This window comes from Phyllopteryx taeniolatus, chromosome 9 (assembly GCF_024500385.1).
Source record: "Phyllopteryx taeniolatus isolate TA_2022b chromosome 9, UOR_Ptae_1.2, whole genome shotgun sequence".
NCBI lineage: Eukaryota > Metazoa > Chordata > Actinopteri > Syngnathiformes > Syngnathidae > Phyllopteryx > Phyllopteryx taeniolatus.
In genome coordinates, this window is record NC_084510.1 from 27800235 (window position 1) to 27862573 (window position 62339).

At 41.1% G+C, this 62339-nt stretch overlaps 6 protein-coding genes across 12 annotated transcripts in view; 3 read left to right on the plus strand and 3 right to left on the minus strand.

The window, feature by feature from the left end:
- LOC133483223 (adenosine receptor A1) overlaps nt 1-4791 on the plus strand; it is a 13785-nt gene extending 8994 nt beyond the window's left edge. For 3 of the 5 annotated variants that reach the window (XM_061784131.1, XM_061784132.1, XM_061784135.1), the window contains one exon: nt 3580-4791. In XM_061784131.1, the coding sequence (XP_061640115.1) occupies nt 3580-4240 (661 nt within the window). In that variant the 3' untranslated portion in view covers nt 4241-4791. Of the gene's footprint in view, nt 2865-3579 lie in introns of all 5 variants that reach the window. The other 2 variants (XM_061784133.1, XM_061784134.1) reach the window with 1 other exon arrangement.
- Nucleotides 4792-7965: 3174 nt separating this feature from the next.
- LOC133483501 (adenosine receptor A1-like) lies at nt 7966-11764 on the plus strand. The gene is made up of 2 exons (XM_061784844.1): nt 7966-8373; nt 10027-11764. Exons 1-2 carry the CDS (start codon nt 8018-8020, stop codon nt 10697-10699), a joined length of 1029 nt encoding a protein of 342 aa, XP_061640828.1. The 5' UTR covers nt 7966-8017; the 3' UTR covers nt 10700-11764.
- A 2758-nt stretch (nt 11765-14522) lies between these two features.
- On the plus strand, nt 14523-16218 carry rplp2 (ribosomal protein, large P2). The gene is made up of 5 exons (XM_061784137.1): nt 14523-14675; nt 15560-15683; nt 15776-15824; nt 15899-15994; nt 16095-16218. The coding sequence occupies exons 2-5, from the start codon at nt 15561-15563 to the stop codon at nt 16166-16168; spliced, it is 342 nt and encodes a 113-aa protein (XP_061640121.1). The 5' UTR covers nt 14523-14675; nt 15560; the 3' UTR covers nt 16169-16218.
- Nucleotides 16219-20277: 4059 nt separating this feature from the next.
- On the minus strand, nt 20278-27061 carry LOC133483997 (uncharacterized). Its single transcript, XM_061785998.1, has 6 exons — nt 26902-27061; nt 24881-25491; nt 24195-24305; nt 23876-23937; nt 22890-23150; nt 20278-22369 (listed from the first exon to the last, which is right to left on the minus strand). The coding sequence occupies exons 2-6, from the start codon at nt 25479-25481 to the stop codon at nt 22349-22351; spliced, it is 1056 nt and encodes a 351-aa protein (XP_061641982.1). The 5' UTR covers nt 25482-25491; nt 26902-27061; the 3' UTR covers nt 20278-22348.
- A 3983-nt stretch (nt 27062-31044) lies between these two features.
- On the minus strand, nt 31045-39235 carry LOC133484069 (potassium voltage-gated channel subfamily A member 10). 2 transcript variants are annotated; one of them, XR_009790285.1, is made up of 3 exons: nt 39098-39235; nt 37667-37772; nt 31045-31812 (listed from the first exon to the last, which is right to left on the minus strand). XR_009790285.1 is itself a non-coding variant. In XM_061786149.1 (3 exons), exons 2-3 carry the CDS (start codon nt 37670-37672, stop codon nt 35190-35192), a joined length of 1656 nt encoding a protein of 551 aa, XP_061642133.1. In that variant the 5' UTR covers nt 37673-37772; nt 39098-39235; the 3' UTR covers nt 32729-35189. The 2 variants fall into 2 exon arrangements, 1 of the variants encoding a protein (XP_061642133.1); XM_061786149.1 differs by lacking the exon at nt 31045-31812 and adding an exon at nt 32729-36839.
- A 9623-nt stretch (nt 39236-48858) lies between these two features.
- Nucleotides 48859-56803, minus strand: LOC133483990 (potassium voltage-gated channel subfamily A member 2). Of its 2 annotated transcripts, XM_061785987.1 has the most exons (3): nt 56673-56803; nt 56530-56583; nt 48859-55750 (listed from the first exon to the last, which is right to left on the minus strand). In XM_061785987.1, the coding sequence occupies exon 3, from the start codon at nt 55664-55666 to the stop codon at nt 54170-54172; it is 1497 nt and encodes a 498-aa protein (XP_061641971.1). In that variant the 5' UTR covers nt 55667-55750; nt 56530-56583; nt 56673-56803; the 3' UTR covers nt 48859-54169. The 2 variants fall into 2 exon arrangements, 1 of the variants encoding a protein (XP_061641971.1); XR_009790265.1 differs by lacking the exons at nt 48859-55750; nt 56673-56803 and adding an exon at nt 56230-56451 and having other exon boundaries at nt 56530-56666.
- Nucleotides 56804-62339: the final 5536 nt, after the last annotated feature.

The following is a 62339-nucleotide window of genomic DNA, read 5'->3' on the forward strand; positions in this document are numbered from 1 at the left end:
TGTTTTGTGGGGACTTAATGATCATCAATTGCATCATTTTTTATAAATGTGCAGCTCAACCTTGTGATGCTGGCGAAATAAAGAACAGTTGCCTATCAAGTTTCAAAGGTGTATTTTAATTTAAAAAAGAAAAAAAAGTGGTTTCTATTCGTTTGTCAGTATGTGTACGAGAAATTTGAGCTCTTATTTTGACCACAGAAATGCACACATAACTGGGCCAAGAGACTGAAGAAGTTAAAGTTCAAACATGCAAAATACTTTCTCAAAATCAGCTTCTTTTCTTCCCCTCTGTGCACACCACATTGTGACTCGTATGAACAAAACCACAGCGCTGAACCAAAATCATTTTTTTATGTTTCTCTAGTGTTAAATACAGCAGCATGTAGGAGCTCTTGAACCAAAAAAATGAAAAAATATCCTTATTATGGTCATCCATGAATTACCAAATGTACATTTCTTTTTTTCGGCCAAAACCCCCCAGAAAAAAATAGTAAAGTACATCATTATTATTTTTATTATCATATTATGATTATTATGTTTACTTGCATTCCTGAACATAAAAATTAGCTTAAGAGGTTAAATTTAGGGATGACAAGGTAAATTCAATTTGAAATTCCTGAATCCTGTTCCAAATGGTAAAACATAATTCAAATCGAAAGAATTCCCATTAAAGCACCTGATGGTGCTGGATCCTATCGTTATTATTAAGCACATGGGAAAATTCATTAAAAGTTAATTGGCTTAAAATAGGCACCACGGTCCACTAGTGGTTAGTACGGCTGCCTCACAGTTCTGCGATTTGGGGTTTGAATCTAGGCTCCAGACTCAACATTGCCCACAGGTCTTGCTCAAAGTCAGCTGGGATAGGCTCCAGCTCACCCGTGACCCTAATGAGGAAAAGCGCAAAAGAAAAATGGATGGATGGATGGCTTGCACTATAAATAAAGGAATGATCTGTATTAAACTGCAACTACCATTTTGTCCTGCTCAAAATATCTCTCGTAAAAAAATGTCAAAAAAGTCCAGTTCTTCTGACTTCACACGAGTGATGTCACGTCCGTCTACTTCCGGTGAGCCATACATGTCAAGTACATAGAACTTTGTGAGTAATAGTGAAAGTAATTCCAGTCATGTGATGCACGCTCTCTGGAGAAGTGCAACTGCAAGAGAAGCCAACATGAGATGTGAAAGTTGGCACTTGAACACGTGGAAGTTGTCCGACCAGACATACAAGAAACGCATCTCTGCGTTTTCCTAACATTAGATCACATGAAACCAAAACTTCCTGTATTTTATGCCCTGTTTGGACACATGACCATTCTGCCTGCAGGAAGTGAAAATAAGCTTCCTCTCCTCTGGGAAGACTTTCTGCAAGATGTCTTTCGGTCATGCTGCAGAAATAAAAAGGGCCTTCCTCAAACTGTTCCTAGGAAGGTGGAAAATGCCAGGAATTGATTAAGATTTAAGCGGGGTACACACAACAAACCGATAATCGAGCAAAACAATTGAACACTATGAGCCCTATTTTTGTGAACGCCGTCAACCTGGCACGGTGGCCAGCGCACCGGTTAGATCAGTGTTGTTAATTTCGTAAACCAGGGCTGCCGGGCAGATCTGAGTGCGGGTGGGCTGCCCCACTATGAGAGCGTTTACCGCCGAACTAATTCACCGCCAATCAAAGCAGCTCCTCTCATTCCCTGTAAATGTGGCACAACTGACAGTCTCGACGGCGACATCTCCGTGCAGAAGAGGACGATGCGTAATCGCAGAGATCCGTGCGCGAGTGGAGCATTGTCACTGCTCTGGCCGTAGTGTGGCAACAGACAATGTGAGCAGGCATCCGTATTGAATACAGAATGAGCTGGTCATAACCCCCGGCGACTTAAATATGTACGCAGAGCTTAGTATCTGTCTGCCTGTGCCCCGATCAAATGCACCAAAATCGCATTGCACCAGTGCTCTACCTTGCGCCAGGAGTTTCTGCCACCAAATTGTTACTCGGCCAAGTGCATTTCCAAGGACACTCCCTCTGCTGCGCCGGAACGCCCAGCTTTGTGCAGACTGCTCTGCCAAATTGGCAAACAGCTCTTGCACAAAAGCCAGCATCCGCTGGCATTTGCAACCTGCCGCAGATGCGCCCTCTACGAAAATAGAATCCCAAATTGGGCGCCACATAGTCCTCAGTCTTGGTAATTATGATCAAACGTATAATGCATTTAGAAACTTTACAGGGTATTTAATTGTGTTATTGATCTTCTACAGAGTTATTTGTCTCCGATCCCTTGGTTATGGTCTCGGTGCATATGAGCACCAATTCGCTCATGCGTCATAATGCTCATTCGCTCGTGCATAATAGCACTCATTCGAAGAAGAAGAAAAAACTACGGCCCGCTTCCTGACGAAGCAAATTCACAAGTGTTAAAGTGTGTCACTCTTAACAGGAATAGAAAGAAGCACACTTGACTTCCTCATATAGTTCAAGTCAGAGATGAACGCTTGTCACTGTGCCGCACGGCGAGCCACACAGGAGACGCCATGCACGCGGGCAAGGTGGCCTACGCCTCGTTGGAGTTTCTCATAGCTGTCTGCTGCTGCCTAGGCAACGCTCTAGTTATCGTCGCCGTGTGGACAACAAAAAGCGTCGGGCAGCCCACCTTCTGTCTGATCGTGTCGCTGGCGGCGGCCGACTGCGCGGTGGGCCTGGTGGCCGTCCCGTTGGCCGTGCTGGTGGACGGCAGGGCGAGCACGTCTTTTCGCGCCTGCCTCTTCATCAGCTGCGTGGTCATCCTCTTGACCCTGGTGTCCATTCTGTCCCTCATGTCTATCTCGCTGGACCGCTTTCTCCGGGTCTACATCCCTCTCAGGTAAACCTATTCTTTTTAAATGAGTCTTAGCAGGAATTCTGACCAATTTTTGCATGTATGAGGTCTATCAGAAAGGTTCCAGGACTGGTGTCACAAAAGCTATATTTAAGATCCAAAATACAATCTTGACACTTGTGAGGTTATTAATTAAACAAAACTATATTTTAAGCAAAAACTTAAACAATCTTAGGGCCTGTTTCTAATGCTGCACATCCACAGGTGTAGATAGAGAAAACTGTTTTTTTCCACCGTACAGTCCACTTGCATCGAGGCCAAGTGGGGCCGCTGAGTAGATGTTGAATTGATTAATTGACTAGTCTACAAATTGACTAATCTCTAATCGTGTGTTGAGGGCATTTCCTTTCCCAATCGACCAGTTTGCAGAGGACTTTCGACTCGCCTGTCTCCTGCCGTCGCCGGACTATAACGCTATGTGGATCAGTCCAATGTCCAGCCAACAGGGCGACACATCTGCACGGGTCTGAGAGAACGAAAATGAGAGAATAGTGATTGGCCTCGCTAGCTTCGGCTATTACGATCGCTGCTAGTTTTGAAAAAAAATTCACACCAACGCTACCTCAGGTTGAAAAACGAGGGCAGCAGGGGGACGATGTGAAGCTCCCATCTTTTTCATTCAACATAGATGTTGTTTGCGACAACACACTAACATCACAGCGCTTACCTAATGAAACATCCGTCCTGGTTTTGTTTCCAGGTACAAACGGACGGTCACACAGAGACATTCATGGTGCGCGGTTGCTGCGTGTTGGCTTGTCGCTCTGCCTCTGAGTTTCGCGCCCATGCTGGGCTGGCACAACGAAGACGCCACCTCCCACGGTTCCCCCAACTCTACGTTCACTTGCCAGTTCATCGCCGTGATTCCCATGTCCTACCTGGTCTACTTCAACTTCTTCCTCTGCACCCTGATGCCGCTGTTAGTCATGTTGGCGCTGTATGGCTACATCTTCTGCGTCATTCGCGGCAACCTCCGAGAGAAGCCGGGCAACGGAGCCCAGGCCAAATCTAACATCTACCTGAGGAAAGAGAGGCAGCTGGCGAGCTCTCTTGCCCTGGTCTTGGCCCTCTTCGCCATTTCCTGGATCCCGCTCCACGTGCTGAACTGCGTCGCCTACTTTGAAACGGCCGAGGTGCCGCCGAGCGCTTTCCACGCGGGCATTCTGTTGTCTCACGCCAACTCGGCCGTGAACCCGATGGTGTACGCCTTTAAGATACGCAAGATCAGGGCGGCCTACCTGAAGATCTGGAGGAGATTCCTCACGTGCGGGGACGAGCTCCAAGGCTCTCAGTCCAGCCAGACCACGGACAACAACCCAAGTAGCAACAGCGTGGACATCAATGTGCAATTGAATGCTTAAAGGGGTCGTTTTATGGAGAATTTACTTTTTAAATGCTTGTACACAGACAGTTGGCTGTCTAACCATCAAATGGAAATTAAAACAAACAAACAAAAAAAAGCAAATCTTTTGTTATCTACCTACTTCTGAAAATGTGTCTGAGCAAACACTGCCGGCCAACTGTTATGTCACAGTGTGGCAGAGTCACATAAGTCTGCGGTGACTTCGCACAAGCGCCATTCATCTGCAGTCTGGAGGCAGAGGGACCGGACTACACTGTCTGAAATGGGCCTATCATGCAGAAACACCCACATTCCCGTGGCTGCGACACCCCTGCTAGTATGTTAAGCCAAAAGGTAAGCAGAGCTGCATTGAATTTTGTTGGATTCACAGAAAAGTGTGAGCTGAGCAGCATTGACTTTATTATGCTTGGTGAAGTTGTCAATAATAATGCCATATGTTTATCTTATATTCTGTGATTTTTTTATTAATGTTCAGCACTTTGTTTCATCTGCAGTTTTTTTTGTTTTGTTTTTTAAGTGCTCTATGAATAAAATCGAGTTGAGTTGAGACTGCGACTGGCAGTGAAGTTGTCGATGCGATAATGGTGTATATGTGTTTGGCCACATACGCACAGTGAAGTATGTGAAGTGGTGCCTCTCTGAGCTAAAAAGCATTTTATTTTTTGGGGGGGGCGGGGGAGGGTCTTTCCCCCACACTCTGGGCTCTGTTTCCGCAAGGAGAAGCAAAAAAAAAAAAAAAAAAAAAGCACAATGTCTCTTAAAACAAATCCATCCACAAATAGTGGCCAACACAGTGTTTTTATTGACTTTTTATCCAGCATTAGTTATACCATCGCTGTGCTAAGTGTGCACACAGGATGCTGTAACATAAATGTACAGCTCGAGCGCTCCCTGGTGGCCGTTTTGCATCCATAAAAAATGCAATTGACTGACGGCAACAAAAAAAATGTTTCTTTTGTCACAGCTACATAAGGAAGCATTTCAAATAATGTTTAGTAGAAAGTTAGTCCTATGAGCATATCAAGCATGTGTGGGAACATACACGCTGTTCTTTAAGCCAACCCATCCAGCATTTACGTTATCCTCATTAACATTAACCCCATATTTGTTGCATTAATTTCCCCCCCCTAAAATTGGTCAACTAAATTGTATGTATTCATTTTTGTATTCAAATATTTCTGATTAACTACAAATAATACATTTGTAAAAGAAAGATATATATAATATAGATGTTTTAAATTATAAACAATTTAAATGTGAGCACTTTGTTCTTACTTGATTAATTATAAATAGTAATACACCTGTATTTGTATTTATTTTTAAATTATAAGTACAGTTTAAAGGTGAGAATTTTATTAGTTTAGAATTAAACGACAATATTTAGCATATTTTACATACGAAACGCTTGAAAAAAATATTTTTAAAAATAATGAGTGAATTAATCATAACTCTAAATAATACAACTTAAAAATAAGCAAAAACTCTAAAAATGTCACCTGATCTCCAAATGATGTGACCAATCTGTCAGTTTTAAAAATCCTACGTGGTCATTAAGCATAAAAGTTTTCCCACCCACCCCTACTGTATACAGATACGGAACATAGGTATAGCTACTGGAACTTGTTGCAATTGTCCTACAGGAAATCATCTAAAACCTCATTTTAATGTTCCTAAGTGTCACACAAGTGTAAAATAAGCAAACAATTGTAAAATAAGAGAAAGTAAAAACGACTCACTCTTTGAAGCTGCGTGCAAGACGAAAGTAATGGAGAGGGAACAGGACGGTGTTTGCAGACTGACACCTCGTGGCTCAACGGCACGATAGTCTCCATCTACGAAGAAAGTCAAATGGTTTGACAAACATCAGCGCAGTGGTGCGTTTACTGTATTACAGCTGAAGTGGAGCGCACATTAACGTGCAGCTAATTGAGGCGCGGTCGCACAAGCGCATCCCTCCGAGGCACTAAACACATTCAGGACGATGACGGAACACCACAACCAATTCGACAATGGATCCATTAAAAAGTGTAATTGGAGATAGAAGAAATGCAGTGGTGCCTTGAGCCATCCATCGTTTTAAACAAAGAAGAGTTACACAAATATAGTAAGTCACTCAGTAAATTGCAGTAATAAGCGTTTTTCGTAGGGGATAAAGAGTATGCCTGTGAGCATTGTTATATTGTCTGTCTATGTGTTGCTGCACCGTTGGTGTTCAAATATCCACCGCTTGAAGGGTTATAACGACAGCAACATCAATGCTAGTTTCGTTTGCTTGTCTATGGCATTTTGCATTGTGTGTTGCATTGGTGAAATACACGACGTGTCATTATCGTTATGTTTAAACTTCAATTTGAATGCCAATAAACAGCTTGACGTAAACACTGCCTGTTATTTGAAGAATTGTTCACTATCTGCTGCCTGTTGTGAAGTTCGCTGCTGCCAGTTATCACTCGTAACTCAAATTTTTGCTCGCAAAACAAGACAAAAAAAAATAAATAAAAATTCGTCTGAGCCACAGCTCGGTTAAGACTACCGTATTTCATTGATTTTCGACAGTTGGATCACAGTTAAGAATGTTAAAGGTTACTTAAAACACAAAACCTAAGTAGAAAGATATGAGGATTTCATTTAAATAGTATGACAGATTAAGATATATTTTAATCAGAATTAGTTATTATACAGTGAACCCTCACTATTTGCAACCAAGCCCTGATAAAAAAAAAAAAAGGCAAATAATGGACACCTGCCCTAAAAGTTTATAATTACCTATAAATATAAATATGCCACAAGCTATGATACCAAAGACCGAACTTATCTTATAACATTACCTTTAAAAATATAACTTGAATTGATTAAAACAAAAATGTTTTAAAAAAACAACAAAAAAACACCAGGAACACTTCTTCACTACTTTCCTATAAGCGTTTTTTTTTTTTTTTTACTTCATGTTTTTGACTCAGTGAAACTTGGTAAACTTCTTAGGATGATGCAGAAAGTTCCAGATCGCGGTGGTGGGAGTTAACACGTTCGTCTCAAGTTAAGTACAGTGGATATAAAAACTCTACACACCCCTGTTCAAATGCCACGTTTTTGTGATACAAAAAAAAAAAAAAAAAAAGATAAATCATTTCAAAACTTTTTCTCCATTATTGTGACCTAATACCTCTACAACTAAATTGTAAAATATAAATAAATAAATAAATATTTGAATCGATTATTAAAATAATCAGCGGTTGCAGCCCTACTTGCAAAAGTCTCTTTAGTGTGGCAACTGATCAGCTGTTAACTCCCGCCACTCCCAATAGCAATCCGACCTCTTTGCATCCTCTTGAAAAGTTTACCACTAGTTGATCAATGCATCAGTAAATCATGACAAATTTCTTGACGTTGCCTCACTTGCTTATCGTGACGTGTACACGGGCGGCAATCAGCGCTAATGCATCCGTCTCCAATTAAAGTTTTATTCAGAAAGCCTTGCCAAAAAGCATCCTTCCCGTAATTACACTGAGACCACATCCTTTGAAAACGCACACACACACACACACACACACAAACACATAATACTAACTACTACTGCAGAAAACAGCGTCCCTGCCCTCAATCACTGGACTGCATTCACAGACTTGAGAGAGAGAGAGAGAGTGAGAGCCTTGTGATCCTCTGCAGAGTCTGTGCAGCCTTCATTTGGCATCTCCAACATCTCAGGAAGGACACGATGGACGGTAAAAAAGCGGAAGCCAGAAGTTTGAACCATTTGCATCCATAGGGGCGAACTATGTCTTCGTCTCCGCGGGTGAAGGTACGTGAGCACGCGGACACGGTGTACGTCTCTGTGGAGGCGGCCATCGCCCTGGCGTCGGTGGTGGGTAACGTGCTGGTGGTGCTGGTGGTGTGCGTGAACCGGGCCCTGCGGAACACCACCTTCTGCTTCATCGTGTCCCTGGCGGTGGCCGACATCGCGGTGGGCGTCCTGGTGATCCCGCTGGCCGTCACCATCAGCCTGGGGATCAGTACGCAGTTCTACACGTGTCTGTTCCTGTCCTGCCTGCTCGTGATCATAACGCAGGGTTCCATCTTGTCGCTCCTCTCCATCGCCATCGACCGCTACCTGAGGGTCAAGATACCCACCAGGTAAAAAAAAAAAAAAAAAGCAGACGCATGTTTTGCTGCTCTCACTGTGATTTGAATTTCCAATTAAGTCCCCTGGTCTCCTGCTGATGCGTCATTGGACTGACTAGACAGTTCTGAACTCTAACCCTATCTAGAAACCCTAACCCTGGCTTTAAACCCTAAGCCTCATGTGAAACCCTGACTCAGTCTCAAAACCATAATTTCAAATCAAATGATGAAACCTTAATTCGAAACACTAAACCTGTCTTGACACCCTAACAATAAACCGGAATCCAAGTTTGAAACCCCAAACCTAGTTTGAAACCCTAACCTGAAACCTCTTATGTTGACACCCAGGCTTGAAACTCTCCTTTGAAACCATGTGCACTATTCTCACTGACGATGCATACGCAGCGGGACGCAAATGCCGGCGCATCCTGATTTTTGTACATGTTTAACGCTTTCTGCGTGTTTGCCAATTTGGCAAACCGGTCTGCGCAAAGGTGGGCGTTCATGTGCAGCAAGGATGTGTTCTTGGACATGCGCCTGGCGGCGTGACAATTTGGTGGCAGAAAGTTGGTCTACACTTAAGCCTGTTCAGACCACGTCTAAGTCCTGCGCACTGGGGGGGCACACGAACGATCGGGGGTCAGTGGGGGGGTGGGCGGTCTCCAAGTGGAGAGGTCTGCTTGCAGTTCCATATAAACATACTTTACGGGCTTCGTCCTCCCGGACTCGAGCAAATTAGTAGAAGATTTCGCTGTCTGCACTCTGCCATGTTTAAGACCATCAGTAGGCTGCTAGTGTGCCGCATTTAAAGGGAAGGAGAGGAGCCGCTTTGATTGGACACGATTGATGTTAGCTGTGGTCACTCCCAAAGCGGCGCAAACCTCCCTCTTTTAGATCTGACAGCCTGTGCTGGTCCGTTAAATAACCAACACGTCTAATCCACCTCTGGCACACAGGTGTGCCACCGTGGATTTTAAACAGAAATAGGGTCCCATGTCCTGAGACCCAATCCCTGGTTTGTAACCCTAGCCTTGGCTTCAAACACTAATTAGAAACCCTAATCTTGACTTTAAACTCTTATTTGAAACCCTAATAATGGCTTTATACATTAATTTGAAACACAAATCTTTGAAACTATAACTCCGGCCTGAAAACATAATTCAAAAACCTAATCCTGTCTTGAAAGCCTCATTCGAAACCTACTGTATCTTAAAACCCTAACCTTGGCTTCTGACTCTAATTTGAAACACTAACCCTTGTTTGAAACCCTAACCTTGATTTGAAGCTGTAATCCTAAAACGAAACAGTGTCCTGAAACCCGAATTTAAAACCCAAGCCCTGTTTTGTCACCCCATTTGAAACCCTAACCCAAATCTTTAATCAACCCAATCTTTCATCTGCTTCAGCGGAACATTTGACTTCACAATAGCAAACATCAGCTCATTCTGCCAAGACGTTCAATCGAGAGGAGGGTGACTCCTGTTGTTTACGCCTTCCATCGCACCATATATCCTTGGACCGATCAATGCTTTCAGCAAAATTAAAATGTCTGCCCAAATAACTGACATAGGAAGGAGTCTTTTATAAGGCGGCAGCAGCTGTCTTGTTACATTCCCGCATATCTCACTTGATGGTTTTATTTGTTCCGGACTTTGCTTCCAAAAGGTACAGCACCATCGTGACGGAGAGGCGTGCGTACGTGGCCGTGTGCCTGTGCTGGGTGCTCTCCTTCCTGACGGGCCTGGTGCCTATGGTGGGCTGGAACAACCGGCACGTCCTGGGCAACCTGAGCGGCTCCGACTACATGATGTGCGAGTTCACAGCAGTCATGCGGATGGACTACATGGTCTACTTCAACTTCTTCGGCTGGGTGGTGGCGCCCCTGGCCGTCATGATCGCGCTGTACGTCGAGATCTTCCGCGTCATCCGCCGGCAGCTCAACCGCCGGGCCGAGGCCACGTCGGATGGCGAGCGCTACTACCGGAAGGAGCTGAAGCTAGCCAAGTCCCTGGCATTGGTGGTGTTGCTCTTTGCCGTGTGCTGGCTGCCGCTTCACATCGTCAACTGCGTCGAGTTCTTCCACCCGGGCCGCTCTACGCCCAAGATGGCCGTGTACGCGGGCATCTTCATGTCGCACGTCAACTCGGCACTCAATCCGCTGGTGTACGCCTTCCGAATAAAGCGCTTCCGGGTCACGCTGCTGGAGGTGGCGCGGGGCTGCGTGGCGTGCCGGGGCGGCGCCAGGGCTAGCCCGTTTCCGGGCACCATTCCAGCCCTCACCGAGAAAGTGGACACTGACTTGCCGCAAGGTCTGCAGCCTGTAGATGGCGTCAAGTGAGGCGCTAGTAGCTTTGAATGCGGGCCCGTTTATGGACACAAAGCAGTGGTTCTCTAACTGGGGTCCCCGAACTTCCAAAGGGTCCACGAGCCGTAGTATGGGGTCTGCAAAATATAGTGGTACTTTGATTTATGAGTGATTTTTTTTAGATAAGATTTTGCTTGTGTTTCATGGTTTATGGGTGTTTTTTTGGGGGGGCCTCTTGGAAAAGTAATTTCGGTCCTCTGTATGTTCCACATATATTGGGGACTGACAATAAAATGCTACCATAACAGAGATGATAGCGGAGAACGCAACTCAATTTGCAACAACCAGTAGTTTGGCACATCATGAAATATTCTTCCAAAAATAAAGGCGTCAAGCTGTTTACTGACACTCCCCGTTAACGTTTAATGTCAAACTAAACAAACAAACAAAAAACAGAATTACACATTTTGGAATGCCGGGTCCCAAAAAGTTTGAAAACTTTAATGTTGAAGCATTGAAGGACTTCAACATGGGGTTAATTTTAAGCCATATGCCAGGGGCCACATATGCCTCACAAGCCATAGTTTCCCATTTACATATTTGCAAAGTACATATAGACAAGCACGCATTCACACTCAAATTCACACCGATGGACAATTTTGAGCCTTCATAAATGTTTTTGGAAGTTTTTGTACAAACGATACAGAAGCGCAGGGAGAACGCGCAAACTCCACACAGGAAGGCCAGAGCTGAGTTTCGAACCCTAAACCCGAGAGCTGCGAGACAGACGAGCTCACTGCTCGTCCACCATTTCCATCATCTGTATGGTTACTTTTAAATGATTGATTTTTCACTTGATTCACATTGAATTGCAATACACGGAACGCGTGCACAGTGGTATGAGAGTCAAGACACAGCTCATATGGCGAGTGCAGGTGTGCCTAATGAGCTGTCCAGTGAGTGTATGTATACGTGTGCAGAGACAAGACTTTACCAGAATAAAAGAAAACATTTGTTCGGCCATCACTGTGTTCTCTTATTTCATGTATGCTTGAGTGACAAAATTCTGAATGTTAACATAACAAGCACTCAAAAGTGGATGTTTTTGGGAACCCTAAATGCCTGTTTCAAACCTTAATTTGAAATCAGAATTCTCATTTGTAAACCTAACCTGATCTTGAAACCCTAATTTAAAACCCTAAGACTAACTACTAGAAACCATCACAATATCTTAAAACCATAATTCTAATTTACTACCTTAGCTTCAAACAAAAATTTTAAACCCTGACCATCGTTTTAAAAGACTATACGTTCAGGGATCATTTCTATAGTTCTTAAATTGAGACCGTAACCTGATCTTCACACACTAATTTGAAACCCTGATCCAGGTTTGAAACCCGAACCTTGACTTATCTTGAAAGCGCGCCTCAAAACGCAAGTGTAATCACTGGCGACATCACATTGGCATGCAGTCTGTTAGCGGCAACCAACTTTCTATCACAGGATGCAGCTACTGACTGACGTACTTCCTCCTTGAGCGGCTGCGGCCGGCATCTAAAAAGGTTCGGATGAATTTGAGTCAAGCTACGACGGCGTCACGTGACGTCCCACCAGTGATTCACAGCACTGCTTTGCCTTGACGTGGGCTCAGAATCAGAGACGAGCGCTTTCAACGAGGACCATTAAAACTTGTTTGGCGAGCTGATGTGTTGGCCGCAACATTAGGTACGCCCCTGATGAGCCCCCACACAGGGGCTAACACTGATGCTGAATTGAAATGCTAAATTGAAACCCTAACTCTTGTTTTAAACCTGAATTTGAAGTCCTAACTTTGCTTAAAACCCTAATTTGAACACCATTAACCCTAGTTTGAAGTCCTAATTTGAAATCCTAACTCTTGTTTCAAACCCTATCACTAGCTTGAAACACAAACCCGTTTGAAACCCTATCCTAGGCTTCAAACCCGATTTTGAAACCTAACCCCAAGTTTAAAACCCTTGCCCTTATTTCAAAGCCTAATTTGAAACCATAACCCACATTTTTTGGACAGCGCTCCTGCCAACCCTTTTCAATCCATTGAATATTGCCTCGGTGAACCCTCACAATGACACTGCTGCTTATACAGTGTCACCATCTGCCACCTTCATCCTTGATGAGAGATTTCAAAAGTGCTGAGTGTGTTCTAATCCTCAGCCCTCGTTTTACTGTGGCCGGGGTGCCTTCCATTTATCGCCTCTGCAACGGTCTCCATACACCACTCAATGTAGATTTGACCCAACCTGTGCTTTATCTCTTCTTCTTTACATCTTCAATCAGGTAGGATCGTCCTTTTTATGAAATTCCAAGATCCCCCCCCTAACAAGCTTTCATTGTTGTTATCAAACAAGAAAGTCCATCATTAAAAGGTCTGCGCAATGACTGACACGCACGGAGCCGGGGCAGGCCAGGAAGTAGAAGCACCCGAGTCGGACGTGGACGAAGCAGAAGCAGCCTTGTTGCACTTCAGCAAATACAACGAAGCCCGGCGGGCTCGTCCGTGGGAGCAGTGGAGCTCCAGAGACAAGGCCAACTACTACATTGATCGCTTCTTCTTCGGCTTCCTGGTCGTCTTCCTGCTCGTGCTGCTGGCCGAGTGCACGTACAAAATGTGGTACGTGACCAACGTGAGGAAGATTGTGGAGTTTGCGTCTGACGCCGTGGTCTTCCTCTTTGACTGGCTCCTCGCTCAGGAGGGACAGGAGGAGCTGGCTGAACTCTGAATTACATCTAGTTTATTTGTCCGACAGTGTTAAATAACCTGCAAATTAATTTTGCACCACACAAATGTGATGTAAATTTTATGTCTGCTTGTCATTTAAGGGAATAAATATGTACCGTACTCCACAAACTGGGTCAATGTGTGCTTTCATGAATTAGTCGCTAAATAATCAGCGGTGGGAAATAAAGTACATGTACTTTGTTACCCTACTTAAGGTATTTTTCATTTATCTGTTTTTTACTTGAGTATGTGTCTTTTCTTTATCTGTACTTTCTACTCCTTACTTTGTAAAAAAAAAAAAAAACATGCTGGTTAAATTTTTTCAACCTCTGCATTTGATGACATACGAAAAGATGCAAATAGAAGGAGGTAAAGTTAACGGCGGTTTAGAACTTAATTGAGGAACATGAACCAGTGAGCATCAGCGAAGACAGCAACAAATTCGGAGAAACAAATGGCCTTATTTAATATAATTGTTTGATGTTGTTGTATACGTCGAGCCGATGCTAGCTAGCTTTTCATGTCATGTGATCCCCATACCCCTTCTCTCTGTATGAGTGCAATGTAAAATATTTTTGAGTGCGCACATACGTTTCCCTCGTTGTGCCAAATCATTTAAAAGTATTGTATATAACTGACAGTTTAAAAAAAAATAAGAATAATGAGCATTATTCATTCCAGGGTCTTAACTTGTGTAGTTTAGAAGTTAAAACAGAAGAAGTCTGTATTTACCAGTCTTTTTTAATAAAAGAAATATGGAAATAAAAATGACATACTTCTCTGTAATGCACCAAATTTGTGACACGTCTCGTACTGGATCTGATTACTTTTGATTCTGCAGATGTATGAAACTATCAAATATCCCCCTGTATAACTGAATGACATCAATAACAAACTCAAGGAATAATAAAGGCCTGTGGTTGTAAAACAAACAACGGTTTTACGAGTCAAAATACACTTTTCAAATGATACAGTTAAAAACAAACTTACGGCAAGCGTGTCCAGGACGCATGCGCATAACCGATCTTGCTAACACGGAAGTGATGTAGGATTGAGGGTGGACGTAATGACTGACATCTAAATAGACCAATTATATCGCAGCATCCCAAGCCAAAGCTTACTGACACGCCCCTCCCTCCCTCTCTCTCTCTCTGTCTGTCTGTCTCTCTCTCTCTCTATCTCTCTCTCTCTCTCTCGCTCTCTGTAGGATTTCCGAGCGTGACCGACGTTTCGTGTCTGTTCAGACTTAAAGTAAGTAATAATAAAAAAAAAACAACAAACCGTTATTTGTCTTGTTTACGCTGGGTAGGTTCATATTAATAGGGTAGGGGAATCATACAGACCATACCTGCTTCTCATGATTAATAAATAAGGTTTCAGCCGAGGCACAATGCTGCTTAAATGGAGGACGGTGGAAGACAGTCGGCCGCCATGCTGCCCTTCTTACAGCTTACATATGGACGAAATGCATAATTTATGGAATATACTCCCAACAGTGACTAAGGTCCACTTACGCAGACCATAAAAATGCGGTTGAAGGCGCCTGCTAATGTTAGCTAGGCTAGGCTATTTTGCAATTCAAAATGTCCGTTGACATCATCATTTGTGTTTGAATGCGAATAGCGCGCGCATTCAGTCTAATTCGTCTTTATTGTAAAATATGGACTTTAGCAAATTGCGCGGTAATTACTATACTGCCCCCTGGTAGGCCGTAAAAAGCACTGCTTATCTCATTGAATAAAGGCCAAAACAAACTTATTTTTTTGCCTTGTATTTTATACCTTCGCAACATTCGTTTTCTTATGTGTTAAAAATACATTTTTATCCACGTAATCCATGTGATAATCGGTACAATACTCCAAAATCAAATAATGCAGCCCTATTCTACTCGTCCCCTACCGTGGCACCCTAGAGCGGGATGTATGGGCGGCATCGTAGGAAGTTAATAAAGGTGTATTTGCTGGTGCAATTAGGTGTTTTTCAGTGAATTTGCAAGTAGGTGAGTTAGCGAATCTGCAAGGGATTACTGTTCTGAAAACTGGTTCAAATTTAAATATGAATTGTTAAGATAGCTGGTTGTGACTTCTGATTGGCATACAAATTATAATGTGTGTGTGTGTGCGTGCGTGTTGTAGAATGCGTTACGTGGCCGCTTACCTGTTGGCTGTGCTCGGTGGAAACACCAGCCCCTCGGCCAAGGACATCAAGGTCATTTTGGGCAGCGTGGGGATCGAGGCTGAGGATGAACGCTTAAACAAGGTAAGCAATGTATCTTGCCGTATACAGTACCTACAAAATGTGACCTTATCTAAATTTTTAAATTCACATACCTCAGCTGCATTTCTGTGCAGGTCATTAGTGAGCTGCAAGGGAAAAACATCAATGAAGTCATGAATTCAGGTAAATGTTTTGTATTGAGGGGATTTTAAGATGCTGCACCAGGAAATGCTATAAATTTCCGCTTTTCCTCGCAGGCCTCTCGAAGTTAGCCTCCGTACCAGCGGGTGGCGCTGTGGCGGCTCCTGCTGCGTCGGGCAAGGCTGCTAGCGCTGGGGCTGCGCCTGCTGCTGGTAAGTACTTATTATTTGACTTATCTATACTTTAAATTATTTTGGGAAGCACACAGATATAAATAGTTCTGACAAACACTTGTTGTTTGCTGTTTTTCAGCGGAAGAGAAAAAGGAGGAGAAGGAGGAATCAGAAGAGTCGGATGAAGACATGGGCTTTGGACTCTTCGATTAATCTGCCTTAGTTTCTAAAAAGCAATAAAAAAGTAAAAGGTTTACACAGAATACATTTTTTTGCCCTTTCTTTTTAATCCCCCCCTGCAAAAAAAGTCACTGTAATGTCACAATTACATCTAACTAAAAAACATGACATAGGGGTTATGCGCCACCAACGTCTGCATTTGGCAAAACGTGTCGAAGCACTTTCTTCCGGAGCCAGGTGACTGTCAGAGCCATATAGCAGGAGACCAGAAAAGGACAAAGCAACTGTAGAAGTATTAAATGTCTGCACTGTCTTTTGTTTTGCACAGGAAGTCTTCAACAGCTATCAAAGACGACAATCTGATATCTGATGTTTAGGCTTTGTTCGTTTTGACAGATGTCATATTTGTATAAATAATATGAATGTTTAATTTTTGTCCAAAGACACAAGCCATAAAGAAAACAAAATATGAAGTTTGGGTGCAAACCATCATGTCGTCAACCCATAATGGTATCTAAGTTATTGCAGCATACACAGCAAGTCCGCCAGCCTGTTTTCAGGGTTTGGTCACGTGATCTGTGGATTAAACTCGGTCAACACCACAATTTAGGCTAAAGATAGGTATACACATCGTGACTTTTTACATTTTAATTGATTACCACCACCCACATGACAAAGAGATAATCGAAATCTTGCCGTCCATGGCTTGGCCAAACTGTTGAACACAAGAGAATTTGCTGCGGTAAACATTGAACAGATTTAACAGTTACGATTGTCGGCCACATCTGTTTTCTGAGCTGATCGGGGAGGGAAAAATCATTCTTAAAACTGGTTTCACACGCAATGCGTAATTTTTTTAATGACCAAGAGCAGACGTTGCCATAAATGTCTTGTAGTACCAAAACTGACGTGTGAGGCAGTATATTGCCACTAGTACTAGAGTCGCACCCCATGCCACAAAATAATCCTACACTGGCTGAGTTGATGAGGGGGGGGGGGGCTAAAATTAAAACTGTGGCCAAATTTAATCCTTCTAACCTTTGACTTTAAATGATTTGTGTTTGGTGGAAAACAAAGTCCCAAAAAATGTCCCAAATAATGGACAAGGGATGCCTGAGGGCTGGACTACAATTCATTCATGAATATCCCCTAAATTCATCTTAAATTTTCAACAGTGCTATCTATCGATATGTGTCATTTCTACTAGATGTCAGTCAAGCCTAGAGCATGGCGTTCAATACCTGGATGATGTGATGTTGGGGGAAAAAAAGATGAAAGACTTCAAGACCTCACGCCGGTGGGATTTGTTTGTACAATACACTTTCGTATGTTCGAAAGGAAGCACCTTTTTAAATCTCTTTCTGAACATATGATGCACTCCGCAAAGGTCAAGGAAAGGTGGTATTAAGGTTAAAATACTAATGTCACGTGTTCAAAATCGAAGGCGCTGATTGGCCGAAGAGATCTGTGTATCACAGATCGATTGCTTTTCCTTCAGTGCCCGGATGTCTCAGCTATTTTGAAATTGAATTTGTCAAACTGAAGCTGAAATTATAAAAGATAAATGTGAAAACAAATAGTTTGCATTTTTATTGCGGATAAAATAATCTTACATTTACGTTCAAGTTTATTGGACTTCAGTTCCAAACTTGTGAATTCAATTTCAAATTATACTATTCAGATTCAGTTTTTGAATGCAGAGTTTCAAATTAAACAAATCTAATTCAAATTATGTTTTCCAAATTCAGTTTCTTAATACAATTATTCAAGTTTAGCAATTCAAAGTCAAATATAAATAATTCAAAATCAGTTCCTGCTGGCACATATTTCAGCCAATACAGAAAACAATGAAATGTTGTCAAAATGACCTCACTGTGCGTGTTCAGTTTACACATGCTTTATATTACAATATAAGGAAATGTTTGACAATATGATAATATCTGATGTTTAGGCTTTGCTCGTTTTTATAGATATCAGATTTGTATAAATGATATACATGTTTAAAGACAAAAGCCATACAGAAAACAAAATTGGAAGTTTGGGTGCGAACACATCATGTCAGCAACGCATAGTTATGAAAGTTGTTGCAGCATACACAAGGAAGTCCGCTAGCCTGTTTTGAGGGTTTGGTCACGTGATCATCGGCATGTAGTCGTGGATTAAACTCTACACCATCGTTACACACCACAATTTAGTATAAAGCGAGTATACACATTCTGATTTTTTTTTTTACAATTTAACAGATTTTTTTTTTACATGACACATGACAAAGAAATAATCAAAATCACGCAGTCCATAGCTTGGCCAAACTGTTGAACACATGAGAATTTGCTGTGGTAAATATTGAACAGGTTTAACAGTTACGATTGTTGGCCGCAACTGTTTTCTGAGATGATCTGGGAGGGGGAAAATAAATAAATAAATCACTCTTAAAAACTGATTTTACACACAATGACTTTATTAAAGTGGCACTAAGCAGGCCCCCCAAAAAATGTCATGTAAATTCGACACACCACAGAAGAGTAATGTTAACAAGCCTGCCAAATTTGCATGAATAGAATTAATCGCTAAGTATATAAAGTCAGGTTTCAAAACTTGAATAATAAAGGGAAACCTCGCAGGTGTCAGACACTGTGGGCGTGTCGAATGGATGCGCCAAAAGGAAGCAGATAGCTTTTATGATGTAAAATCATGTTAGGAGGCGCCACTTTAAAATTGAATGGTTATTGTGGACTATAATCATAAAAATAAGCACACAAGTCAACTTCCCCTCGCCGAACACGCCACCTGACGGCTGCTAGTTAGACAGTCGACACTGGCCCATTCACTAGTTACGAGTTACCCACCAACCCATGTTGTCTCTGGTCAAAGTTTACAAAACTATCCGTCGTAAAACGCGCACTTCAGAGTCGGCTGGTGGTAGTGTTGATGTCCAGCTCGCCATCCGCGTGTGTCTTTTGAAACTTCTGTAAATTGAGGCCTCCGGCGAAGTTAGCTGAGCACGGCTAACTCACCATTCAGACAAACGACATGACGTCACTTTGTACTGATAGACGGGGCTGTGTTTTAGCCCCGCCCACAAATGTGCAAACGGTGTAAAAGATGCGACAATCCAGCACTATATTGTTAGAAGTCTTTGCATATGTTTTCAGCACTTATCTTCAAACATATTTATTGTATTTAGAAACAAAACACGGATACCTGCTTAGAGCCTCTTTAACTGGTTTTAACTGAGCTCCAAAATGTCTGCTGTAGTACCAAGACTGACCTGTGAGAGGCAGTACAGTGCCACTAGTGAGTGGCACCCATGTCACAGAATAATCTTTCAATATGACAGTATAAATCTAGCCCATACTTACTTTTGACTTTATGGTGGGGCTGAAATTGTTCCCGATATTTTGGTATTTGTGTACCCTATTTCCTCTGTACTCCGTTTAATTCAATTTCAAATTATACTATTTTTAAATGCAATGTTTCAAAAATAAACGAATCTAACTCAAATTATGTGAACTCAAATTCAGTTTCAGACATTCAAATTCAAATATAATTGGTTCAAATTCAGTTCCTGCTGGCACATATTTCAGCCAATACAGAAAACTGTCAAAATGGCATCATTGTGTGTGTCCAGTTTACAAATACACACGCTTTAGATTTCAATATAAGGAAATGTTTCAGTAGCTGATGTAAAATTTTATGTCTTCCATGTCATGTTCTAATTAATATAACTAAGATCATGTATGTTATGTAACCCTTTTTCTTTTTTTCAAAGGAAGTTACCCCACATCGCTTCTGTCCAACTACACACTTCTGCTATTTTTTTCCCTCCACTTTTTGCACTTCCCGTTTCACTTAGCTCTTACAAGAAACCCACTGCTGGAATGGAAAGGTTTAACCAATGACGATGTCCATTGAGTGTGATCCCACGGAAGAGACTATAATTATCCTTAATAGTCTTTTTTTATACGCTGTGATCAAAACCCTTCGCTCATTCCCTATTCCCGAATACAAGTACCACCTTAAAAAATTACTTATAGCTCCCAAAGTACCCCCATCATAACCAATGTTAAAATACAGTAGTGTTGTAGACCTCGGTGTTCATGAAAATCAAGCGAGATTATATTCCTAAGAAGTACACCATTTGTCAAAAGTCTGGAGACATTTCTTTATTCAATGGCACGAGAGAGTGTTTCAAAACTTTTGACTGGTAGTCTACGGTACATTTAATATTATGACAATGCGCAGTTTGAACATTAACACTGCACAGAAATATAGGGAGACAAAAAACTGTACCTAAATGATTGAATTAAAATGCATTGCAAATCAAAAATTTACAAATCGTACCTTGATAAAAGTTTAAAAACAAACAGTTCTTAAAGATTAAATGCTAATGTATTGTACAGAAAAGTTAAATACAACCGAACTGCAGTTAGGCAGTGATTCTTGCGTGTACCACTCGTGGTACTAGTACCGCACTTGGTGAATCACCGACGTAGGGGATAACCTGTACTCACTACATATTCGAACGGCACTACGAAATGGTGAACTGACTACTGACTACTATATACAGCACATCTATCCTTTTCCGTCCAGTGTTTTCTTAAAATCTGTCAGTCAGTTTCCAAACACGTCATGAGTAAAGATATGTTTCCATGAAAGAAGTAGCATCCCGTGCTATGGGACGACATTAAGGCGTTTCCCGTGCTGGCCTGCCTGCGGGGAAAACCTGTTCCTCAGGTGGAATCCATCAGCGCACGCTTCCACTTGGCTGCTGACAGACTGCCACATTCCATCTCTTAATTACACGCTAGCGTTGGGAAAAGACGGGGTGCGGTGAGGCTGCGTGTTGCATAATTCAACGCCAAATGTTCCAAAAGGTCTCAACACGTTGGCATTCCCGTGGCGCATTTTGCATGCTTCCACGTCGCACCATGTTTTTTTTTTTTTTTTTTTTAGACGTCAAGATGTACGCATTAAGTTGACAAAAGGTGTGGCACCTGTTTGGCTTTCCACCATTGGCTTACTGTGCTAGGCTAACACAACAAACGCTAATCTACATCCAAAAACAAAAGGACAGCTTTTGTTGATTCTGCATTTTTATTTGCAAGATGAATGCCTGCATTCACATTAAAATCAACATGTCACATCTTATTTGAACTTCTAATAAATAAGACATTTTTCTAGTTGTGAAATTGGCGGTGCTGTAAACAGTATTGCACGGGTTGTTTCTGAACAAAATCAATAAAACATCACATTTATTACACGAAGACTGTATTTACACTGCAGGTCCAAGGGTTCAATTATGATTTACTGCCTATATGCGATTATTTTTTAAAAACTTGTAGTTCAGGTGTAGGTGTCAAACTCTAGGCCTGGGGGACAGATTTGGCCCACCACATCAGTTTTGTGGCCCACTAAAGTGAATCAAGTATCTACTATTTCATTTTGCTTGCTAAATAGATGTATATTTCCATTTTAAATGAAAATTACCATTTTTCTACCCTTCTTACAGATATTACAAGCATTTTTTTCACCAACCAACATATTTGGTCAAACTGAATTCAATGTTAAAAAAAATATAGCAATAAAATGCAAAGGTAATTGTGTGTCCATAATACTATGTGATTATACAGTTTTATGATTTTCAGTCGTAACGCCCCCTTGATGGAAAACAAAACATGATGTTTGACCGCTGCTCTGCTTCCAACCAGCACATGCCCAAATTGCACCTAAGTACCTACATAAGCGTCAACATGGAAGTAAACAATAATACAAATATAAAATTACATACTGTAGCATAATGTTGGTCTGGACTGACTCTTTCCCCAATTGATTTAAATGAGGGTCCCCATTTACTCCACTGGCCGATGTCTGCAATTATTTAGCTTATTTAGATGGAGACACCTCTGATGTAGTGTATTTAGACCAGATTCATTTTTTTTTCATTTACAGTAAACTACCATCCTAATTGTGACACACACAAAAAAAAAATCTGAATTGTGTCACTAGAACCTTGCAGCGTGAATCCACCTCGATAGTAGATCCAGCAACTACCGTACGGTGAAGTTCACAGAGGAATGTCCTCACAGCGTCCGTGTCAGCAAATTATGCTCTTCCGGCATAATTAAACACAACCACGTCAAACGGGAAACTTGCATCACATCCTCAGCTTAACTTCACTCCCGGAAATGTTTCCACGATTTGCCTCCTCCGTCATCAGGGATGATCTGAACATGCCTGGAAGAGACCGCAGAATGAATTATTAATTATTATTATAGAATTATTATTATAGAATTATTATTAATAATAATAATAATAATAAAATAAAAAATAAAATCACAAAATATGCAATCATCTAGAACAGTGATAGTCAACAACCGTGCCATGAGAGATCACAGGAAATTATCCTCGTTTACCTAATTGGTCTTATAATGGCCCATAAATGCCACAAGATGGTGACAAAGCCCTACTTTTCTATAAAAACAAGAGGCCTGACTAAATAAAGTTCCTCCCCTCACTTCAACATAGTTTATTGGCCAAGATATAGCACCAAAGTTATACTTTTATATTGGAGAGGGCTTCGTCCAGCGAATAATGGAGAATAGGTTAAATAAATTTATGAATAGTGAATAACAAGTATGCGGGAGAACGCTGTATTTGCTTTTTGTGATATTTTTGTTTGGTGGTGGTCCGCGGGATGTAAAATATAGTATGTGCCTTGGAAACGGATGTGAAAAAAATGATCCTAATGTCTTACTTGTTTGTACTCAAATCGGTCTTGCAGATAGCGGTTGCCCAGGCCGGTGATGTGACCGACGTTTTGGCGGGAGAGGCCGGCGACGCGAGCCGTGAAGTCCAGCGTGAAGGCCAACTTGACCAGCTCGGGCGCCGTGGACAGGACGGCGGGCTGGGTGAGTGTGGGCGACGCCTCCTTTTCCAGGTAGGCGTCGGCCAGCCTCTGGAAGGACGAGTACGACATCCCCTTGAAGAAGTTGCTCAGGGTGGAATTGTCTCTAATCTACCAGGAAGAAAAAAGAAGCTAAAAAGTCAATCAAGAAAATCCTTCTGAGCTCTGATAAAACTGCTTTTATGTTAGCATCCATGCTAATCTCTTCCATTGTATACAAGCTTAAAAGTCAAAGAAAGTTAAAACAGTCTCGTATAAAGGGCAGTGACGCGCGATGCTTGACTGAATAACAGCACACGCATGCCTGTTGAAGTTTGTACTTTGACTATAATGACCACTTATCACCTCATTTGTGATACAGCTGCTTAATCACAACAATATTTGACCCATTTCACATTTAACAACCTTTCTAGATACCCAATTAACCAAACATACCCCTCTAATGTAACATAACTATCAACCTAAGCTACGCATCGAATCACCCATTGAACTGACCTAACCTCCTGCCCAGATAATTTACCTGCAGTACTACACTTATAACCACCCATATAACACACCTACTCATCTAAACTAGCTACCTAACCTACCCATTTAGCCTCCCTATCTAATCTACCTATCCATCTAATATACCTTCCTACCTACCCAATTACCCAAAGTACCATACTTATCTAACTTACCCATCTACTGTACCTACCTACCTACCTACCTACCTACGCACCTAAGCTATGCAGGCAACCTACTCCTCTAACCACCCATCAATTTAATCATGTGTCCATGAGTAATATGTGAAATAAACAGTAGATTTGTTACAATTTGTGTAATGGCCGCTGACTGACCTTGCCGTCGATAGCGTCTCCCTGCTCCTTTGTCAAAGCAATGATCCGGTTGATGACCTCCTCTGGAGGGAAGGAAAATGAACAGAAGTTGAGTTGGTATGCCCGCAGCTGCTACATTCCATCCTTTTACTGACCTACCTATCTGCCTACCTACCTACCTATGTTAACAAACTAGACCCAGAACAGGTCACCCCTCTGGGTTTGGCTGTCAGCTACTATAAATCTAAAATCAAATATAAAACCACTATACTACCAATGGCTCCAAAATCGCAAGCAACATTACGAAAACAATGCGACGATAGATACACTGTGTCCTTACCATCCGACATAGTCACCGCCTCCTCCTTTTCCTTGACCTCGTGGAGAATCTTCTCCAGTTCCTCGGACACCTTCTCATAGTAGGAGATGGTCGGTTCCACGCTCACCACGGCTGCAAATTAACAACAGGACGTTAGCAAAGGCATTGCATGCTTTTCTAACCAAACATGAATTCTCAACCAGTGTGCCAACAGGAAATAATCCCATGCGTTGGTCTGAAAATTAATATTTATTTACTCCAAATCATATATCTCTGTTCCTCTATCTATGCCATTGACCAATAGTGACAGGCAGAACAATTGAACGCTTGTCCACTAGATGGCAGAAGGTACAATTAACCAGCTTTGTGTCAAAAGTTCAGACAGAATGAGTACATTTGTGAGTAAATTGAGACGATATTGTCATTATTTCAGTATGTATACTTTTTGTGACGTCTTTGTTTGGTGGTATCTTTTGAAATGTTTTCAATGTGAAATTCACTCATCACAAAAGGGTTTGGGCTTTCAGTGGAAATTATAAGATGAACCAAGAATGCACTTTTACCTTTCCAGGTGAATTTAATTTGCTCTTCTCTAAACTTTTTAGCGCACATGTCAAACTGTTCAAGATATCCCCAACTTTTTGCAAGTAGTGCATGCACCTTGGCTCAGTTAGGGTTGGTAATCACTTTTCTAATCAAAACCATACCTTCTACTACGGTGATGTCCGCCGGGTTCAACTCCTCTCGCTTGTTGAACTTAATGAGGGACAGGCGCCTCTTGGAAAACCTTCTTCTCAAAACATTTCTCTTTAAGGACTTCTTCTTTGTCGAGGAGGCCGGCGTCGAGGCGGGCAGGCACACGGAAACGTGGTCCGAGTCATCGTCGGACGCTTCCGGAACATCGTACGGACACTCCTGCTCCTCGTCTTTCTCCTCACTGCTCCTCCGCGGGAACAGATCCAGGAAGTTCTTCCACAAGGAGGGCTTTTTGTGCTTCTTGGACTTCTTGCTGACCTTGTCGTCCGGCAGTATCTCCGGGGGAAGGTCGACGGTAGCGAGCGACGAGAACCCACCGTCTTCGTTCACGCCGTCGGCCAAGTGAATGGAAGGGTCGCTGGAATGTCTCCGGTGCCTTTTGGGGATGGTCACCCACTTGAGTTTACGCTCGGGAGACTTGATTCCCAGCGACTCGTCGTTGAGGCTGAGGCTGCGTTTGACGTAAACTTCCAGAAGACGCCGCGTGTCGTTGGGCGCCACTGAAATCACAGGACTGTTGTTGGGCCATCGCTGGGCTGTCTGGGCTTCCATTGTGCGACAACTGCAATGGCAAGAGAACAATAATCTTAATAAGAATGAATCAGTTTTATTTACCACTTTTCATAGCACTCAAAGACACTTTACAAACTAGATTTGCACGTAGATTTGATGTTGAAACAGAAGACGATTGTTGTAACTAAGCTGCAATAACTGTTGTTTTTCACAGAGGATAAAGAATATATGCCTGTGAGTAACATTGTAGTTGCTTATTTTATGTTTGTTGCGTATTCATTTTAAATCCTGACTGGATTCATTACACTTCAATATTGTACTAACTGTATGATAATGTGTATTGGAGCAATACAGTAAATTAATGTATGTCAATAAAAAATAACTTACTACAACTCATTTGTTTAAGGAAAGACTAGAATTTAGCCATATTTCCGATAAAAGCTCTTAGCCATCCATCCATTTTCTGAGCCGCTTCTCCTCACTAGGGTCGCGGGCGTGCTGGAGCCTATCCCAGCTGTCATCGGGCAGGAGGCGGGGTACACCCTGAACTGGTTGCCAGCCAATCGCAGGGCACATAGAAACAAACAACAATTCGCACTCACAGTCATGCCTACGGGCAATTTAGAGTCTCCAATTAATGCATGTTTATTGGGATGTGGGAGGAAACCGGAGTGCCCGGAGAAAACCCACGCAGGCACGGGGAGAACATGCAAACTCCACACAGGCGGGGCCGGGGATTGAACCCGGGTCCTCAGAACTGTAAGGCTGACGCTCTAACCAGTCGCCCACCGTACCGCCTAAATGACTTACCTTTACAGGAAAACAACAGGATGTTGTATTAGAGACTGTATTAGAGATGTTAATGTTATTATTATTTGCTGCCAGTAGACTTTCTTGACTGATTTATTTTTTTGACATTATTATTATTATTTTTTTTAATATTATGTCATTTCTGCCTTGTTTTTGCTTCAGTCCCCCCCCCCTCCTTGCTTTACTCAACTTATTTTGCTGCTATTACTTATTTACTGCTAGTGCACTCTCTTGACTGGATTAATTTTATGACATCTATATTTTTAAATCTATATTAATTATATTAGTTGTTTTTGTTTTCGCTTCAGTTGATGAATTTGTTTTGCCGAAAGTGCCCTTCGTTGACTGGACTCAAAAGCATTCCACCACACATTGTACTTACTGTATAACTGTACATTTGCTGAATTAAGTTGAATTTGATATCAAGTGCAAATCATTTGTTCCAATGCAGTTATTTGAGTTAGGACAGACCGAAATGTAACCACAGTTCTCTAAAAGTGCATCAAGAGTACAAAAAAGTGACAGAGAGTAAAAGGACAGCTCTTGCATTATTAGAGACCTTGATGCACAATAAAAAAACATGTTGATTTATGACTAATAAAAGACAGAACTAATCAGCATGAAGTGCTGATCAAATGAGAGGACTCACGTAGTTTTGTCCGATGATGTGACGGTCAGCTGTGTGAAAATGACTCTGTAAGTTTCTCTGCGTGTGCTTTCCAAAGAGGAACTTCAGCCTTCTGCTGTTTTGTTGGCCACCTCTGTGCTCCACTTCCTCACCTGAGCTCGCTTAACGTCACCACCTACGTTGGCCCAGGGGGCGGGGCATGTAAACTCCTCCTTCACCTGCACCAACCAGGCTTCATTACTGTATTAGGCAACCTTTCCATGATTGGCAGTGGCTGTCTCTCTCCATAAACGCAACACCTGGCTGACCCACTTTCTATTCTTTCTTTTATAATCTGTTCATCCATTGATCCGTTCCAGCACCCCCCCCCCCAAAAAAAAACCCAACAACAACATTTAAACGATTTGTAATGCAAAAAATAGCACTCCACATAATATAATAACATAAATAAATAGAATGTAAAGAATTGTAATATTTGCGCATCATGAGTTATCGTGATATCGATGCTGGTTTCGTTAGCCCGTCTGTGGCAGTTCCTGTTACGTATGTGTTAACATTAAGCTAGCAGATTTTAGGGCGAGTGCTGTGAATTGGTTAAATACACAAGGTGTAATTCTTTGTGTTATGCCTAATTTTACAGTTAACTTCAACTGGGAGTGGCAATAAACAGCTCGAAGTAAGCACTTGGTCGCTTTTTTTTCGATCGCTCACGATCCGCCAAAACCGCTGCTCGTCGTAGAGTTTGCTGCCACCATCAAGTGTTTCGAAACGCAAATGTTTTGCCTGCAACTCACGACAAAAGACTCAGCCGAGCTACGGTTCATATCTCGAAACGCTCGTAAATGGGGTCACCTATAAGTTGAGGCACCACTGTGCTTAAATTAGCCAGCGGTAGCTTTGCGCATATATCGTTAATTCACAGTCTGGGCTCAAAAGGGTCAACGGAGACTCCAGACGTCTCCAGTGACAGCACAAATAGTCTCCTTGAAACTAAGTCCTCTTCGCCCTATATGTCCTTCCAAGCTGATTTCCAGGAAGTGCAGCCATTTATCCCGAAGTTGCCGCCCCTCTCTGTTTGCAATGAGCTCATCACACTTAGTGAGTCAGCAGCCGTCCCGATTGTTTACACAATTCTGTACATGCAGGAAACCAAAACACCATTCACTTTTGTTTTCATTTTTATTTTTTATCATATTTATGAATGTTGAGTATCTCTCGAGGTGGACTTTATATTTATGACTCTACTGCTACAATCATAAAGTTATCATAGCAATGAAGTTATGGTTGTTGCACCCTACACGGAGCAAAATGTGTTAAATTAACATTTCTATATATTTTTAAGAACTATATATGAATGTGGTCAAGTGACTTGAGGGCTTTGTACTGACCAGTAAAGCAGCATGTAGTACCACACGTTGCCAGAGGATGGCACGCTAATAACACATCTTTCACACAATTATTATGATAATGCTTAAATACAAATCAAAATACAATTATTATTATTATTATTAAATATTGATGAAATAAATGTAAAAAAAAAAAAACCTACTAATATTAATATTGTAACTATTATTACACAAGATTATAACATAAGTTTTACTTCTTCCCTCTTCAAAATTTGTAATTGTTTTGTTTAGTACTGCATGTTTGAAATAAATTGTCGATCAATCAATTAAATTACCTCCCATCACAATAAATAATATATGAGCATAACCATAGAAATATACAAAATATTTTAATTTGTGGTTCAGACTATTGTTCAAATTTATGATGACCATTTGAGCTAAGAAGATGGGTTTATTATAATATATATATCAGTTGTTATAATATATTCACAAATCTCATAATAAGAATTAGTTATAATAAAAATGTAAAAATACATGATAATATTGGATGGGAGAATTTTTTTTTTTCAAATCTTCCAGCCAGTCAGTTTAATCACTGATTTGTAAGAAAGGCTTACCTTTGTGGAGTTTTAACAATTTAACTTTAGCTGACTCAACGTTGTCTGAGAAATAAAATCCTTTTATAACGGACTGAATGGTCTTTATCACCTCCATTTCCTCATAAGAGCTCAAAGAGGCGTCTATGAGTCCTACAACAAATCCGCTAACTTTCTCCTTTATTTGTACTTTTCACCCTCCCCGGAATTTTGACGTAAAAGTATTGTATTAAAAAATAAAAATCAACACTGTACAAGAAGATACACGAGACATCAAACAGTTCCATTTGCTAGATGAGTTGTGGCACTTACCCACTTGCCCTTTTTGAAATTAGATAGTAGAGTCGTTAGCTGCTAGCTCGATAGCCGCTCTGTTGAACTTCGACTGTACACCAAATCTGAAGAATTATGTTTTATGGTGCTTTATATGAAGTACAAAATATGTATCAGAAGCAAAACAAATATTTGCTTGCAACAGTGCCATCTGCTGGATCTGGTGGGGCAACTTGTCACTTGCCCCTAACGTACATGAGTCGACTGCGAACTAGATAGCTAAACTTGGCTAGCAGCTAACGTCAGCATGGGCTGCACTATTTGCAAGGGCAAGTGGGGAGATGCCCTACCACATCCAGCAGATGGCACTGTTGCGAGCAAAGCTTGTTGCCCTTAATTCAAATCGACAGCGATATCAACCCCTAATGTTAGCTGCTAGCTAGATAGCCGTTGATATCAGCTCTACAACAATCTTCCCAACCTTATTCTATTAGTGCTCTGTATTCAATATAAAATACGTACAGTGAACCTGTGCGTATTTGCGCACAAATTCACCTATTTGCATTTTTTCTATGAAATCTATCCTCACCTATTTGATGGAAAAAAAAACACCTACTCATTTTGGTGTATTTTTTTGTTTACATTCTTTAATGCTCTAAGATGCCACACGATGGCGCCAAAGTCATAACTAATAGGAAAGCAGTAATTGGTGCCAAGGAAGTATGTTGAACTTATACATCTTGACGATTAAGGATTTTTGTATGTCAAGTAGGAGCTAAGTACCAAGTAAATAACTAAGCTGAGTAACAGCTCCGTTTTTTTGCGGAAGTTACTGAGGTATCTATTTGCTGCGTGTGTTTTTGCTCTGCTGAAATCACTTTTAAGCCATTTATCTTTAAGGATAATGTTGTAATTAGTTCAAAATTCTATTTAAAGTATTTTGGGATCATAGTTTACAGTTTCAAACTAAAAATATAGGCAATTATAAACATTTTTAGAAGGGGTGTCAGTTATTTGCATTTTTTTTCGCTGCTTGTGGCAGACAAAAACAAACAAAAAAAAAACAGTTTTTCTCTCTACGGTGCCATCTGCTGTTTCTGGTGGGGCACTTCCCCCCTTGCCCCTAATGTAAATCGACAACTTTTTTTAAACCAGTTTTTCAGAAGCTAGTTCACATTTTGTGTTTAAAAAAATTTATTCTTCAATTGAGTCCAAAGGCTAATGCCAAACACGTCCTAGTCAGCAAAGTCAGGGCGCTGAATCGTGCCAGAGTATGCCGCCGATCAATAAGACACGGCGGCGCGAAGCTGCTCGTGTTGTGATCAAGGTCAGTCCAACCGTCAGCGCATCCTGACGACAGTCTGAATGCAAATGCTGAACTTTGTCGCCTGTTTTACATTCAGCTCATAAGCAAACAGTCTGCTGAGTAAGCAGGAATCCGACACGCTGGTATGCAACTTGCCCGTCCATTGTTTCCAAGGAGGGGCGTGGCTTGTCCAGTCATGCGACGGTGCTATATTTAGACCGTGGCGTAAAACTGATATGCAATGTATGTACTTTTCTAATACTGAAATTTTGGAGAATTTGAAATATTTTAAAACAAAAACACAATACCATTGAAAAATAGTACAAGCTATCAGACAAAAAAGTGAAAAAATACTACGTAAAAAAATACAAAAAATGAAAAATAGAAAAATATTACAGAAAGATTTTTTTTATTTTAGATTTAAAAAAATAACTTACTAGAAATATTGCTTATATTTTTCAACCCAAAGAATTTACTATAAAAATATTAGACAAAAATAAGCAGACAAAAAAAGTGAATAAACAAACAAATATTTCAAAACATTACGTGACGATTAAAAAAATACAACAAAAAGACAAAAACAACAGAAAAATATAAAAAATATTGTTTGAAAAATACACAAATATCAGATAAAAGACAAAAAACAAGAACAAAACTTGTGAAAAATACAGAAATATTTGAGAATAATTGAAAATATTAAACACAAGCTTGAAACATGAAATAAATGAGAGTAAAAAAAGACAAAATTAAAAATAATGAATGAACAAATATTTACAACACATGACAAAATGCACACATGTAATATAAAATAATACAAAAATTCCACACAAATGTAGAAACATAAAATAACCAAATAGTAGAAAAAAAATACTGAAATTGTAATCATTCCAAATTACATTAGATGAAAACTACAAACAGATTTGTTGATAAGTACAAAATTATTAGATGAAAAATATGCAAATATTATAACACACAACATTCTTTTGTTAAAATGCACAAAATAATAATACAATGCAAAGTATTGCAACCCCCAAAAATAGAAAAAAAATATGAAAAATAAAAAACATTATGACAGTAATCTCCCCCCCCCCAAAAAAACAAAATATATATAAACTATTGCACAAAAATATTAGATAAAAAATCCTCACAAATAACATATTTTTAGATAGTGGTGTAAAGCTGCTGTGTCACATTTCTGCTGACCTTTGAATGGAGTCCTCCGGATTCCTTTGGTGTAATACCTGATGAATTATAAATGACAGCAGCATCACATCGGCGTCGACCTTGTGAGAGTCACCTGTGTGTGTGTGTGTGTGTGTGTGTGTGTGTGTGTGCGTGTACTTGCCTGCCTGATGCCCGTCGTTCAGTCAGTGATCCACCAGCCGAACAAGGACGCAATGATTTTTGTTCTCTGCAAATGATGCTCTTATTAATTATTCATCTGCTTACTCACTGGGAGAGTCCGTCCGCCCGTCTATATATTGGCAAAAAAAAACCTAAAATATTTATTAAATGATTAAAAACAGAAAATATGAGAAAAAAGAAACCGTAATCAACAACAATATTGTGATGGAATACAAAAATATTTGAAAATAAGATTACATATTAGATACAAATAAAGCATATTACATGACAAAAAGAAAATGTTAAATAAATTACAAAATTATGACAAAAAATATAAAACATATTTGAAAATAATAAAAATTATTTATCAAAAGCACAAAACTTTGTTAGAAATATACAAAAAAACAGTAAAGGAAAAAAAACACAGGAGTATTAGATAATGAATATATATATATATATATATATATATATATATATATATATTAGAAATTTGATACAAAATATTAGATGAAAATAAATGTCAGAGTAAAAGTAATTATGTCCATATATGAAATTAAAAATGTAATAAAATATTTGAAAAAAATAAATTAAACCCACAAACCTTACTTTAAAAATATAAGAAAAATGACAAAAGAATACAAAGAAAAGTGTTTAAAAATAACACAAAATATTTGAAAAAAACATAAATATTTATAAAAAATACGAGTGTTATGGAAATTTATAACATTTAGCTGGAAAATGAACAAATATTACAAAAACTATGACAAAATAGAACAAAATAATACAAATTATAAGATAAAGTAATATTAAATTATTATAGATTTTTTTTGTCATACAAATATACCAAAATATTAGACAAAAACAACTACATACAAAAATTGTAAACTATCAGACATGAACATTTAGAATAGACAAATATATATATATATATATATATATATATAGAGAGAGAGAGAGAGAGAGAGAGAGAGAGAGAGAGAGAGAGACATTTTGTTGTCATATAAATATATCAATATTTATATTATATATATATATGTATATATATATATAATATAAATATTGATATATTTATATATTTATATTACAATTACAAATACAAATATTGATAGATTTATATGAAAAAAAATCTATAATAGACAGTGGAGTGGACTGTGAGCTGCTTGCCCTTGTTTTAACATATTAGTTATCACCCAAATAATGAGCGGTTGACTCCAGACAGTTAATAGCATACATGTTTAATGGAAGGCACTACTTACAGAATAAATAAAACGTCACTCACTCATTCATTCATTATAACTGAGAGCTAAAACTCCATTTTTTTGTTGCTGTTGTTGTTGTCATTTGGAAGTTCCGTGCATAAATGCATAGAGAAAAGGCATATCTTTCAAATGAATCCTGGTCTAAATCAAGGTTTAGTTCCAATTCTTGCACTTCTGCTGGTTCATCGGTGCAAAAACGTTTTTTTTGCACTCGCTTGCAAAATGACAAACGTGGAGTTAGCCCGCTCTAGCTGTCAGTGGGTCAAGTGTACTCGGCAAGAATAAGTGCTTCTTCTAAGCATAAAGTGCTGAGTAGCCAAGTCACTAAATGATGCAGCCTTTACATCTTATTGCCTCCCATTTAATTATTGCTGTGTTCCTGGGGTCAAACAGGGTTCCCCTATGCCCACATCAACATTATTGCATACAGTACATTTATTGCAAGATTACATTCATGGCCGTTGCTATATAAACTCTATTTATACGTGTCATGGAGTCACATTATCATGATTAAAATGCGGCATGCATGTCTAACAGTCTCATTTGATTATCACTAGACCATTAAAATGTTTATAATTAGCTACATTCGTTATGTCAAACCTTAGTAGTAGCCTCATTTCTGCATGCCATGCTATATAAATAATACATTGTTTATTTCGTTTAAAGTGTGCAAAGTGAATTGTGTTCTGCCCCCCCTCTGCCCACCCACCCACCTTCCTTTTATCCAAAGTATAAATCTTACAGTATGTCACACGGTGATGATAAATGTGCTTTCCTGAGCCTCACAAAGTGCGTATGTGGAGATTAACATTCAGCGCAATCGTTCGACAAGCTCTTCAAATTGTACTTTAAAAATTTTATATTGCGTAATTATGCTCAATTGGCAAGAAAACATCAAATGTCGATGCATATTTTTGTTTTTTTGTCCCATTAGCATTTGATTGATATTTTACTAAAACTTGCAAAGTATACAGGATTTCATATATCATTTTACAACAACAATTGAAGATGTCTCGCACAGCGTGGACATGTCCCAGCATCCTTGAAAGCCTCTCGTAGATTTAGCTGAATACGATAAGGTGAAGCTTCACATGCGACTAATGATTTTTTTGGTTGTTGTTTTAGTAATGGAGGAGGGGACTGTTTGGGAGGTCGTCACAAGGACAGGCTGGAGAGGACACGGGTCACTTCATTAGGTACACCCCTATGACTGAACATTATGCCTATACAAAGAGAATAACATTTACAATACTACAACTGTTCACAATGATTTCAAATAGATGCATCATTTGCATTGTAAATCTTTATTTTTTTCGTTATCTAATAGTTGGACTAATGGTCAATCTAGAATTGGAGGACATTTTTTGTCCAAGTTTTAAATCAGCTTTTTTTTGTTTTGTTTTGTTAGGATTTTGTCAATGTCTTCCTTGTGATTGTTAAAACGTTTAATTTTGTCACAGACATTTTATATACTATAGAAGTAATTATGCTCTGAAGTTGTCTCTCAACATATAGGCAACCCTGCTACGAAAACCTTTTTTAGCCATCTAGAGGAAAAAAAAAAAGAAAAAAAAGTGAGCTACATGACTGAGCAGAAATTACATCATCAAGCTAAATGCTCAGTCTAATTCAAATAAACGTTTACTTTCCTTATGTAATTGTAAAGGATAAATGATTGATTCAGCAATATTTTTTCTAAATATATGTTTTTCAGGGAATTGGGTATCTGTTGTGGTACACAAAGCAAAATATATGATACGATAAATAAAAATCGTCTACAATGTGTACTGTTCATGGTTGGGCTGGACAAAAGAAATTATTTGATGGTTTATTTTATTTTTTCCTTTAAAAAAAATAGCAAAAAAAAAAAAAGATAAAATAAGGGTCTGATTTTCAAAAACGCTGTTGCCAAAATTTTCCTCCAATTCTGGAATGACAAAAAAAATTTTTTTTAGGGGGGCGTCAATTGTGGGTTTCATTATTCACGGTAGGGCTTGTCCCCAATTCTGCGCTAGTAGCCCAGCAATTTGTCAAATGAACAGATGGAATTTACATTTGTTAAAATGGTCCCTCTTGTGCTGACTTGTGCATATTTCACTTTGTCCAAAAGAAGACAACTTAGGTAAAGGCTTCAAAGTGTCATCATGCTGCAGCAGTACAAAAATGATTGGAGGAAAATGTTGCTTTACGAGTTGTAGCCGTTCTTCTCGACGCTCCAGGTGCTTTTGTCGAGCGACGCCGCGCTGCCGTACTTGTCGGCCAGCGTGCTCTTCTGCGCCTCGGTGGCGGCGTCGATCATCCGCTTCTCCTCCTGCTCGGTCTCGCGGTGGTAGAAGTAGTTGAAGTTGGACACGATGACGGGCACGGGCAGCGCGATGGTCAGCACGCCGGCGATGGCGCACAGGGTTCCCACCATCTTGCCGCCTATGGTGCTGGGGCACATGTCTCCGTAGCCCACCGTGGTCATGGTGACCACCGCCCACCAGAATCCGTCCGGGATGCTGACGAACTGCGTCTGGGGCTCGTCGACTTCGGCGAAGAAGATGGCGCTAGAGAAGAGGATGACGCCGATGAAGAGGAAGAAGATAAGCAGGCCCAGCTCTCGCATGCTGGCCTTCAGGGTCTGCCCCAGGATCTGGAGCCCCTTGGAGTGGCGCGACAGCTTGAAGATGCGGAACACTCTCACCAGGCGGATGATCCTCAGGATGGCGAGCGACATGTTTTGGCTGGAGTTGGTATCATCGTCGGGAGTGGTTGCCAGCTCCGTGCCCAGCGTGACGAAGTATGGGATGATGGACACGATGTCGATGATGTTCATGATGTTGTTGAAGAAGTCGCTCTTACTGGGACACACGGCAAAGCGAACGCCTGCCTCAAAGCAGAACCAGATTATGCAAATGGTTTCTACGATAAAGAAAGGGTCCGTAAGGTAGGCTAGGATGTCTTTGGGGGCAGGGTGAGGACTTGAACCTTCGCTGGTCCCGTTAACAACATGAGCCGCATCGGGAGTGAAATCGCTACCCTCCCTGAACTCTGGTAGCGTTTCCAGACAAAAGATAAAGATGGAGATGACGATGACAAACACCGAGACGAGAGCAACGGATTTGGCAGCACTGGAGCTCTCAGGATACTCGAACAGGAGCCAGAACTGTCTCTGGAGCTCGTTGGTGGGCAACAGGACCTCGGGCTCTTTGATGAACCCTTCGTCTTCACGGAACTGCTCCATGGCCTCATGGCCCAGCTGATAGAAGACGATCTCACTGGCGAAGACATCTAATGGGACGTTGGCTGGCCTGCGGACCCTCCCGCCAGATTGGTAAAAGTACAGGACGCCGTCGAAAGAAGGGCGGTTACGGTCGAAGAAATACTCGTTCTTCATGGGGTCGAAGTGGCGCATTCGTTTGACGGGGTCGCCCAGTAGAGTCTCCGGGAACCGGTTGAGCGTGCTCAGCTGCGTCTCGAACATCAGCCCCGAGACATTGATGACCACCTTCTGGTCTCGGTCCTCCACGCCGATCTTCTCGAACAAGTCCTCATTGTCGTAGCAGTCCCTCGGCATCCTGCTGAAGACGCCTTCAGAACCCGACTCGCCGCTCACCAGGAGCTTTAGATTGGAGATCAGGCTGCAGCTACTGGAAGTGGCTTTGGATGGCGTGGAAGGGGACGGACCCTCGCGGCGGGACCAGCGAGGGGACAGACGCGGGGACGGCAGGCGGCGGGGTGAGGGCTCGGGATCCTGGGCCTCCGACGTGGGCGACGTCGGGTAGCCCGAGTCGCTGGGGTCGCCCAAGTTGATGCCCACATCGTCCACGTTTTCGAAGTTAACCAGAGGAACCTAGATAGAGATACCGCACGAAGTAACAACAAATACAAAAGCAGCATTGAGGAGGAATGAAAAGAAATTAAAATCTAATCAAAGAGAGAAAAAAAAACCGATGTTGTATGTGGTAAGTATTACATACTGTATAGATTTGCGTATTTTTTTTTAAAATTGGGGTTCATACACTGATATTCCCTGAAAATCGCCTATTTTATCTGTTGTAGTGCTGAAGCCAAATCAATAAAAGTAGTGCTTTGACGCCATGTGGTGGAATCTTTGTTGTTGTTGTTGTTCATGGATAATGTTTTTTCGTCTGCGTTTGAGATGTTCTGTTTTGTTGGTGGTCCTTGAATGCACCTGGTGCACAGTCAAAAGTCAAACTGAAATCTTGTCTGATGCCGCTACGAATAGCTTGTGTGTCACAATTTGGCTGTATTCCGCGAAAATTCTTTATTTTGTGTAAATGCCGAAAGATGAGTTTAATGACTTAATACTCTTAGTGTAAAGTGCAAGCGCGCATGCCCATGGGTGATGTCACATTAGCTTGTGGTAGCGTGTTATTTATGCTAGTAAGCTAGCTAACACTATTCATGATTCCATGTGTGAAGGTGGATTGTTTCTGTTGAATAATCTAACTACTGAATACAGTCGTTTATGTAACATGGGCCCGTGATTGCGTACATGCTAAATGCATGGTGTTGATGCTTTATTATCCTCTCCGTTTGAATTGCTTTGGGGCCATCTTGTGGCATCTATAGGCTGAACAATTATTAGTATCAATTACAGATTTCCGCAATTTCATTCAGGTCTCGGTCCTTATTTGCTGTAATATTTGTGCAAACCTCCATCGCTGTCCGTCTCTTCGGCCGTCAGGAATGCAGGAGGGGGTCCCGCGTGGACCTTGGTCCTGCTGGCTGGCATCCAGGCAGCTTCAGTCTTCTCCGTAACCTGAACGGAGAGAAGAGCAAAAAGCAACCCTGCTGTGTTAAAAGTTATTTTTTTTTTTTGTCCTATTTTGTTAGCATCAGCACACAACTCGCCATCTGATACCTGCAAATGTTCCAACTTGAGATCATGACAGAAGTGAAACCTCGGCAGGTTTGCCCGGGAAACTGCTTACACTGAATGAATGCGTGTGCGCGTGTGTGTGTGCGTGAGTGTGTGTGTGATCAGGTGTTACAATATTACTGCATAGAACATTGCAGATACTTCATCAGGTACACCTGCGCCTGTAATCCAATGACATCCAATACAAAATTTAGCCTTGTCAAAACTTTACACTGTTTGGATTCAACCGATAAACCAACTTAATTTGTTCCTTGTTCTTATATGTAGTTTTATAATTTAAAATATTTTTTTTTAGCCATTGCTCAACATTTTTCTTCATGTTTTCTTGACGAACACAACAATACGTTCATGTTTATATCATTACCTAATATACGGGAAATACTACAACAACAATATCGAAACACTATCTAAACTGCACTTTGGTCATTTTCCCCCTGTTTTATTTTTGTACATTTTCTTTGCATATCCTCGTTATTTCTTTGCTCTGTGTCACTCATCTATGATTGTAAAGTTTGCAGGGCTAAAAAAGCCTTACGTGGGGGGATAAGGTAAACATTTTTTAAAAACAGCTGAAAAAATATAACACAAAATATATAGCTACATATAAAATAAATGAATAAACAAATCTTTAATAATACATAAAATAATAAAACATTTAATTAAATAAAAATAAAACACAGACAAATATATGAGTACTGTTAAGAAAATTTTTTTTAATTAAGATTTTAAAAATATATTACGCACAAATAGATGGTGATAAATAACAAAAACAATATGAAAAAACAGCCTCACAGTGGTGCACACAACCCCATTTTTAAGTACATTTTAGTTTTTAAAATAAAAGAAAAAATCATTGTTTACTGACTCAACTCTGTAGGATGATTTTTTATACACTTTATTGGCCCTGGAAAAGACAAAAAATGGTCGGATTCATTCAGGTCAAGGTTATCGACAAAGGTTGAATGGAGGCAACTGGACTCGTTTTGTTGAAGACTTTTTTTTTTTTTTTTTTTTGCATTGCAGCACAGGCACAAATATTCAGCAGCGAGACATAAGATAATAAAGAAATGCCGATTGTGCAATGTCAGCCAAAAACAAAAAACCCAAACTTTGCATCTGCTCGTGAGCTGACATTGAACAATGACCCCATGACCTTCAGCATCACACAAACAAATCAAAACAATCTGAAAGGATGACCCACTCACCTACTGGCTCGGCAGGAGTGCTCTCCACTTCTTCTTCTTTTTCCACTTCTACCCTCCTAGCTCGCCCGCACTCCCCCTCAAGAGCGTCCCTACCAAAGCTGCCATTGGGTAATTGAACACCTGATAGGAAACGAGAGCTGCCACATGCACACAAATACAAAACAACGCGCACACACACACACTCATGCAAGGTTTGAAATGCTGAGGGAGGGATGGTGGGATGAGGGGTAGAGGTGGGGGTGGTGGGTGGGGGGGCATGGTGGGGGGTCACCTGGAATGTCCCCCCCCCCCCCCCCTGAGCATCAGCTCAGTGATAGGAGATTTAACGCCTGACGTGGTGTGAAGGAAGGCTCACCCCTCCTCCCACTTTTTTTTTTTTTTAACCGCTTTGCTTTTTTTGTCCTTCCCGCAGAGTAAGCATGCACACACGCTAGGATCGTCCAATCCGGCGTCACCTTGGGGATTAGACTGCATTGTGCACCCGCCCCAACCCACCAATACAGTACAATACCTGACAGAGCACCTGCACACATGCACACATCTGTCTACCCGTCTCACGCTAGGTAAAAGCATTTCAAAGAACTATTGATTTATTATTATTATTATTTTAATTTAAATCTCAAGTGTGAGGAACACCCTCACTTGAGTGCAGTAAACATGTGCCACTTTTAAGGGGAAATAACTCCTTCATTGACCTTGTCAAAAGTGCGAGGCATACATTTGGAGCAAGTAGGAGTGTATCAATGTACCATCCACACTCATTATTGTAATCTTTTTACAGCGATTTAAAAAAAAACCTATACAAACATTTAAAATAATGAATAAAACAAGATTTAAAAGAATCAAATTTTGCATAATTTGAATGGATGAAAATGGGTTGTGCTAAAGGTTTTACGAAGATATTTAAACATTCAGCAAATAAATAAATAAATACGTATGTATAATGTATATAGGAATGTTGCAAGATCTTTTTTAAAATTATAATTATAATTGTAAAAATAATTTTCAAAAAGGTATATTTAGAACTTTTTGTGTCTAAAGGTTCTACCCCAAAACCACAACGAAGTGCACCTAATGCACCTAATGACACTTTATCCACAGCCGATGTACTGTCATCATCTTTAGTTTAGGTTAGTTCAGTATAATGTAGGTTGCTTTAAAGAAAAGAAACAAACTGGGATTAGAGAACCAAAAAAAAAAAAAAGTTTAGTGCAATAGTGGTCTAAGTCCAATCGTCCAAAATCTGTCAATATTTCATGTGAGATGACCAATTGATAAGTAGCATTCAGTTTTACTGTACTAACATGCAGATGTACTGAAACCCAAGCTAAAGCTAAAGATCCAAGTCTTGCATCAATGTCTGAACCTCATTGTCTGGGATTTTGGCCCAGTGTTGCGCTGATGAATCTGGAAGAGTGTTGAACGCAATAGTGGACTTCCTCTATGTATCAAAATTGGAACTGACTTTTGATTTAGATTAGTATTCATCTCAAAGATAAGCCTGTTCTCTATTTATTTTTGCGCTTAACTTAAAAATGACAACACTAACGTTAGCCCATTCTAGTTCTCAGTGGCTCAGTTAAGAACAGATTAAATTAACAGCTCCAAGTATTACAGCGGTGAATAAAACATTTAATTCCAGCAGCGGCTTGACCTTGAAAACTTTCCAACTAAAGTTCCTCGTTGACGTTTTACCAGCAGGGCGGCCAATTTGGAGGCAAAAGGCGAGACTCTAATGTTAACCCGCTTCCAAGCACAGTGCTTGTGTGCTGCCGTGGTGCTGCGGGTCGCCCCCGCTTTCCTGTAACACTGCGGTGCGAGCGGCACCGCTGCAGCCTGCACGGAGCACGTCAAGGTCGCCCCCCCTTTCTCCCACCCACAAAAAGCTCATCTTAAGTCTTTACAGTCGAGCGTTCGCTATCCGTCATATTAGGCCGTCGCCTCCAGGGCGGGGAGGGGGGGGTCTCATTGTGTGCATCCATGAGTGTAAACTTCACAACGTATGCATGCAAGGTTATGGGAGGACAAACATGTGCATACACAAGCAGGGATGTGTTTCCCATTTGTTTGAGTTGTACAAACTAGTACAATTATCCATTCTTACAAACCAAACTTTCCACTCAGAGTGTCAGGGTAAAATCATCAGCACATTGATACTACTGATATTGGTGCTTTTCTTGCTGCCAAAATTGTCACCACTATTGATATTTGTTAATTTTCGGGGGGAGATGTTTTGCGAATTTTCTGACCACCACAATAGTGTGTTAATGCACGATGCAATATTAGAACAAAATGTGTCAACGATACCAACCGTATCATGATACAGGTCAAAATTGTTAGCACATCGATACTATGTTGATGCAATACAATGATACTGCAATATCTTGCCAACGATATTAACTGTATCACGATACAGGTCAAAACCGATATTGGTGCTTTACTGTTTTGACTTTTGGAGCATATTTTCCAAGTTTTATGACCACTGAACTAATGCTTGTGATTTACAATCCAATATTCTTAATATTTTTCCAGGTATACCACCAGTATCACGTATAAATAGTATAAATAGTCTGGATAGCAACACTATTGATATTGGCAATTTTTTAGTTTTTTTTGTTTTTCTATGTCAATATGTATGTCCAAGACAACAATACTATACAAGAGATATTTTCTATTCAAAGGTTGATGATTTTTATTACTGCCATAATTTGTCAATCACGATACAGGTCAAATATATTTTTGGTATTAGCACTTTTCTCATTCGACTGTGGGAGCATATTTTCCATGTTCTACAACCACCAAACACGCAGTAATAACTCACAATGCAATACTACAAAATTTGCCATCGATACCACCAGTATCACAATACAGGTCAATGCAGTAACATGGAGGTCACTCGCATCGCAGTAAAAGACGGTCAAGTTGGCGACACGACGGCGGGAGCGCGGCTGAATCGATGGCGAGTGATTTGTGTCGGTAAAAGTGAGCGGGGCTGTGGTAAACGGCTAAAGCATGAGCTCCGCCGTAGCATCCCGTGGGAGTCGTGACTGAGACGTCCCCTTCCTCTGCCTGTCCTTCAATGCTGCGCTTCATCCAGCAAACGCTCAGCACCTCCCCCTGCTGCTGAACCTTCGAACCTCAACAAAGCAATTTTCCCATCAGCACGCTCGTGTGTGTGAAGAGGAACACACGCTTGCAAAACACCAGTCTCTACTGAGATTGTAAATTACAGAAAAGAACTGATAATAATAATAATAATAATAATAATAAAATAAAAAAATAAATAATAATAATAATAATCAGCAAGGCTCACATGTATGGCAAGCTGTTTGAGCATTTATTGGAAACCATTGATATCCAGACAATTCGGCACACAAGTACAGCAGTAAAGTTTTTCCATTACTGCCTTACATTACGGTATGACATTTTTGCACACTAAAAGGACGACTTCGGCCGACTGGTATGATAATTGCATGTTACTAGTGAGGTAAAACTACTAATGGGCATTTTGGATCTGCTAGTACGACCCACTTGGGTACTAACGTTGTGACACATGCCTACTAGTTGTGCCTCGTAGTGTTAATAGTGCAGCACAGTAGTTTACCAGTAAGGTTTAGTTGTGAACTAGTAGGCCAAAAGTGCTACTAATAGCCTACTGTGAATGTGCCCACAAGTGCACAAAAAATGACTGACACTCAGTCAGTCATACCTTCTGTCTCACGTTGACTGTTTTTCCTCAGGCACGGTGGTTTCTTGCAAATTAAACTACAAGCACAAGATGGCGCCAGAGAGGGATTTTTTTTTCTTTCTTCACAGATCATATTCATGTACTATGTATTCTTGTATGCATGTTGGCACTTTTACCTGAAGACAAAAAGTTTATTTTTTTAAATAGCAAACTCTTCCATTGATCCATCCTAAAGTGAAAACTGAAATATATACATAGTGTACATTTATACATACATACATGCATACTATAATATATGCAAAATCTTCACATGTATTGTGATGTATTATTCACCCACTAGATACACAGCTGCAACACGTATGTACACGTATATACTGCTGGAAACAATTCCCCCCTTTGGCTTGTTTTCACTGATACTCTTGTGGAAAGCAATCAAAACACAAAAAGACAAAGAAAAAAAAAAATTACCTGGAATTTTGTTTGTTTGTTTGTTTCTGTTTGCAGGGTCACACTTCCTTTGTGTGTGTGTGTGTGTGTGTGTGTGTGTGTGCATTTTGACTGCAGCTGTGGTCCAGTTGTGCTAAGAAGATTAAAAGCAGCGCGGCCCATCACGAAATATTCCCCTCCCGCTCCACACTAAACTATATCGCACGCTTGATCGACACGCGTGGATGCTTGCCAGCATTCACTAATCAAAAGACAGGTAATCTAATCTCGCTAATATCGAGGTCTGCCGTGACAAGCGGGAGGGACCATGGCGACCAACCAATCGCGGAGCGGCCTGTCATTTGATGCTGACCTCTTACACTCCGTTGGGTCATATTAGATGTTTAGCTTTTATTTTTTAAGGATTTTATATATACATATATATATATATATATATTAGCATATATATATATATATATATATATATATATATATATATACGTATACAAAAATTCAATCCGAACAATTATTATTAATACAAAATATCATGAAATGAAATAGTAGAAATATGAATATTTTTTAATCAAATTTAAAAACTAAAATGCAATTATAAATTCAATTTTAAAAATAACAAATTCAAGGACATTATCGACAACAATAGCTACTAATGTTTTTAAATTAAATACAAAGAAAATGAAAGAACGAGTGAAAGAACTGAAACAGTTACTAAAATTTTAAAATTATATGAAATATCAAAATATTAAAAGTGAAATTAATAAAAAAAATATTTGAAAAATAAAAATAATTATAAATTAAATTACTAAAAACATTTTAATGACTAAATATGAAGACAGTAAAATACAATAAGTAATAAACAATATTAATTTGTATAAGTTGTATTTACAAAAACCTTCCTTTGACAAAGGCATACAAATTTGCTGGAAAAATCATAAAATAAATTCAATTTAAAAAAAGGTTGAATGCAATTACTTTGGATTATATTTTCACATTTAAATTAATTAAAAAATAAAGAAAATAATAAAATGTCAAATACATTTCATAAAATAGCAATAGCAAATACATATATATTTATACATATATAGCACAAAATGAAGTTAAAAAAAAGTACATTCTTACAATATTTTATTTATGTATTTTATTTATTTATTTATTATTTAATATCTAATGACTTTAATAAAGACATTATTTAAGAATGAATTCATGCACTGATTAGCTGGAGGCAGGGGGGAATTGGAAGCAAAATGGTTACGTACCAACATCACGGTCTGGAACAGGCTCGAAATCCTGTGCATTGCCATCTCGTGGTCCCACAGAACACCATCAGCGGTATCGCCCTTCACTACAGATATGAATGATATTGTTGATCTTAAATAATTGTCTGATTGATTATTATAACAATGGTCTAATTGTAAGTATGTAACATTTTATCAGACAGTCGCGTGCTGGTGAAGGAAGTGCTCCCGACATCCCCTCCGATTCAACATTCCTTCGGGCTGCCGTGGAGGCGATTTAAGCGGCGCTTGTCACGTTAATAATAGTTCTGGCTCACAACGCGGCCAATTTACTGATAAACACACACACACACACACATGCACACACACACACGCAGTGATCCCTGTTCCAAAGAAAGCTGAAGTCAAACCGGAACTTTTGTTTTTCTGGTTACAGTAACATTTAACCTGCCAAGTTTTGTAATGTGGGAGAGTGAAAAATCAGGGATGTTAAAAAAGAAATAAAAAATCACTAACACACCCCACACCACAGGATAATTGTTCAGGATAATCTTTTCGAACTATCGGACAATCGGGCCTTTGCTGTATTTAATCGCCACGGAGAGAAAAAGCTCAAATTTGGCCCGATTGTCGCTATTGTCTATCATTGACAATGATATTAAATCGCAGATATTGGCCAGATGAAACTTTTACACGGCCCTATTGCCCACTTTTGCAAGACAATCTTACACAACACACTATTAGAGCAGTAAGCACACACTTCATCCTGCGTGGAGTCGCTCACATTTTGATGTTAAAAATCGGGACATGTGTACCCCACTTAAATAAGAACCCGATGACCGTGGATGATTTTGGACACAAGTCGTCGGATTGTGGATTTGCTGCCGCTCGTCAGTCACTTTTTCAAGGCCTTCACGAAGCAACGCAAGAATGACAGTAACTGCTTTGCAGTGACAGCAGCTACACTGAAAATGAATTATTACAAGTTGTGCTGCATGAGGGCATCCAATGTTGGCACAATACGAGGAGTCTAATGTGGCTGTGTTATTACTATAATTATTATTATTATTATTAACACTTCAGAGCTTCCTGTCATTTGACGCCCATACGGGGCGTTTATCTGAGGAGAGCAGCTTTAAAGCCCAAACAATGCACATCGTGCTAATCTCTGACGCTAATACACACGCATGCCTGGAATAACATCTTTCTTATGAAATATTACTGCAGCAAAGCTATGTGGTATGTACAGTAATTAGTTGACCTTATGCTGTGGATATAAAAAATCTACACAACCCTGTTCAAATGCCAGGTTTTTGTGCTGTGAGACGTAACTACAAAAATGTCAGGGAAAGCTTACTAGAACATCGGAACTTTATTTGGGGTTAATGTTGGACAACATTAAAGATTCATTTTCAAGGCTGAATTAAAAAAAAAAAAAGCACATTGTGAGGAAAGGTTGGACAAAGCTGGTTTGCTACACCCCAGATTTATTTACCATTTCCAGAGCGGAAACAACTGCGTAGCTAGCAATGACAACACCCAACAGCTAGCAAAAGAGGATTCTGGTTTTTAGGTTTTTGTCATGTTATGAACTACATGATGATTGTGAAATGCTATACTGTAGTGTAGAGATTTGGAATTGAATGTTGTCATGGAAGATGTACAGGGCTTGACATGAACTGTTTTGGTCAGCCACTATGGCTACTGGTTTCCCAGAGTTACTAGCCACTCAGCATTTTAACCAGCCACAGCCAGCCAAATAGACAAACAAGAACTGACACTCACATTCCCACCTGTGAACATTTTAGAGACTTCAGAACCTAAGAGCCTAACGTATGTTTTATGAAGGTGGGAGAACGCCGGAGTACACAGAGAAAACGTACAAAAAATCCACATGGGAAAGCTAGAGCAAGATTCGAACCCAGATCCTCGGAACTGTGAAGCACGTGCTAACCACTTGCTTCCCCCTTGAAAAACATGTTCATAAAATAGGAAAAATAAAAATATAATTAGGGAAATGAAAAGTTTATGGGATTTTTTTCCCACAAACTGCTACAGAGCATGAAAGTCACTGTGATGAAAGCCGTAAAAAGCCTTTTAAAATGCAGCTTCAACAAAAAGGTGACCCATTAGAGAGTGAGTCCTCCACATTCTCCACACATTAAACTAACTAGCTTTCACACTCAGGGCTCTACTTTCGTAGACGACGCAACTGCGGCAGAGCGCAAAAAAAATGGCATATCTTGATTTTTTGTGCAAGCGCAAGGGTCGCTGCGTGTGTTTTTCCGATTTGGCAGATCAGTCTGCAAGAAGCTGGCAGTTCCGGGGCAGCGAGGGTGTGTCCTTAGACATGCGCCCAGCGCATTGTGACGGTGGAAGAAAGTCGGTCGAAACTTAAGTCTGCTGGGATCCCGTCTAAGTCCTGGTGCAGTAGGTAGACCGATGGTCTAACGCGATTTTGGTGAATTTGATCGGGGAACAGGCAGACGGATTCTGAAAGCCATGTACATGTGCTGGATATCAGACGAATTCCATTCGTAAAAATGTGAACAGCGGGCATCGAATCCTCTGCTTTGTCCACTCCCACAATGGCGCAGACAACCTTTAGTTTCTTTTAAATACGCCGGCTGCACGTGTTTGCCAAATTACGAGAGAGCTCAGTGTCTTGTTAGGAAATGTGTTTATTGTTATTTTGAACTGTCTTTTGGGAGCAATCAGTACGCTGGAGAAGTCAACAATATTTTGGTGGGTCCTGCACACGACCCCTCCAATGCTCACTCAGTTGCGGACCCTGGAAAGTCTGAAAAAATTAGCCCCTGACACAAGCTTTATACTATATCAACAGCAAACTCGGTGGCTGTGTCTATAATAACAGGATGCACGAAAAAGTCTCAACAACCCATGGCCCGAATTGAACAGGAAGTCGGCCATTTTAGTTTGAAGCTAACGTTTCGGGCGAACTCCTACTACGGAATTCGTCTAAATGAGCCCCAATCGGAAGACGCTATTTTCGACGGATAGGTGATGCTAAATTGCGAAGCTTATCTACGCACGCCATTTCATGTGGGCTGCGAAAGAGTTTGACGATTATTGCCAAGATTCTGGAAAAGTTGTTTTAAAAAAATTTGGCGCCTAAAACCAGTTTCTCCAATGGACCGGAAATTGGGTGGTTATGTCTATCGTAACAGAAAAAGTCTCGAGGACACATGCCCAAAATCAAACAGGAAGTTGACCATTTAAGGTTGAAGCTGCGAATTCCGTGACTCCTCCCAGGAAAATGGCCCAATTGAGGCCCAGCTGAAAGCATGTATCCTACTTTTTACACCGAGTACCACCGCAAATAATACTTGGCTCTCCATGTACGGTTCCGCAATGATGACCACTCGGCCGACCTCAACTTGCCCCCCGTGTCGCCCTCCTGTTTCCAGGAAATGCGGAACCAGATTTGAAAAAAATGCAGCTTGTTTTCGTGTTAATCCTTTTCAAGGCCAAAAATTTGCAATTGGCGCTCGATGCTGAGAGACCAAGAAATGAATCATTGTGTGGGGCTACAATGCTGAAAGGTCAGCACGGTCCACTAGTGGTGAGCACGGCTGCCTCCGAGTTCTGAAGTTGCGGGTTCGAATCGCGGCGTGTTCTCCTTGAGCTCGCGTAGGTTTTCTCCAGGTACTGCGCCGTCCTCCGAAATTACAAAAACACGCATGTTATTGCTATGTACAGTGCGGAAAAAAAAAAAAAGTCCTGTGAACTGTGTAGCGACAATATTCGAGCCACCTGATTGGTCAATGGATTTGAGGCGATGTTGGGCCCAACACCTCAGCCGCTCATTTAACAGTCAGTTTAGCTCAGTGTTCCATCCCAGTTATCACCCCAAGAGGGCGCTGGTGCGCTCCACTGCATATTAATAATGAATAATCAAATCAAATGTTGCCATTGCAACACTTTCTGCTTTAAAGATTTGTAGATGGTTTTGCTTGGGTTCCTTTTCAGATTTAGGGGTATCTATTATTTAAATATTGTATTATAATAAAGATACTAAGAAACAATAATAAAACAATGTAATTATTGAACATGGCTAACATTATATACAACTAGAAAAATGTTTAATAATAAAAAATGACTATTGTAAACGTTACAGTCCTCAAATACTGTAATTGTAATATATACTGTGCTTTTTAGGTTCAAATGCCTCATTTAATTTTGTAAGTTTGTTAATTAATTTATTTATTTTCATTATTGTTATTCTTCATCATTCAATGTTATCTTATCGTACATTGGCTCAACTTCGTTATTTTGTGGTCACAACTTATCATTACGTACGCACATTGTACAGTATCTATAATGTATTCCCAGCCATGTCTGAGGCTCTGTATTTAGTTGACCAAAAGATGGCGTTTTGCTTGAAATTAGTCAGTTCTGAACCTAAAAGGGCAGCCATCTTCGGATACGATGGCTCGTACTTGTCAATATGTTTGCAGTGCAACTTGTCTCCTTTCCCTCTGTCTCATCCTCTTCTTCTTCTTCTTCTTCTTCTTCTTCTTCTCTCCTTCCAGAACCAAAAGGCTAAAAATAGCGCAGTCGCTGCTCATTTCCAAGTTGCAGGGAGCGCGTGCACCGTTCGCGCGATGCCGAAGACACCGCGAGGCGTTTTCAACATTTTCCCGCACGCCTCGCCGCGGCTACAAAGACGCAGAAACACGCCAAGAATAGCAGCAAAGCAGGGCTTTCATCGATTTGGGCTAAAATTAGCTTTGCAGGGGGAAAAGGGAGTTGTCGGAAGTCAGACTGAAATGCAGAGAAAACACAAAACGCTTGAGTTACTGTAATTATTATTGGCTTCATTGTTATTGATATCTCCTTGTCAGCGTTATCAATCATGTCGGAAGGACTACATGTCGTCTGGTCCATAGAGTGTCCTTGTTGTCTCGTAAAGTGCAGATCAAACTACTTGCCGAGTCCATAGGCCACCTGCAGATATTGTCTTTGCTCTTATTTATCTACACCAATCTCATCATTTCATAGAAAGAAAAGCCGTCATCCTTCACGGAAGCTTCCAGGCCTCTTTGGCTGGATTTACACTGCAGGTCAAAGTGCCCAATTCCGATTTCATGACTTTATCCAATATTTTATTTTATTTTTTTACTGTCTATTTAGAGGTATTTTAAATACTAAACTCCATGAAAAAAAAGTTTTTCGGGTGTTTTCTCTAAATCGCAACTTTTCAGCCAGTAACGTATCGCCCGGCGATGAAGGAGCGATCACTGTATATTAAATAACGGTGACAAATTGTTGTCAGAGTTGGCCCTTTTTCTTGAGAACATCAAATACATTTTGTATGATTTATGGTTTCCATGTATATTCCATATGCCAATTGTGTCATCAAAACAAATCGGAATTGACTCACTTGAACCACGCGGCGTACATCCAACCTTATGGTACAAGGGAACGGTGAAGGGGTGAATGACTTTACATATTGTGTGAAAGTTACAATCATTCTTTCTCGAGCGCACACATGCATACGTATTGCATATTGATCACCTTGTTTCACTTGTGTGTGTTTGTTTGCGTGTTTTCATGCAGGTCAAACAAACCCCCAAACAATTTGAAAAGTTCACATTGAGCTATTCCGCAGCAGAATATTGCAAGTTTTTTTTTTTTTTTTTTTTTGGCTTCAAGGTTTGGTTCAGATGCAAGCGTGTGTTTATGCCGGTCACATTCGGTAAAACTCCAACCTGGTGACCACCGTCTCATAATCTTGTATGAAAAGCAATGCATAGATTTCCCAGCGTTCCTCCCCACTTTCTCACAGAGTGAATTTTCAACGCCAATGTAATCTCAATAATCCATAAATGACTGGAAAATATGTAAGAAATGGAAGTCAATGCCACTAAAGCTGGGTGTGTTTTAAACACAAAAGTCAACGTTGCGCGATCCTGCTACAGCGGGTTCGGCCGAAGTGAAGGAAAACATTTTTTTTTTGTGTCCGCATGCATAGACAAAGATGTCTTTTTGTTATTGTTGTCGTGCCATGTAAAAGGTACAGTACATAAATGATGCATCGGCACAGCTGCGCCATCTTTTCCTGTTCTCATGAGAATTTGGTAGGAAACCGCACAAAAACTGTAATTAGTAAAAAAAAAAAAAAAAAAAAAAGTGACATATTTATAGGCATTTATGAAAAAGAAAATGCTGAATCTTATATAATAATCAAATAGTTTTGCAATTCAAAATAGAAATCGAGACATAAAAAGTTATTGCACATATATGCGCTTCACCTGTTCGGTCCCTCCAACAGAAAATAATGTTTTTAAAAAATGCATTGACAAAAGGAAATACAATGGTACCTTGACTGCTGGCTACAAAGCAAAAAAAATATTGACTGAGCGACGGCTCGTAACTGCGAAAACTTGCAAACTGCACTCTTGCAGACTTGCACTCTTAATGCAAGTCAAGGTAGCACTGTATGAAATAATTGTAACAAATTGTAACGTTTTCGTGACAAAATGGGACAATACCGGTGCGGCGCCATTTTTCTGAGGTGCCTGCAAAAGGTGTTTTTTTTTTTTTTTTTTTTGTGAGATTTCCTACAAAATTCCCAATGAGAACTTATTTCTAACACACATGCTTTTTGATAGATTTTTTAAATTATTATTATTATTATTATTTTTAATATTGCTGGTCATTCATGGGTTTGTTTGAGACACCAGACGCTAACTGCATTGTCCAGTTTGAAGTGAAGTGCACAAATGAATGGAGCAAAGTTCTTCCTCGTTGGTTCTCAGCGGTTGACTTGGGCGGACTTTTCCGTACGTTTGCAGTGGATGGGAGGGGGCGCGTGAGAGCAGCGGAAGTGGGCGTGCGGCGCAGCGGTGGCGCGACACGTGTCGTTACTGTTGCATGTCAGAAGCTTAAAAATAGGCGCGGGCGTCTCGATGTGAAGAGTTCATTGAAAACGCCGCATGCTACAAACCGACAAATGCACCCCCCCCCCCCTCCCCCAAACAACACTACCTCCATCATCAGTTGAAATCCATCAGACCCCGGAATGTCAAACCTGGGGCTCAGGAGGGACGGCCGAGGTCTGCTACACTGCTGCTGATTAACCGCACCAGCAAGGATGGACGGACGGACGGACAGATGGATGCAAGTGCTTGCCCGGCTGCTGCCTTGGCAGTGTTGAGCCAATGGCAGCTATCCTTAGCTGGACACCGCCCTGGAATCAAAACCGTATTTTATTTCCTCCCAATGCCAATCTTTCACGACACAACAGGCATTCTCGTTAATTAAACGCCAGCCGAACCTCTGCGGTATTATCTCATTTTAAAATATATCGCCCCGAGGTATGCTGGGAAACGGCTAGTAAGAGTGTAGGAGTGTGTGTGTGTGTCTTTGGCACTCACTGTTAAATGTGAGCTTCATTATGGCAATACTCTGCATCACAAGTCTCTGGTGAAAATGTACTGTATATGCATTCTGTCTATATATATTAATGTCTCTCTATATTATATAAATACATCAATCATTTTTTTTTGTCTCTGCGGTGAGCTGCTTTTTGATGCTATAAGTCATGCTTCTGGGGATGAAGTGGATGTCATGCAAGACTAGGAGAGATTCTTTTACATCCATTCTTCTTAAAAGTTGCTATGGTAACGACAGAGTCCCAAACGACTAAGTAACGTCAGCGACCGCAATGTGCTTGTTACGGCAACCTAGCGAAGCCTTCTAGGTGGAGAGTCGGGGTTTGAAATTGTGTTTGTGGTTTATTTTTTTTTCCTTGAACAAAAGCTGGGCGTACACTGTGACATTTGGGAATTTTTAAGAACAAATTTGAAAGTCAACGCTAATTTTAAGAGCTGTACGAAGTGGCGTAGCATAAGAAACGTGATTCTTGTAATAATGTGCCTTTTTGACCCTTTAAGGCCACCGTAACTTTGATTGTTGCAGTTTCCGTTATTAAACGAACATAATGCAATTGTCGTAGCTGGCGACTGCGATGACAGACAGGGTCTCTTTTTCATGGCAGACCACACTGTCAAGGCATTTGTATTATATTACTACTTCTACGAAATATATATATATTAGGGGTGTAACAGTACATAATTAGTCATAATTAGGTAAGGGACAGGAAGTGTAACTGCATTACTGCTACTTAATAGACAAACACAGTGCAGCTCAGCCTCTGGCTAGCGGACGTCATGGCCAACAATGTGCTTTTCGCAGTCAGACTTGTTAAATCATTTTATTCATTTCCCCTAAAAATAACTACTGATATTGCACTTTCTTTGGGAAAAAATAAAAGAAATCTTTTTTTTTTTTTTAAATACGAACTATGTATTGTTTATTTTTATTTTACTGTTTACATTATTGAGTTGAAGGAGAATTTACTACTAGCAATTTCCTTTTATCTGCAATGCCATTAAATATGTTCCTGTTCAAACAAACCAGTTTCATATTTTGTATTTTCTTTCCTCACTTTAGCCAATGTGAAGCGAACCGTCGCCTTAACACCAAGCTATGTACCGAACTTTGATTTTTGATGTATCATTACACCCCTAATATTGATAGATTTTTATATTTTTCCATTTTTCCATACCCCCTTCAACCACCTCCATATTCGGTGGGTGGCTCATATTAGCGTCAGTAATTTTCCGTACACGAGCGAAACACGTCGCAGATAAATGCATTGATTAATTAGCCTTTCTGGTGAGCGTGATGTTTTTTTTTATGTTATTAGATAAATATTGATTCTCATCTGTTCATATTATCTACGTGGCAAAGGTGTATGCTATTATATCGCAGTTTTGTATAGTAATGATGGTTTCTATAATTGAAAGGTTAGATCCTACTGAGGGCCCATGTACCAAATGCACGGCCCACCACTGAATTTGAGTAAATATGTGTACGACTGAAAGAGTTTTTACAGTTTTTACTGGCAAAATATCAAATAAAAAACATTAAGTTTGGCGGTAACCAAGTGTGCCTTCCTGTGCCTCGTGACCACGCATTCTGTCACTAATTCATTGCGCGTTGTTCTTAACATCGAAACGTCATACGTCGGGAGAGTCGTAAAATGAACACCCACTGCAGTGACTCACGGTACCTAACTACAGGCTATGTGAATTTACGTTCTGCCTGTAAAAAAAAAAAAAAAAAACGCAAAACCCGAGATGAAACATTCAAGTCGTCCTCAAAGCTCTGCGGAGTAAGACCAGTTCGGGTGAATGGCGGGCAAAGCGTCTCGAAGAGAGTTTGAATCCTAGTAACACGTTGCGTAAGAGCAAAGCAGCGAGGCGTCAAGGCCATTCTCAGTCACTCATCAGATACTGACTACTAAGGTGTCCCACCACAAGCGTATGTGGCACCGATGGCTGTCATTTATCTAGCGGTGAAAAACAAACCTAACGCCTACAGTATATATTTTGTGCCTAAAGCAGAGCAGTGCACCCTGGGAAGTGAGTGATCAAGCGATTTTTGTGTGTTGGCTTATCTTTTGAAAAGCTTTTTTTGTTTTTCATTGCTTCTTTTTGGTTGGCAACGGTGTGACATTTCAAGCTTTTCTTTCCAGTCGGAAAACTCCATGCAAATGCAAACAATTTGGCTCTGTTTGACAGCTTTAAGGGCAGGAGTGAAGCGTGGCGTGAAGAGCATCTCGTTCCTGAATTCTATTGCCTTTGTATTATTTTTCCCAGCGATCTGTGTGGTCGACTACACGTCTGTGAGCATCTTGGTGATGTTGACGTAGTTTGTGTTGGCCAGCGTGCAGTTGGCCGTCTTGAGGTTCTCCCGGCGGAAGTCCTCGTTGCTGTTGTTGACCGTCTCCTGGATCTCCATGTAGTCCGACTTGCTGATGGTGGATCCGCTGCGACTCTTCTTCAGCTCCTCGCCCGACTCGCTCTTGGCCGCGTTGACCTGGAGGTACTGCGCCTGCTCCTCCCCTTCCGTCTCGCGGTGGTAGAAGTAGTTGAAGTTGGACACGATGACGGGCACGGGCAAGGCGATGGTCAGCACGCCGGCGATAGCACACAAGGAGCCCACAATTTTGCCCCCGATGGTGGTGGGCACCATGTCGCCGTAGCCCACCGTGGTCATGGAGACCACGGCCCACCAGAAGGCGTCCGGGATGCTCTCAAACTGGGACTGTCGCTCGTCAGCCTCGGCGAAGTACACAGCGCTAGAGAAGAGGATGACGCCGATGAAGAGGAAGAAGATGAGCAGTCCCAGCTCTCTCATGCTGGCCTTGAGGGTCTGGCCCAGGATCTGTAGCCCCTTGGAGTGGCGTGAGAGCTTGAAAATTCGGAAGACTCGCACCAGTCGGATCACCCTGAGGATAGCTAAAGACATGGCCTGTTGCCCACTTTGGCCGTCGTCCGGACTATCTGCCAGCTCCGTGCCGAGCGTGATGAAATACGGGATGATGGCCACAATGTCAATGATGTTCATGAGGTTGCCAAAGAAGCCCGCTTTGCTGGGGCAGGCGAAGAAGCGCACTAGAAACTCAAAGGAGAACCAGATGATGCACAGTGTCTCCAGGATGAAGAACGGGTCGGTGAAGTAGGTGGACGTGTACCTGATGACCGTGGTGTTGGTCTCGGGGGAAAAGAACTCGGCGTGGGACTTGTGCATGTCGCCCTCGTCGTTGTGGAAGATGGGGAGTGTCTCCAGGCAGAAACTGACGATGGAGATGAGGATGACCATGACGGAGATGATGGCGATAATCCGGGCTGGACCTGAGCTCTCCGGGTACTCGAACAGCAGCCACAATTGTCTCTGAAACTCGTTGTCGGGGAGAGGGCGTTCCTCCTCCTTGATGAAGCCCTCGTCCTCACGGAAAATCTCGATAGCCTCGTCGCCCAGCTCGTAGAAGCGGATCTCCTCAGAGAAGATGTCCAGCGTGACGTTCACCGGCCTCCTTAGTCGCCCGCCCGACTGGTAGTAGTACAAAATGGCGTCAAAGCTGGGTCTGTTCCTGTCGAAAAAGTACTCGTTCCGCAGCGGGTCGAAGTAACGCATCCTCTTTTTGGGGTCCCCCAGTAGCGTGTCGGGGAACTGCGAGAGGGTCTTGAGTTGGGTCTCGAAGCGCAGCCCGGAGATGTTGATGACCACCCGCTCGCAGCACTCGTGGTCGGCCTCCGGGTCGTAGTCCAGCGGGTGGCCCGGGTGCGCCGCCGCCTCGTCGGACGGGTCGCCCGTGGCAACCGTCATCGTGGCGGGAAAAGACTGCTGGGCGAGGCAGTGCGGTAGCGCGTTAGGGTGCGGAGAATCGGCCAGGCGTCTCTCAGGGCGGGACTGCATGTAGGACAGTCGCACAAGTAGGTCAGGTAAACTTGAGACAAGCAACACTCGATACTTACTAAACATTGTACCTCTATAAAAGAATCACCTCAAACTTGCTGGACTGCAATTAATACGCAACCGGGCTGTGTGCCTTGCATGTCAATTGCTTCGACGCAGGCAGAGTCAGCGCAGCAGCTCGTAAATTAGGACGCCCGATCTGCTGCGTTGGGCCATTCGGAACTAAAGCGACCAGCTCCTGTTTTGTATTTATTTATTTATTTAGTTTTACTTCTTCTCACGGGGAAGCCATGCATGAACACGACAATGCGGCCGGCACCAGGAGCCACGCATGCAGCATCCTGCTGACAACATCACTGCAGTCGAACACACACACACACACACACACACACACGCACACACACACACACACACACACACACACACACATGCATATATATATATAGACACACACATAGACAGAAAAGGTACAGGCAGCTTCTAATTCAGGTTCGCGCTGAACAAACAGCAAATAAACCACTTTTTAAAAGGGGAAAATGTTCAAACACGCTACACGGCTTCAAACACGCTACGCGGCGGTGTTTGAAATATTCAAAAACACACGTGAATAATTGAAGAGCAGACGGCAGCAGCAGCCAAGAGTAGAAAAATGTATTCTCTTCACTGGATGGCTGATGGGTGGGAGGACTCTGTCACTGTTATTTTTAAAGAGAGGCATGCATCAATGGAAAAATACATGGGAAAATGTCAATATTCATGCGTGATGTACATACCTGCTGACATCTTAGTGGACACTGCTGCTGTTTGGAGACAACCAGCTCTTCTGTCTTGGAATAAAAAACGCTTTTAATCTATAAAATGAGGAGTGATAACCATTATTATAATGCATCTCCAATGCGGGAGTGGTGCTGATCACCTCGTGTCGACTGCTACTGCTGCTGCTGCTGCTGCTGCTGCATCCTCGCCGTGTGCACCGGCCGAAGGCGACGGTGAGCGGGCGGGTGTGTCCTCGCGTCCCCCTCCTCTTCCTCCTCCTCCTCCTCTTCTGCCTCCACGACTCTCGAGATGATGGCTGACGGTGATGAAGATGGGGTTAAAAACATGAAAGGGTTGGACTAAGGGAAGCGGATATAGGACCACACAAAAGGTGATGAGATCAGCGCAAAGGTAAACCATCACGACCAGGAGGAGCAAGAGGAGCTTTTTTTTTTTTTTTTTAGAATCTAATTACAATAAAATATGCTAATTTGACACAATGTAGGGATTGACAAAAATGACAATAAGGAGAGGGGCTGCAGAGGTTTGGAGTTTGGTGGAGTGTGAGGAGGCAAATACGCAATTGATCACAACTACAGAAAAAAAAAAAGGATTGGCCCGCTTCTCAAATATATATATTTATTTGCGCAGGTTCCCCACTTTAATGTTTAAGATCATCAAACAAGTCACAAATTTTGGCCAACTCTTCCTTGCAGAATGGTTTTTGAAGGTTTTCGAGCATGAATGGCCTTTTTAAGGTAATGCCACAACATTTCAATCGGATTCAAGTCCAGACTTCGACTAAGCCACTCCAAAACCTTCATTTTTTTGTTTTGTTTTGCTGTTGTGCTTTGAATCATCGTTCTGCTGCAGAACACAAGTGAGCTTTAGCTTCAGGTCACGAACTGATGGAGGAACAGTCTTCTCCAGAATCTACTAATAAAGAGCAAAATTCATGGTTCCATCAATCACAGCAATTTGTCCAGGTCCTGAAGGAGTAAAGCTGCCCCAGACCTTCACACCACCACCGCCATGTTTGATTGTTGGTATGATGTTGTTGGTTTTTTTTCTGAAAATGTGTTACATTTACAGCAGACATAATGACACACACACCTTCCCAAAAGTTCAACTTTCTTATCTTCAGTCCATAGAATATTGTCCCAAAAGTCATGGGAAAAAAATTCAGATTTGTATTTTTTATTTTTTTGCAAAGATGTTGGTTTTTGTCTTGGAACTCTGCCATTGATATATTTTTGCCTAGTTTCTTCCTTATTGCTGAGTCATGAACACTGACCTTAACTGAGGCAAGAAAGGCCTGCAGTTCTTTACATGTTGTCCTGGGTTCCTTTGTGACCTCCTGGATGAGTCATCGCTGTGCTTTTTTTTGTAGACCAGCCACTCTTGGGAAGGTTCACCACTGTTCCATTTTTTTCTCCACTTGAGAATAATGGCTCTCACCGTGGTTCACTTGAGTCCTAATCATTTAGTAATGGCTTTGTAACCCTTTTCAGACTGATAGATTTCAGTTACTTCATTTCTCACCTTTTTTTATTTTTTTATTTCTTTGGATCGTGATATTTTGTTGCACCTTTCTGAGATCTTTGAGACTTCATTTTGTCAAACAGGTTCAATCTAAGTGATTTCTTAGTTAACAGGTCTGGAGGTCATCGGGCTTGGGTGTGGTCAGTGAAAATGAACCATAAAATGTGATTAGCCAGAGTTAATTCATGATTTAACAAGGAGGGGCAGTTACTTTTTCCACACAGAGCCAGGTAAGCTTTGAATAGTTTTTCTCCTTAATGAAAAAAAAAACAATCACCATTTAAAAACTGCAGTTTATATTATTTTACCTTTGTCTGATATTTACATTTGTTTGATGATCATAAACAAAGTGGAGAAACAAAAAAATATATAAGAATTTGAGAAAGGCCCCGATACTTTCATGACACTGTAATTGTGCCAAGCATTGAGCTAAAAAGTTCTATCTATCTATCTATCTATCTATCTATCTATCTATCTATCTATCTATCTATCTATCTATCTATCTATCTATCTATCTATCTATCTATCTATCTATCTATCTATCTATCTATCTATCTATCTATCTATCTATCTATCTATCTATCTACCTATCTATCCATTCATCCATCCAATTGCAAGCTTCCCCAGCAACAAAGCGTCCATTTATAATAGATAAAAAGGTGACAAAAATAGAGCTAAAGCTCCATTGCGGCTATTTTTGGCAGACAGACCAACATGGATCAATGGCATCGTGTAGTCAGCATTCAGGGAAGCGGCGACACAGGCACAATGACCGAACATGACATCGGGAGAAAGGCCAAAGGTTATCGGGAATCCCGTCACATATGAGGAGAGGGATGGGGAGGCAGTTGCTGTGTTTGTGGTGGAGGAGGGTGTGGGGGGTGTTGACTTGTGAGGCTTTGCCAAGGTTAGTGCTGGCAGAGTCCATCAAGGCTGCGACACACGCTGATGCCTCTCACCGTCTCCATAATGGCTTTCCCAAGTTCCCTATGACAGGGCGGCCATTATTTATGACTCAAGGGGGCCGTTCGTGTGGGCTCCCGGGCAGGCCCGGCTCGCTTTGCATTAGCGTGTCGCCTTTAATTAAACGCGAAGCCACTCGCCACATTCTTCTGCATGCAGTGCCAGTGGTGATCACAGCAGACAGCGGCTGTCCTGGAACACAGCAAAGTACGTGAAATGTAATGGAACGGGCCCCATGATGATGATGCATTGCAGACACCAAAAACGGACAAAATATTGGGACAGATGGCTGTTGTCCACACAGGAAGTGAAACCAGGTTGACTTTGTGATTTCACATTTACTATACTTAATAACAATAGAAAAATATATAAATCAGTCTGTCCATTCACATACACGCTTTTTCTGTCTTAATAAAAGTTAAAATAAACAAATATTTGTATTCACAAAACATGCTTATAAGGTTAATTGAAGACTAAATTGTCCTTGGGTGTGAATGGGAGTGTGAATGATTGTTTACTTTACAAACGGGTGAGTAGCAACTAACCTCCAGGTCCAGTAAAACAGCAGTTATTTTTATTGTGCCGATACTGTATATGCTCTTGGAAGATTACGGCCAGGTTGTGTAATGCTCCGTAATCCACAGATAGCATAACAGGTAAACTCACACTTTGTTGACATTGCAGCAAAACACCAATTAGCCACGGGGGGCAGGCAAAAGTGTTAAGGCAGAACTTTTGGTTGGCGGCTGAAGACTGAGGGGATTAGAAGAAGTAAGAAGAAGCGGGAAGGTCAGGGCCAGACAGGGTCAGGCACGGAAGATTAATCCCAGGAAAGGTGCTGGAGAGTCACAGCTCAACGGTATAGAAAAATATGGATGGATAAAAAAATAGAATGTAAAAAATAGAATTTTATTTTTCCATGTGATTGCCTATTTATTGCATCATGACGTAAAAGCCTGTGGGCTTGTGCTCTTGTGATTGTCTTTAAATGAGATAATACTATCTGCAGTTTCAGTTTTTGAAATAAAACCTTAATTTTCAACAGGTTTTAAATAGCTTTTTGGTTTTGCAGTGATACGAAACGATGTCGTACTAGGCAGTCTGCTTTTTCTCTAAATATACATACAGAACACAGCATACAGAAGAATTCAGATCGGGGGATGGGCTTATGTTCTTGTCCAACCCATGATTGATTTATTAATTAATTGATCAAGATGTAATGCCTCAAAACTTTTGTCCATATGTTAGGCAAGAGGATAAAGATTAAAATGTTAAATCTTTTGATGTTCTGCTTCTCGAGACGCTGGCAGCCCGATGCGTATAATCCTTATCGGGGAATTATTCTCATACTAAAACCGTCTTATCCTCATCCAGCGTGTTGTTCTCCCACCTCCGGTGTACGCAGCTGACATCCCTCGACGGCCGCGCACTTCACTTCCTCTCCGAGGCGTCTTCGCCGAGGCTCTTTTCGGGACATCTGAGAGGGGCCGCAGATGGAGAGAACGGTGGGGGTGGAGGAGAGGAAGTAGGGATCATGAGGGCGAGTGGAGTGGTGGATCATCAGATGGACGCCCAGCAGGATGAGACAAGAACACTTGCTACTCTGCATTTGGGTTATGTGGCGTAATATATACCCGTACAGTATGTACCACCTTTCTTTCAAAATATAGTTTATATTTAATATAGAGTAGTGGTTAAACATGACTGTCTGTTTTCTATCAAGGGCCCTACATCCTGCATAAGGCAATTGTTTTTTTTCCCATTGCCCAATGGGGACATTATAATTGAGCCCTGTGAATTCTGCCCGGCAACAAGCACATGCCAAGCATGTGGCAAGAGCAGGAAAAATATGAGTTCTTTTGTCTTTCTACATGTAGAAAGTCCAGCAAATACAGGTTTTACTGTATCATGAATTATTGGTGATATGTAAATACATAATCTTAATAATTAAATTCTCCCATGTCATTGAATGCCTTATGACAATTATTAATTTACTATTAAAATGAGGGATGTTCAATACCACTTTTTTTTCCCCCAGACCGATACCAGTACGAGTATTCACTCTTGGGTACTCACCGATACTGATTAAGTATCGATCGCACTAATACTTTTGATACATTAAAAAAAAAAAAGAAAAACACACACACAACGACAGATAATTGTGAACAAAGATTTTTCTTTCTGAGCCACGTGATGATTCGGCCATGTGTCACACTGCCACAGTCTAGCGCCAACTACTGGCAAGGAGGACTTATTCAATATTTGGTTTTTGGCCTTTGTTGTTGGCGGCTGTTATCAGCAGCCTTTATGAGTACCCGGTACCTTGAAATAAGGTCGGAATCGGACCGATACCGATACCAAATACGGTAATCGGCCATTCCTAATTAAAATAATGTGTCTAATTAACGTTATAAAATATTTCAATGAAGAAAAAAAAAAAGATTTTCAAAACAAAGAAATAGTATCATTTAATTAATAATTATTGAATTACTACAAAAATATTTAATTGAATGAATTAACCTAAAATGGACAAACGAAACGGGACACACGGCAATCACAAAAACAGTGAAAATAAAAGTTTTTTTCTTTGCAGAACATGAAACAGGCACAGCATATTCAAAAAACATATTTGAAAAAGAGCATGACTCAGGAGGCGAGTGAGTCAGTGTCACTGAAGCAGGGATCCCCTTGTGTTGCCTGACACAGTGTGTGTGCGCGTGTGTGTGCATGTGTGTGTGTGTGTGTGTGTGCGTGCATGCGCGTGTGTACGTGTGTGTCCGCACTGTGTGAAATTCAAGTCAAGGTAAGCATTTCCTTCGGCAACACTGCATTATATTACAGCAAGGTCACGTTTGAAATAAGACTCCCTTTCGTATGAAGTCCAGGAAGGGCCTGAAATGAGGATGAGGATGATGATGATGATGATGGTTGAGTATTCGAGAGCCATGATTTAGCACAATGGAATACAGACAGGTGTTGAGCGAGGGAGAGAAAGTGCCGCAATGTGCGCTGCATGCAGCAAAGACATCCGGTGCGCTGTGGGACGTGAGGGATTTACAGCCGCTGAGTCACAGAGACGATGCGATGCCTGACTTTTTGGGTTTTCGGGGAACCGGATAAACAGCGAGCATGACTTTTTAAAAAATCTTATATTTAAAGTGGTGCAGAGACTCAAGAGTGACTCCGACTTCAGAGTTGTTGTTTTTTTTTTTTTTTTAGACACAATGGTGCCTTGAGAGTTTAACTCGTACCGTGACCATGCCCGCTACTCAAAAGACTGGGTGGAAATGCCATTGCACTCCTGCTGGTGTGCGCACCTTGG

Bases quoted from the DNA above. Each gene is read 5' to 3' on its own strand.
- LOC133483501 (XM_061784844.1), top strand. From the start codon at position 8,018: ATGTCTTCGTCTCCGCGGGTGAAGGTACGTGAGCACGCGGACACGGTG. The intron at 8,374-10,026 runs GTAAAAAAAAAA...TGCTTCCAAAAG, and splicing joins AGGGTCAAGATACCCACCAG to GTACAGCACCATCGTGACGG.
- rplp2 (XM_061784137.1), top strand. From the start codon at position 15,561: ATGCGTTACGTGGCCGCTTACCTGTTGGCTGTGCTCGGTGGAAACACC. The intron at 15,684-15,775 runs GTAAGCAATGTA...ATTTCTGTGCAG, and splicing joins AGGATGAACGCTTAAACAAG to GTCATTAGTGAGCTGCAAGG. The intron at 15,825-15,898 runs GTAAATGTTTTG...TTTTCCTCGCAG, and splicing joins CAATGAAGTCATGAATTCAG to GCCTCTCGAAGTTAGCCTCC.
- LOC133483997 (XM_061785998.1), bottom strand. From the start codon at position 25,481: ATGGAAGCCCAGACAGCCCAGCGATGGCCCAACAACAGTCCTGTGATT. The intron at 23,938-24,194 runs GTAAGGACACAG...CCTTCCCTCCAG, and splicing joins GGCGGTGACTATGTCGGATG to AGGAGGTCATCAACCGGATC. The intron at 23,151-23,875 runs GTCAGTCAGCGG...TCTTCCTGGTAG, and splicing joins GAGACGCTATCGACGGCAAG to ATTAGAGACAATTCCACCCT.
- LOC133483990 (XM_061785987.1), bottom strand. From the start codon at position 55,666: ATGACGGTTGCCACGGGCGACCCGTCCGACGAGGCGGCGGCGCACCCG.